At 43.1% G+C, this 72,089-nt stretch overlaps 1 protein-coding gene across 1 annotated transcript; it reads right to left on the bottom strand.

Annotated features, from left to right (window-relative positions):
• Positions 1-13,242: 13,242 nt before the first annotated feature.
• LOC124256877 lies at positions 13,243-38,618 on the bottom strand. Its single transcript, XM_046690846.1, has 7 exons — positions 38,298-38,618; positions 30,325-30,465; positions 25,748-25,910; positions 24,849-25,157; positions 23,700-23,895; positions 22,285-22,391; positions 13,243-14,921 (listed from the first exon to the last, which is right to left on the bottom strand). Exons 1-7 carry the CDS (start codon positions 38,393-38,395, stop codon positions 14,616-14,618), a joined length of 1,320 nt encoding a protein of 439 aa, XP_046546802.1. The 5' UTR covers positions 38,396-38,618; the 3' UTR covers positions 13,243-14,615.
• Between the last annotated feature and the right edge of the window lie 33,471 nt (positions 38,619-72,089).

Genomic DNA, 72,089 nt, shown 5'->3' with positions numbered 1-72,089 from the left:
TGTGCTATCCGGCGCCATGCAAGCGTTGTTGCGAGATATCGCGGCTAATCGCGAGATAAAGGGAGACAACTCCCACTGAGGCCATCGCCACAATACCAGTCTGTTCTTTCGATGGGTGTGCACCAGTCGAACAACCTCAGAGAAATAAACACACGATAACATGAGAATATATTGTGATAGGTAACAAGGCGATAAAGAATCGTGTGATGTTAAGCAATCCCGATTAACAAACAAATTCGTTTTTACAATCTGCATAAGGTTCAGTCTCTCTCGAAGACATCGGAGAAGGTAAAAAAATATACCTACCTCTTCTATCAATAATATAAAAAACCTAAGTCAGGCGTTTCAATCTGTTTGTCAAGCTTTCGTTTTTTGCAGAAATCCCTCGATTGTTAACTTCAATACTGTCTTCGCCATTCATTAATTATCCAATGTCAAGGTAGATTTAGTAGCGGGCTAAATGTACATTATATTTCTTATCGGAGAAATCTAAATTTGTCATTTTACGGGAAACGTTTTAAAAAGTGTTTACTTTATCGTGTACTTGGTACACTCAGATTATTCAACAGTGAATCAATCTTGTTATAGGAAAATAGGTGCCTTTGCATTTCAGCTGTGGTGTTAATAGCGTCTACATTGTTTATTTGAGGGTATGCAAACGGTGGTGTTTGTGTAAAAATACACGAATCTAATGAAGCTATGCCAACCCAGTACATCGGTGATAAAATCAGTGTGAATTATTGTTTGAGATGAGTCAGCGCGTGCTTGAAGAACTATTTCAAGTCAGATAACATTTACTTCACGATGTTTTTACTTATGTGTATTAACACCTGGGGAGACTTACGAGAGCTGTGACCGATGACTTGAGTTTGTAGCTATTACATCCACAAAAAAATCTTTTGTTTGGGTTGGAGAAAAATCGCCGTGATGACGGAACTCGCGAGGAGGGCGACGTCTTGACTACGGGAACAAAAACGTCTTTATTTTGAGCTTTATGTGACACGTGGCTTTTCGGTATATCCCGCTGACTGACTGGTCATTGGTCGAACACCTCGGACATTATTCTGCTGCGTATCCTGACATGACTCCGGCACCTGTGACAACTCAATAATCTGAGGATCCTGCAACGGCTTAATGATCTGCGGATCCTGTAATTGCTTAAATATCTGCGGATCCTGTAACGGCTTATGATCTGAAGATCCTGCAACTGCATTGCATCACGAAAAAGATCAGTCCTGGATATCTTAGCCAACATGTGGAGACAAGTACAACAGAGACGATACAACAGACTTGTTCTGACAATGTGTGAGTGAGTGAGTGAGTTTAGTTTTACGCCGCACTCAGTAATATTCCAGCTATATATGGCGGCCGTCTGTAAGTAATCAAGTTTGGACCAGACAATCCAGTGATCAACAGCATAAGCATTGATCTAGACACTTGTGATACTATGACACGTGTCAACCAAGTCAGCGAGCCTGACCACCCGATCCCGTTAGTTGCCTCTTACGACAAGCATGGGTTACTGAAGACCAATAATAACCTGGATCTTCACAGGTTGTTCGACATTTTAGCGAAACAACACAGTCGACATGGAGGTATAACAAACATGTTAACGATGGTGACATAAAGTTATTGGCACCAATGTTGATAAAGTTACTGATCATAATGTTTATATGGACTTAGTTGACAAACAGTTACTAACAACGATGTTGACAAACAGTTACTTACAACGATGTTAACAAATAGTTACTAACAACGATGTTGACAAACAGTTACTTACAACGATCTTGACCAGTAGTTACTAAGGGACCGTTTATGGCTAGGGGGTGATGATGACTTTAAGGGTTGTCACCCATTTTGTTCTGGGGAGCTAGAGGGGTCAACAATTTTGTACACATACTAGGTGGGTTCAGCAAGTTTGTACATAATATGTTTAAAAATATGCTTAGAAATTATGGGAAGGGGAGGGGGTTCATTGATTTTGTACATGACATGCAAGGGGGGGGTTCACATTGTACATGCTTCTCATAAAAATCATCACACACACACACCCTTTCCCCCAACCCCCCACCCACCCCTTGCCATAAATTATGAACGGTCCCTAACAGCGATATTGACAAATAGTTACTGACAACGGTATAGCTATACAGTCATTGACTTTGATAAGAATATATCTATAAACAGCAATATGTTACTGACGTGAATATATTTTCATTTAAATGATTATTTTGGGGATTCAAATCACTCCTCGGTGTGCTGGCGAATCTCCCAACTACAAGAGTAACGTATACAGAACAGATCTTCAGAAGTTGCCTGTGCGATTCCGAGTGGGTATCGACCTTCAACTTTGACACGTTTCAAGCACGCGGGCAGTCCCGGGCTTATCCAAACACTCTTATCTTCAGCACGGAATCAAGCCAGGGGTGTGGCGTGGGCGTGTCGCGGTTTAGATATACACAGTGCCGATAAACACACACCAGCTGGCCAGAGGAAGGTTTTCACAAAAACTAGACATTAAAGAAAACTTGTGTCGGAAAGATGTAACTTTAGCAGACCAAGGTTTGATAGTTGTTACAAGAATAACATTTAAATAAAATCGATTTGACGGAGCAATGTAATATACGGTGTTCAAGGAGATCGAAGATAAGATATATTATACGGTACATACATCCCCCTAAAGGCTGGGTCCAGAGACTGACTGACTGAGTATGGTTTTACGCCGTTTTTAGGCAATATTCCAGCAATATCGAGGCGGGGGACACCAGAAATAGGCTTCACAAATTGTACCCATGTGGGGAATCAAAACCTAGCCTTCGGTATGATGAGCGAACGCTTTAACCACTAGGCTACCCCACCGCTCCCTGGGCCCAGAGACAAGTTAAACACATTAAATGTCGCGACAGTCAATCAGTAAAGATATCATATGAAATACTATATGAAATCGTATACTAATGAGTTATGATATCAGAAAATATAGTCAAATCTACCCGGAAAGGGCGACGAATACTAAACATATTCAGTACAAACGGTCTATGAGGGTAAACAATCATAATAAGCATAATAATAAATAATGTCAGAAAATAAGGCTGAATCTACACAGACAGGGATTCCCGGTGAATTTTAAATGTGTTGAGTATAAATGTGTTGAGTATAACTGTATTGAGTATAAATGTGTTGAGTATAAACGTGTTGAGTATAAATGTGTTGAGTATAAACGTGTTGAGTATAAATGTGCTGAGTATAAATGTGTTGAGTATAAACGTGTTGAGTATAAATGTGTTGAGTATAAACGTGTTGAGTATAAATGTGTTGAGTATAAATGTGTTGAGTATAAACGTGTTGAGTATAAATGTGTTGAGTATAAACGGGCTAAGAAGATAAACTTCTGTAATAATGTATTATAGAAGTTAGATACGTTGTCCGAAAAAGAAATAAATCTACGCAGAAAGGGCTTCTTCGTGAACGTCTTGAGTATGAACGGGCTATAAGATTAAACAACTCTGATAATCATGATGGTAATGAGATACAATATCAGATAATAAAGGTGTTTCGAGGCGAATTATAAAGTGTATGAAAAGGCTATTGGAGTTCTATCCTCTCACTTCTATCCTTTCATAGGACCGCCTCCGTGGTGTAGTGGTTAGAGCGTACGCCCAGAGTGCGAAAGGTCGCGGGTTCGATCCCCGACCGCGTCATACCAAAAGACGTTAAAATATGGTACTTGTTGGTCCCTGCCTGGCGCTCGGCATTAATGGGTACAACAAGGACTGGTCGGCTCGGAGTCAGTATAATGTGTCTGAGTGGGGTAATCATGCTTCACTGCGGCATGGTATCTCAGTGAGCTAGCACTATAAAACCAGCTTCAGTCTGGGCTAGTACAAGCAGCCGCACATACACATACACACGCATGCACGTCGTCATATGAGCGAAATATTCTCAAGCACGACGTAAAACCCAATTCCACCACCACCACTCTATCCTTTTATACAGTAGTCTCAAGATGCTTACTAATGAGATTAAATTAATTAAAGGGGTTTATCAATTAAGATATGTCCAAGTGATCTGACAATAAAGAGAATACAAACAGTAAGTTTATTTTCAAACACTTAGTAATAAGATTAATGAAAGTTATTCTTCTAAGCAGGAAATGCAAGTTAATTAAGTAACTAAATACATGGAGAGGCTAGTTGGAGTATAGATGAACATAAATAGAATTTCGAGTGTAGAGTATGCCTGATATGATGCAGTGATATGATATTTACATGTGAAAAGTGGTGATAAGATGAATAAGGTCCAATAACTATAATACAAGTCATGTATATGATAAAATATATTGATGTATATTTTTGAATAATGAAATATATATGCTTTATATATATATATATATATATATATATATATATATATATATATATATATATATATATATAACTATATATGTCTATATATCTATCCAACCATCCACTTTGGGATAGTTATTAAAGAAAATGAACATTGTGACATGTAGATATTTAGGCGACAGAAATATATCCTTAGGGCAACAGCTGTCGCCTAAAGGTCGCACAAATGTCGCCCAAAGGTCGACATTGTCTATATATCTATAGACAAGCAGCCGCACATACACATACACACGCATGCACGTCGTCATATGAGCGAAATATTCTCAAGCACGACGTAAAACCCAATTCCACCACCACCACTCTATCCTTTTATACAGTAGTCTCAAGATGCTTACTAATGAGATTAAATTAATTAAAGGGGTTTATCAATTAAGATATGTCCAAGTGATCTGACAATAAAGAGAATACAAACAGTAAGTTTATTTTCAAACACTTAGTAATAAGATAACTTAGTAATATATATATATATATATATATATATATATATATATATATATGTGTGTGTAGTGATAAGTATAATATAAGTAAAATAAATGATAAAATATATTTCTATATATTTGTGAATGTTATATATGTGTGAGATATATATGCAAATAAGTACAGTATAGTATAGTAAAATAATAAATAATAAAAATATACGATGAAATATATTTATGTTGTCTTTGTTTTTATTTTGTGGTAACACCCCTGTTAAGGTTTAAATGGATTGGTCCACATGCCTACTTCGTCTAACGAGTAAAGTCACTCAACCCTGACTATGCCTGTGTTGTCTACTTGCTACTGTTTACCTGTTTTAAAAATTAGACGAAACAGGTTGATACCGTTTTTAACGCTGCAAGCCCCTGTTAAACAATCAGGGCTGGGTTCATTAGGAATCGTGAAGCAGTGAAAGTATTTCCTTGCGGACTGCCTCGAAAGATACTTGTTTGAAGGAATAATCTTAACAAAGCATGGAAATAGTATTTAGGAGGAAGTCATCATCGCCTTCTCTTAAATGGTACAAGTTGATTGATTTATACCTTCCTCTCGCAGTTTCCAGTTGATAGGCGCTGAGTAGCAAGTTGGTCAAAGATTGTTGTGGTTCGTGTTTCTGACTGCAATAAAAAATGTTTTCTAGAAAGTCTCAGATTTAGTATTTTGTGTTTTCTCGCAGATTGTGGTGTTTCATGTAACATTCGCTGTACAGTAATTTAGGCGATTTTTCTGGAGTATAGCAGTTTATGACGCAGTATTTGGATCCTGGCCTGAAATGAACGGAAAGTGAAACTCCGTTAATCTGGACGGTGTGATTTACTGTGAAACATTTATCAAGGTTCTGTTTTCCACCCTGTCTCCCGTGCTGTTGATCACTGGATTGTCTGATCCAGACTCGTTTATTTACAGATCGACGGCATATAGCTCGAATATTGCTGAGTGCAGCGTAAACTCACTCACTCACTCACTATTTAATGTGGGAGGTAAGCCTGGGTTAATGCATGCCTCAAACGTTTACTGCTTTGGTGAGACCCACGAGCACGGGTGTGTTGTACACTAGTCTCCCATACAGACGCTGATACTAGTATATCTAGAACAGTCTATAATAAGTGGCAAGTCCAGGTTACTGCAGGTTCATACCTGGGCGTTTATATAATATACTATTTTATTGAGATAATTCAAGAACCGTTTTTCTCTGAAAAATAATACCCGTGAAGGTCCAGGTTAGAATATTGGCCTTCAGTAACCCATGCTTGTCGAAAGAAGCGACTAACGGGATCGGGTGGTCAGGCTCGCTGAGTTGGTTGACACATGTCATCGGTTACCAATTGCGCAGATCGATGCTAATGCTGTTGATCACTGGATTGTCTGGTCCAGACTCGATTATTTACATGCCGCCGCCATATAGCTGGAATATTGCTGGATGCGGCGTAAAAACTCAACTCACTCACTCACTCTGAAAAAAAATCCTTTCATAGTCTAAATGCTCACTTACCAAGAAATATGACCGGGGCGAACCCGCGGCCGCAGACTCCTGGCAACCGAATGTACGCGACCCTGCACAGCTGACTGTTTTAGTGGATTGGGACACACTTACGAGTCACGGGCCTGTAACGGCTTAAACGATCTTCGGATCTTGTAACTGCCTAATGATCTTCGGATCCTGTAACTGCTTGGTGATCTTCGCATCCTGTACACACATAGTACCCATGTGGAAAATTGAACCCAGGGCTTCGGAGTGACGAGCGACCGCTTTAGCCACTTGAGCCACTTTAGCCACTATGCTACCCCATCCCCGACAGAGCTGTCATAACACCGCATTCACTGCCTTAGGGATATGTGCAAGGTATTTGTTTAGATCATGATTCGCTTTTATACTGGGAACCTATAAAATACGACAAACAGCTCTAAATTACAAATAACGACGTACTAAATCTACCTTACGCTCAACAAACCCGTGATAACGACAGGCATTTTAGATACTGTATAAATAATATGTCAGGAAGGATATTTTTAATAAGGAATTTCCAAAAACGAATGCGGATTTCACATATTTCATCAGCATCTGGAGCCTTCATTCTCCTAATTTGAACTTTGACCGAGTTCGTATGTATACATTTCCCTGTTTCTTTGGTGTTTACAGCAATATTTCAGTTACAAAGATTCCTTTTTTCTGTTACAACATTCACCATCTTGATTTACACGAACTATCGTGAGGTGTGACACATTTCGTTTCCAGAGTTCCCGCCGCCTCCTGACCCGAGTTTTTGTATCTCCATTAATAACAGCGAAGCGGAAGGAAGGTTTACTCTTGCTCTCTGGCAAGCAGTCAACGTTAGACATTTTAATGTTTGTACTTTGGTAGTGTCTGAGACGCAAAGGAGAGGCAGTATATCTATCTAAGTCTGCAACTCGTCAAGACGACCGTGATGGGTCGCAATCACAGAAAACCCTTAACAGAACCCTTTAATCTCTCAGACTGTTTCCGCAAAGTCTTCACGAAACAAGACCACTTCGGCCTATTTTCTGAGGCTCATTCTAGCTGGAGTGACCTTATCGAATAGACGCCTGTGGATTGGTTTGTCGTAACCAAAGAGCCATCTTTCGTCAGGTTGTAATTGAACGTTTAATACTTGCTGTTTACATGGGATGGGGTTATATATTGGCGTCCGCCAGTGTGTTTTCTCCTGTCAACTTACCTGTAGGAACACCTGTTCGCTCATCTGTCGGAGCCGACGCTGTTCTGAAGAAACAGGAAGGGAGCATCTGACAAAGGTTATTTTCATAAGACGTGTTTGTATATTTAAGGCCCATGCTCATCTAGAAACGTTTTCATGCGAGTTATTGTCGGCCTGTGTTGAGTGAGAGGGTGAATGTTGTTTTACGCAATGCAGGCAGTATTCCAGGTCTATCGCAGGAGCCTGTAAACAGTCAAGCATGAGTCATTTATACCTGTGGTATAGTGAGGTGAGGTGAAATAGGGTTTAACGTCGTACTTAAGAATATTTCGCTCATATGACGTCGTGCATGCGTGTACACGTGTGTATGGCTGCTTGTACTAGCCCAGACTATAGTGCTAGCCCACTGAGATACCATGTCGCAGTGAAGCATGAATACCCCACTCAGACACATTATACTGACTCCGAGCCGACCAGCCCTTGTTGTACCCATTAATGCCGAGTGCCAGGCAGGGGCCAACAAGTACCATATTTTAACGTCTTTTGGTATGACGCGGCCGGGTGTGGCGTAGTGGCTCGTTAGCTTAGAAGATTGGGTGGGTTATAATTAGTTTTGTTCAACGCCGGTTTTGAACAATAATTTGTCTCACAATACGTCAGCTTAATGTAGGAGAAAAACGTGAAGCGACTTTTGTTCCGGAAAAACTAAACGAGATTGACAAAAACGGTGCATCCCGGGTTCGAACCGAGGATCAGTGATCCTGAACAACTTTGGGACACACCTTACGGTGAAGTAAACCGACCAAAAGCATATGGTATGATTGTCAGTTTTTGATGAAGTTTGAGGCTGTTGTCAGGTCGTTGTAAGGAGTATCCGATATTGTTACTTTAAAACATCACAGTCTCTCAGTCTAAGTAAACTTAGGCTCAGTATTATTCGTTACACTGCTATACTGAGTCGAACAAACCCCAGTAGAAGGTCGCGTCATGCAGCTAACCTTTTGAACTGCATGACCAATCAGAACACAGCTTACCAAATCGCGAAAGTTAACATTCGCACATACCGTTTGTACTTTTACCTCGAAAACTCGAACGATTCCGAATGCTATTTTCCGGACGATCGCTTCCGAGTGATACACATGGAGCACGCAATGAATAAACAGTCGCTGAACATAGCGTTTTTGTCAATATTCCAGGATGTCATGTTGCGGAAACATAAGCTAACATTATTATCTTATTATTTAGGAAAATGGTAATGAGATACTTACATTACTGACTGGCACCAAAGGTAGTACAGCAGCACGCCGCACAAACCTGGTGTTTCTACGTCCTGATTGTAGATCCAACTGCCTGTGTCTTCCTCCAAATTCATTGGGTGTAATGGATAGGGGTGGGTATTGCAGAGAATATTCATATTGCGATATATTGCGATGTGAAAGCATGTATTGCGATATGTATTGCAATATATTGCATGAAGTATTTCTAAACAAAAACACTACTATAATCGAGTTACTGATTGATTTATAGAGCAAAAACACAACAAAATCACTTTGCTTGATTAAGCTTTAATAACAAATTTTAATCATGATAAAATAAAAATGTGAATAATATTTGGCACAAATGAAACAAGGAAATACCCGAAGATTTCCGAGTGTTACGACGTTTTCCGAATGCAAGTCAAAATACCGGTTTTCGATCAGCGTATCGCAATACGTATCGCTTTCATGTCTGAACCGGTAAATACCGGTAAACCGGTTATATTGCGCAGCCCTAGTAATGGAAGAGGCAGCCTCTTTCATCGATTGTCAAAACAAACTAAGTGAGTTCATATCAACTTTATTGATTTCAATCATGTAAGTGAAAACGGGGTGAGTATATATCACCTATTTCGTTAGGTAGTTCAGAATTTAGTATAACCCAGAAAATTAATCCCTTAAAACAACATGTACAGTCAGCCCCCCAACATCAAAGGATTTTTACTGTAATAACAAATGTCTACTTCCCGGTAAGACTTCAATTCAATTCAATTCTTTATTCTCATAAACCACCTTGGTGGTACAAGAGCATATATTGTAAACATATATACAAATACAAATTCAAATTCAAGATGGAAGTAAACAACATATTAACATTTTTTCTGACGAGATGATAGATGTAGGATATATTTTGATAGATTTACTATGTCTCGAGATGTTTTTTACAGATAATATTTTCGTGAACTTTGTTTCATTGGGAAAAGAGGTTAGATGGGAGGGTAAATATTGTTTCCTCAAAGTATCTTATGCTTTGCAATGAAAAATATAGTGGTATTCATCTGCGATGCTTTTAGAAGTGCATAGTTGACACGTTCTCTCGTCCCTTGGAATATTACACCAGCAGCCCGTCTCAATAGGTAAACTATGGTTACATGTTAGGGTTGACTCAGTATAGCAGTGTAACGAATAATACTGAGCCTAGTTTACTAAGAAACCACAGTCCCTTTTCCGCTACAGACTTCAGTGGGTTTGAATACAATATTCAAAATATTCTACCCCCCCTCCCCGCATCCAGGACTCAAACAAACCATTTCTGTCTTAAATCTCCTCCAAGTATGGGAGAGTATATGCTAAGTCAGTATATTTAGGTTCTTGAAATCCTCCTGGTTCTCAGATAAGCTCCTTTTTTCAGAAATGCGTCAAAGATAAGCTACGTCCAAATCCTTACATATTTCTTTCCGATCTAATTATACGGTAACACTTGAGAAACAGCGACAGGCCGAACCAACAGCTGGGGAGATTATAGATATAATATGTCATAACCTTTGATTACCAGCTTACGGTTTACAACCCCTGACAACAAAAACTTTGATTGCTACGCAAACACTTTAAGAGGCAGGAATCGATCTTTTACAAGAGCGGGTCGATTAGTCGTTTATATAACACAGCACCAGCCTAACATATTGAGCGAGTATGGTTTTACGCCGCCTTCACCAATATTCCAGGAATATCACAGAGTGGACACCATAAATGGGCTTCACACACTGTACTCAAGGGGAAATCGAACCTGGGATTTCAGTGTGACGAGCGAACACTTTAACCACATGGCTACCCTTCCGCCTCTAGAACGCACACACCAGCGGCTCTGTTCAATTATCAACTCCCTAATCGTTTGGTAGGTATCATTGGGGCGGTGGGGTAGCCTAAGGTGGTTAAAGCGTTCGCTTGTCACTCCGAAGACCTGGGTTCGATTCCTCACATGGGTACAATGTGTGAAGCCCATTTCTGGTGTCCCCAGCCGTGAGATTGCTGGAATATTGCTAAAAGCGGCGTAAAACTAAACTCACTCACTGATAGGTATCGAACCTGGGTCTTCGGCGTGATGGGCGAACTACTAGCTAGACTACCCCAGAGCCCCTAAAAATGGTAGAACAGATGGACGAAGAATGTAATCTATGTAACCCTCATAACGTTTCTAATTTCCGTTATCGGTGACCACTGGTCACCTTCCCACACAATAAAACCTCCTCCAGTTGCCGGCACGATCTTCTGGACACGCATTCGTTCGTTCTCCCCGTCGGTTTAAAGGAAGCTGCGTTCCATTCTGAACAGGCCGAGCCGTTTTCTATATCAGGAAAGACGACCGTCTGTCAGTCACGTCGCTGCCAACGACACACAGTGTGGAGCTGTCTCAATCTCTGACGGCGATATATTGCACTGTCAATAACTCCTCTGTAAGTGGTCACCTGGCCACTGTCTGTCGACTAACCATATGGGCCAAGTCATCGTCACTGATGACGTCACTGCCAGGAATCGATGCAAAGGACACATGTACATTTACCCTGGGTCCGCCTGCTCATGGTCCGTCTGATGTCAGCTCGGTCTGTCTGTAACGCTGCATCTGGTCAGTCACAGCACGACGGGCGCAACCAATTGTTCTACCAATGTGGGCTAGGGTAGTTCACATGTGTTTCATACTCAGGCCCGTTGTTCGAGTGTCAATCGTGGTAATTCAGTAGTGAGGGTTTTTTATCAGTGTGTGTCTTCCGCATGATGTCCCTATCATATACATTACCCTATTTGCACGTGCAGTTTCGGCTTTCCAAGTGATAGGTGTTTTTTCGCATTTTCTAAAAAACAAAACCCACAAAAAGCCAAAGAATAATACGTGCCTTGGGCGTGTATCACATTCTGCAGAAAGTATTGTTGTGTTTGGGCGATGTGTTTCACTGATTCAGTTTGAACTTGTGTTTTTTGCAAGATCATTGTTAAGGTAGTAAAGTTTCTTTAGGCCACCTGGAGACGTAAATCTTTACAGAGACGACTTGTTTTGTATTGTTTTTATAATTGTGATTTAAACTAGTGCTTTTTGTATCAGAGTCTAATATGTACAGTTGTAGCTGAAAATACAAATTAACAAAGGGTCTGCGCAGACAAAATACGGCGCAATTGACACTCTCCGGGTTTAACATACTCTACGGCTCAAGACACAACACAGACTCCTTCTTTGGTCGAGTTTCTCATTATTTTTGCATATCTGCAAACCTGTATATATCTAATTGGTGTTGAATAAAAGAAGCTCATCTGCCAATAGGTTTCAAAACAATTCCTGTTCATAGTCTATTTGATACAACACCTATTTCAATATATCACAAACGTATGCATGCACAATGTATTTAATGTTTGTACTTTCATTCAGGCGAAAAAATATTGTTGTCGATTATGGAATAACGATGCGGTGTCTAGGAACGCATGTTCTTTGTCAGACATTGAAAAGTTCACGATACATTTCGTAAACCATTTTAACACATTTCTTTATAAACTGACAATTTGCCAATTCTTTCAGTTGTTGCACTTTAAACAACAGCGCCATCTCAGACAATGATTTCACTCTCTCTTAGGAACTGGGGAGGTGAAATGGGGTTCAACGTGTACCAAACACTATTGTGTTACCTACTTGGTATGAGTGAGTGAGTGAGTGAGTGAGTTTTACGCCGCACACAGCAATATTCAAGCTATATGGCGGCGGTCTGTAAATAATCAAGTCTGGACCAGACAATCCAGTGACCAACAGCATGAGCATCAATCTGCGCAATTGGGAACCGATGACCTGTGTCAACCAAGTCAGCGAGCCTGACCACCCGATCCCGTTAGTCGCCTCTTACGACAAGCATGTGTTACTGAAGATCAATATTCTAACATGGACCTTCACGGGTCCCTACTTTGGTATGACGCAGCCAGGGTTCGAACCACTCTGTCAGACACTCTATCTACTAAACCAAGAATGTGGATCCCCTTCCAAACAGGCGTAGTAATGGAATACATCAAAGTCCCAAGACTTCACTCCGGGTTAGAATTGGTCTTCAGTAACCCATGCTTGTCTTAAGAGACGACTAACGGGTCGGGTGGTCAGGCTCGCTGACTTGGTTCACACATGTCAGCGTATTCTAATTGCGTACATCGACGCTCATGCTGTTGGCCACTGGATTGTCTGGTCCAGCCCCGATTATTTAAAGACCACCGCCATATAGCTGGAATATTAATGAGTTTGGCGTTAAGCAACAAACCAAACCACTCATGCACTCACTCTGATCCATATTTACAGAACGCTGACACATAGCTGGAATATTGCCAAGTGCAGCGTTAAACAGCAAGCCAACAACCAACCTTCACTCGGAATGTACGGATGCCGAAGACAATGGACAAGACAATTGATCAGGAAATTACGCAATTTATTTGCAATACGAAGATAACAGAAAGGTACTAGCCTGAACTATTTATTTACAACCAGAAAAGTAACAACGAGGTATATATTATCATCAATATAATCAATATAATCATCAACAAACTTATTTACATGAGTTCAACAAATTGCTGACACAGCTAAAACGACCAGTCAGGGACCTCACCCAAGCACGAGTTTACTGAGGTGCCCGTATGTGTCCCCATACTGGCCAGGACGCAATTGGTCGCACGGTAGCATGTCACGTACGTGCTATATACAAGGGTATTGTGACAAGCGCAAGATAAACACACTGAAAATAGTTGACAAATTTTGGCGAATTATTATATATTCCTTTAATATTAATATGAAAATATAGTTTATTTGGTACTAAAATAATGTGTAACATGAATCTTGAAAAATATATTAAGAAATACTTCACTCGTGACGAAAATTAAGGCTTTTGTTGATGAAAGAATTACTGTATAACACCGTACATAAAATAGTAAAATACGAAACTTCATATTTACTTTTTTGACTTCACAATCAAACGTAAAGATACGATTTCTGTAAAAAGAACGGAATATCATTTCTTAATTTCCACCATTTACAAAAGCGCTTGTCTCAACCGAAAATGGCCCTATTAGAGTTCGATATGTATGTATATTTTTACCTATTCATAACCAATTTTACGTTATTTAAAATTTGAATGACCGAAAAACTGTCTCTACCCACTGACCCGCATCGTGTGAACTGACCGTTAACTGGTAATGGAGATGTGCGTTATTAATATTTGCGACCATAAACGAAGTAACAAGTATATACATTATTTACATACACTCTATAAAATATGTACAAGCTATTGCCGTGACCTTGACCTGACGTTACGTTTTATACAGCACGCGTATAATCATACACCATAGCTGAGAATAATGCATTAAAGAAATGATCATATTATACATTAATATAAAATTGAATAACTGTAACAGGATATTACTATTGATGGACAGCGAAAGCCAACGTATCACATCCACTTGTCCTACTGGAAGCACACCCTGACGTGTCCCGCCGTCAACTCTACACACCACTTTCTTCCCACGGCTCGTCACACCGTAACTTGTAGCTTGTCTCACGGTGATTGGAGGGTATTTCTGATGTTAAATACCTTAAGGAAACTAACACGTTATGTATCTTGATTATGTTTCCAATTTCCATTTGGCAAAGCAGCAACTTACATCTTGGCGGGGGTCGCCATAACTGCTACGTTTCACCGGAAGCTGCTGCCAAACTTGACACAGCGAAGCCAGCTCCGCCATGACAAGCTGGCCTTGACCTTGTTCCATGACCCTGTACCCATATGTCAGTTTTAAGGCAGTTTGGGAGGAAGCATCCTGTTTCGACCTTCGACTCCTGTTTGGTTTTTTCGCTGTTTCCTCCTCTTCAACCTCTCAAACTTCTCCGTCTTCCACCACTTCCTCACCAGTCTAGCCAATCGTTTCATGGCGTTGCTGTACCTGTTGACGTCGGTTGACGTCTTCGACGCCTTCTCCTTTTCAAACCCCTTCAGTTCCATCCATCGTGACCTTGACCTGTGGATCATCCTCTGTGTACGTTTCAAGGTTCGTAGCAGCTCCCGAACCCGTTTGCAGAGCTGCGAGTGTACTTTCCTGCACTGAAAGATAAAACATGAAATCTGTATATAACAGGCAACGTAGGACGAAATGTCATCGTGTTATCAAATCCACTGAGGGGCGATAGATGTGTTCGTTATTACTGCAACAGACTGGTCTCCCACGACTTTGTTCAGCAAACCTATAACTTTGATAGCTTAAGCACGAGTCTGTCGGGGAGAAAAACAAGTACATGTTGCTGTTCGCGGCAGTTTGTCCCTAAATCCACACAAGGAGACACACACGGGGTACTGGGTACAGGGGTGGAAATAACCCATTGCTCGACGTCCGAGTCCAGTGTTTTTTTTCTGTCGGGCAAGCAAATTTGCATATCACACTGTACCGGTGTCCAGTTGACTTTCCAATGTTAATTATGTTGTTTATTTAAAAAATGAACAAGAAAACGGCCGGTAGAGTGGAAAAATTATCAGGGCAAGTGATTTTACATGTGCCACTGTACCGGAGTACACTAGCAATTTTAAAGTTATTTCCACCCCTGCTGGGTACCTGTACTACCCCAAATCCCCAGTAGGAGCCAACGTGCCTTACAAGGAACCAGTTCCACCCGACGTTCCCAGACACGGGGTACTGAGTACCTGTACCGAAGTTCCATATGAGAAAAAAACATGGGGTACATGTTTAGCCCGGAATCCCACAGGGACACGAACACGGAGTACCGGGTACCTGATTATCCAGGAAACTGACATTGGGCAGCCGGGTGCAAGTTTGCGTGAAATCCCTATAGGGATAGGAACACGCGGTACTGAAGACCTCTTCTTCAATTTACCCTTAGTGGAGACAAGATAAAGAAGAGGGGGCCGTTTCTGCCCGGAATCCCAAGCGGTAAACAAGAATAGGGCAATGGTGAAGAGTACAGAACCGAATAGTAGAGCACAGGCAAATTGTAGCGCAAATAGGGTTGCGCAACAAAGAGAAATGACCAGTTTTCCCATATGCGAGCGAAGCGAGCAAAGGTTGGCAACGTACTTCCCTCGCTACGGTCCGATAAATATTTTAATATCAAAGTAAAATATCGCCATCATTAAAGGTAGACACCCATTTCCTCACAGAGTTGTGCTCTCAGATTTCCAACCTCATATTTAATAATTACTCGCGTACAATACATTTAATTCAACATTTTAAGCGCAACTTGTGGCATGTCAAATCGTTCTTCGCCTCCATTACCCCTGTCAGCTTCCGGTTCAACGGAGTGAAGGAACAGGGGAGTTAAATTTAAATATGCTTTCATTTCACCCGTTACGCCAGAAGTGTTTTTTGTGGAATAAATATTACGAAAATTCTAACAATAACGACGGTAGATGAGAAAAATAATCCCAACAGTTTAATGGTGAAATTATACAATATGATATTTGTGTTTAATTTCTGCTTATTCTTGTTCTTTCACTCCGTTGAACCGGACGCTGACAGGGGTAATGGAGGCGAAGAACGATTTGACATGCCACAATTTGCGCTTAAAAATGTTGAATTAAATATATTATTAAATATGAGGTTGGAGATCTGAGAGCACAACTGTGAGGAATTGGGTGTCTACCTTTCATGATGGCGATGGCATAATGATAGTTTCAGTTGTAGAAACTTGACGGAAACCTAGATTTGTTAGTTTCAGTTTTGTAAACTATGCGGAAACTCGCATTGTCTGTTTCCGGATACTGAAACCTAGCGGAAACCTACATTACCCAGTATCCATTTGGTTTCCGCAAGAACGGAAACTAAGTTATTTTTGCTGTGGATATTTTATTTTGATATTAAAAATATTTTTCGAACCAAAGCGAGGGAAGCAAGTCACCAACCATTGCTCGCTTCGCTCGCATATGGGAAGACTGGTCATTTTCTCTTTGTTACGCAACCATATTTGCGCTACAATTTGCCTGCCTGTGAATAGAGCCAGTGCTATTACCGAACCTGCCTGTTACCACATTGAGAACCCGTACACACGATGTTACTTTCATCAAGAAGTCACATGAGTATGCTCTGAGTACTGAAGTGAGGGTCACCTCCATTCATTGAGAATCAAACGCACGCAAATGTACATAATACCATTAGCTTTTCTTACAGTTCCATGTGTTATAAGGTTTAAAGATGTGTTTTCTAGCGATCACCCACGCTCATCGAAATGTGCAGTGTAGGCTTATAAAAATACCGTTGATTCATCGTTCGTGTATGTTTGGGCTCCGACTATTACGACAAGCCGTAAATGATGGGTGTATAGTTCTTTCAGAGCCACCTACGTTACAATGATGATATGATACGGAATTCTGTCAATGAAATGTACATAACCCGAGTGGAAGCACGTGCGGATGTTGCTAAGGTAATAGTTAACTCACGTCGGTTTCTGGCAACTCGCTCAGGGGAAGCCATGGGGCGTCACGTGACGTCATGTCTGTTTTCTTTGCTGATCATCCTAACTCGATTACACCATCTGGACATACTATTAGCAATGTGTTTGTAGTCTCGTCAAGATGGTCATGGTGTTGGGGTGGCCGAGTGTTTTTAATCTACTCGAGCGGGCCACAGTGTTAGGGTCGGTGCGTGTCTGCAGTCTACTCGAGCGGGCCATAGTGTTAATGTACGTCGGTGCGTGTTTGTAGTCAACTGTTCTAGTCAGTGCGTGTTTCAAGTCTATACATGCTAGCCATGGTGTTAGGGTCGGTGCATGTTTGTAGTCAACTCGAGCGGGCCATGGTGTTAGTCAGTGCGTGTTTCAAGTCTATACATGCTAGCCATGGTGTTAGGGTCGGTGCATGTTTGTAGTCAACTCGAGCGGGCCATGGTGTTAGTCAGTGCGTGTTTCAAGTCTATACATGCTAGCCATGGTGTTTGGGTCGGTGCATGTTTGTAGTCAACTCGAGCGGGCCATGGTGTTAGACAGTGCGTGTTTCAAGTCTATACATGCTAGCCATGGTGTTAGGGTCGGTGCATGTTTGTAGTCAACTCGAGCGGGCCATGGTGTTAGTCAGTGTGTGTTTCAAGTCTATACATGCTAGCCATGGTGTTTGGGTCGGTGCATGTTTGTAGTCAACTCGAGCGGGCCATGGTGTTAGTCAGTGCGTGTTTCAAGTCTATACATGCTAGCCATGGTGTTAGGGTCGGTGCGTGTTTGTTGTCTACTGTGCTAGCCATTGTGTTAGGGTCGGTGCGTGTTTGTAGTCTACTGTGATAGCCATGGTGTTAGGGTCGGTACATGTTTGTAGTGTACTGTTCTAGCCATAGTGTTAATGTCGGTGCGTGTTTGTAGTCTACTGTTCTAGCCATAGTGTTAGGGTCGGTGCGTGTTTGTAGTCTACTGTGCTAGCCATGGTGTTGGTCAGTGCGTGTTTCAAGTCTATACATGCTAGCCATGGTGTTTGGGTCGGTGCGTGTTTGTTGTCCATTCATCTTAACCGTGGTATCGGGTTAGACGTATGTTTGTTATCAACTGTGCTAGCCACGGTGTTTGGAGAACTTCGTGTCTCTAGTCTACTCAGTCTTGCCAACGGTTTACAGCGGCCGCGAGTATCGGAAAGGTACCACGTGGTTCTAGCGTTAGTCTACAAACCAAACATTGTTTGTCTGGCTCCAATGAGGTTTTACCTCTTTTTATACACTTACATTTCTGAGACTAAACATCATTCTAGGACACATGTACCTGAGTGAAGACACAGAACATGGATGTGTTGGCAGGGCACGATAACTCGTTTACAAATACGTTTACACGCCCGTACCCCCAGGACAAGCGTGTCTCACCGGCGCCAGCCACTATCTCTGTTTAGGGTGGCGTGGAACAAGGCAACAGTTCCTGCCGTACACAGGTTACAATATGGCGAGGCTAGCATCAGCTATTCCCTGAGTGAGAGATAAGCCCTTCCTACATACGCAATTAAGCCATTGCCAGCGGCTAAAAGCGTTACTACACAAAGAAAGATCACGTAAATACGTAACGAGAAAACGGTGTGTTTATCAAAGGGTTCATAAAAGCAATACTTCTGTGGACAATAAAGGCTATACAGTGTTGTGAAGTCGGGGAATAAAACACGATTTACATTCTCTATGAGTTGGCGACAGATTGTGTAGCACTACCATATTTTGTACAGTTAGTACCACAGCGAGTTCAATTCCGACTCCGGCGCAGACAAACCATCGATGTGAAACGCAATCGAATGGTCTTTACCGACATTACCCAGTGAAGATCCGGGTAAGAATTCGTCTTCAGTAACCAATGTTTATATAAGAGGATCCACCTGGTCAGACTCGATGACATCAATGCTCATGATATCCCTCACCAGCCTGTCGAGTCGAGCATAGATTCTTTACAGACTTCATACGTCTGGAATTTTGCAGAGTACGCCGTTAAACTAACAAAGCAACACACGCAGTGGATGAGTGAGTATCTTTTCAGACGCTGTTCAAGAAGCCGTCCACGCCAATATTCCCATTTCTGTCTACATACTACGTTCTGTGGTTAAACAGACATCTCTGGTAGTTCATCATCTATAGTATCCAGCAATCTTTCAAATCACGTACGCCATGGTGAAATATCGGATGAAATTATCTATATTGCACTTCTATCTCCCAATGCTTGGCCCTATCAGCGGCCGAGGAACGTACGTGGGGCCCTACATTTTCCGCAGCCGAGGTACCTGGATATCGATGCTATCTGATGCTACCAATGTTATTTAGCCGTCTTCTCGTCCATTTCTTGCCATATGTAACCGTGGTTTATTACCAAACGTAATGCAGTCTCAGATGTGAGTCGATAACTTCAAAGATTATACCGGCATCAGTCAGTAAATGCGTTTTTTGCATTGAATAAAATCAGCCCCTATCGCGGAATTATCACTTCTTCCGGCGGTTTACCTCTACGGCACTGTTTCATGTGCGTATTATTACGCGGGTGTGTAGGGGGAATACTTACTGACCCCTCCCGGTTCGTGTACAGCAGGTGGTATGGCAGATCGCCAGATCCTTCCCCCCAACCCTCCCCCCCTCTGCGTCGACCGTGCGTCAATTTCCCCACTGCCAAGCAATCACGATGCCCGACGAAATCAACGTTGCAAAAATCTCGCCGTTTTTTTGTGAATGTTTCGGAAACGACCTACTATCGTCTAGACACCCTGCAAATGGTTTCAGCTTTATCAACCTGATTTAAACCATAAACCCACGCTTTCTCCAACTTACAATGATTAAATCAAAGGTTTTTCGCTTCAATTACATGTGTATACACTGTCTTTAAAATAGATATACATACGAGCGATCCAAGAACCTGCTCTCTCAGACATTTAATAATGCTTTGTCTTCCAGATAAACTCACGTCATCCATGTTCGTGTGCATTCGTATTTAGGGACCTCCTCAAAAGCTCAAATATTATTTTTACACATCAGGGTGGCTGAGTATGGCTTTACGCCGTTTTTAGCAATATTCCAGCAATATCACGGCGGGGGACACCAGAAATGGGCTTCACAAGTTGTACCCATGTGGGGAACCGAACCCGGGCCTTCGGCGTGACGAGCGAACGCTTTATCCACTAGGCTACCCCACCGCCCCTTACACATCAGGGCAAGATTTGATGTTTACGAATAAAGTGACGAGTTAAGACTATTTTCTGGCTTCGGACCAATGAATAACTGTGTCCATCCCGTTATCCTAAACGAAAATGGGATTTGATAAGATACCGCGAATTCCCGAAAATGTTTCTTGATAAAGTCCCCGAAATATGCCCGCCTATCTGGAAGTGGGGCACTGATGAGGCTTCCTGTCTACTGTTATATATCACAAGCGTGGTCACGTGTCAAACTATCTGCATCAGAATCAACCACAGAGGATGTAGGTTGATAACCCACACTCACTTGGAGATTCTTATATATACCATTTACTGAAATGATAGCCTAAATGTTTGTTCAGGCAAACACGAAACGGCAACAACAGGAAGCGCTTTTCTCCACACCTTGGAGGGTGGTGTGCGGAGTTTTGAATGGCCCATACGCCACCTGATATCTTCACTGCTGTCCTTTCTGAAGTTTTCAGGAGATTTATTTTAATTTTAATGTAACATAAAATAATGTACTCAAGAAAGTAACATCTGCCTTAACTAGTTGTTTTGCACCTGGGTGACTGTTTTTCAAATTGATGCGTCACTCAGTGGTCACAACCTGCATCGTAACAGGTGGTTTTAGTTCAAAACGTTTCCGTTTTACCAGCAGGAACTAACTGTAAAATTTTCATTGCTTTGAAATGGCATTCCCTTTCATTCCACAGATATTTCTAAATCTGACACATTCGTGTCTCTAATTAGTATTTTTATGACGTAACACGTGTTATATTTGGGATTACATTTGCTCAGTCAAGTAGAGTTTCTAGTACTTTTGTTGGGTTGAGTCCCATCCGGAATTCGAACCTACCCTCTCAAAGTCAGGCACCCAATCGCCAGCACACAAAGTCACAGAGGAAGAGTGGAAATAGTAATTCTTTCAAAATGACCGCCCAAAATATCTGAATATCATTTATGCAGCCTTTCACTGGTTCGAGTCTCGACCACACAATCCAGTGATTGACATCATGAGCATCGATGTACGCAATTAGGATACGATGACATGTGTCAACCAAGTCAAGGAGCCTGGCCAATGAAGACAGTGAAGGGTGGGTACTTTGACATGACTGATGCCCCCGGCGGAAATGATTTTTCAGACTTATCGTTTCAAATAAATGGCATTGCCAGTGCTATACAGCATTGTCACCCCCTCGTAGAGAATTTAATGCATATTGCAATTAGCATGGGCCACTGAAGACCAATTCTAACCCGGATCTTCACTTGTGAGGATCGGTAAAGACCATGCGATTGCGTTTCACATCGATGGTTTGTCTGCGCCGGACTCGAAAGTGAACGCTTGTATTAATTTCAGTGCTATACAACAATCTGTCGCCAACTCATAGAGAATGTAAATCGTGTTTTATTCCCCGACTTCACAACACTGTATAACCTTTATTGTCCATGTACCAACAGAAGTATTGCTTTTATGAATCCTTTGATAAACACATCGTTTTCTCGTTACGTATTTACGTAATCTTTCTTTGTGTAGTAACGCTTTTAGCCGCTGGCAATGGCTTAATTGCGTAAGTAGGGAGGGCTTATCTCTCAATCAGGTAAAGCTGGTGCAACCTCTTGAATAGTGGAGTGAGTGAGTGAGTGGGTGGAGTTTTGCTGCTTTTATCAACATCCCAGCTTTATCACTATCGCCAGTTATATGTGAAACAGTGAAACAGCGAAACTGAATTGTGGCCTTTGTCAGACATGATCAAAATCAACCTGACATCTTAGTTTGAAGAAATTCAAACAAAATTCACACATTGGGAAAATAAAAATAACTTACCCGTTTGGATGCTTTTCTCCCGATCTTGGTGGACTGTCTGAGGGTGACCTCAAGGACAGAGGTTTTCTCCCACATCTCGAGGCTCTGTCGGTGGGCGAGTCGACTCTCTGGAGACAAGTGTGACAGTGTCAGATTAGCGAGTGATGAGTTAGTGAGTGAGCGAAGCTTGACAACTATTTTTTATCAACATTAAGTTTATAACATATGTTTTATTTGGAATTGCACTTTCTCAGTAAAGTACAGATTACACTACATTTGTTAAGTTAAGTCGCATCCGGCATTCGAACCCAAACTCTTGGAATCGCCAGTATACAAAGTCAGCGATCTAACCCAGTCAGCCAACGTGGCTTCGCGGCATTACTGAGAAAGTGTTTACATTCTAAACTGCATTGTGTAGTCACAATATTTACTTGTGTCACAACACCGCGTTATTTAGAAGAGGTGACATTGGGTGAACGTCACGGTTAAGGTTATTGCGCTTTTGCAGGCACGTTCATGTCTACGTGTTTTGTCCTCAAGACAGGGAAACAACAAACACCATCTTTTAACAGTTTTTCGAGCGACACGGACGTGAATCCAATCACTGACCTAGCGTTACAAAATCTGTTCACTACACTATGGGGGCGGCCTACAAAGAAACGAGCGATTTTTGCTCCTGTATCATCCTCGGTCATCCAGGGTATTTTGTGTCCGTTCCCGTCTATATCCCTTCATCTCTAGCTATGTACCGACTGCTTCTAAGGTACGTAGTCAGGACAGGACCGTTATTATGAACCTTCTTGTCAGGTGAGGTGAGGTGAAATTGGGTTTAACGTCGTGCTTGAGAATATTTCGCTCATATGACGACGTGCATGCGTGTGTATGTGTATGTGCGGCTGCTAGTACTAGCCCAGACTTAAGCTGGTTTTATAGTGCTAGCCCACTGAGATACCATGCCGCAGTGAAGCATGAATACCCCACTCAGACATATTATACTGACTCCGAGCCGACCAGTCCTTGTTGTACCCATTAATGCCGAGCGCCAGGCAGGGACCAGCAAGTACCATATTTTAAAATCTTTTGGTATGACGCGGTCGGGGATCGAACCCGCGACCTTCCGCTCTCCGGGCGGACGCTCTAACCACTACACCACGGAGGCGGTCACCTTCTTGTCAGGGTACAATGAAACCAATCACCCAACCTTACCGTCTAGGGATCGGATTGGAAAACCAGCAGATCCTGCTCGGTGTAAGTGAAACGGAAAATTGTTGAAAACGTTCATAAAATACATTTCGTTCTAGTAAATAATCACAGCACGTGGTTCACCAGCACGTAACCAATCCCATGGTCACCATTGCGAGTTATATGTCCCACCTCTTTCGTCAGGCAGATGCCATGATAACACTCTAGACGTATACAACTACATGTATACTTACGTGCTTTATGCTGTGTCTCAAAGGGGTAGAGGCTGTATCGAAGGTGAGGCGCAATCTTGTCATGGTCAATTTCATCACGTAAATGCTTGATTTCACCCTCCATGATCTGCACATATCGCAGCGCATGCGCATACTGTCCGCTCTTGAACGTCTTGGTGTGGTAGTGTCCCTTTCCTGCCGTTGACAGTCTGATTATCTGAAAGACCAAGTCTCGTGGATGAGCGGTTTCTTAGCCACTGAACTGAAGGCCGTAAACTGGTAGGTGGGTGAAATAACAATAAAATTCCCTCGCTATCATCACTGCAAGTATGTGAACCCCAGAAAATAGCCGATGACGTAAGCCTCGTTCTATGCAGCGTTTGGCGAGTAGAACTCAATGACTACCTTTAAAGTAAACACGAAGAAAGTGTCGGCTCCTTGGGTCGGTCAGTTACAAAAACTGGGGTTTCGAATCCGTCGAGTGAAAGGAACAAAATGTGATATAAAACTTCCTGAAAGGTGATTTTCTGGTCTCATGACCAGAAATAAGCAAACACTAGTATTTTAAAAATCCAACACACTTACTGTCGCTAACATAAGCGTATTAGATGAAGTTTCTACGTAGATGAAAATATCTCCTACGTAGATGAAAATATTCTCTACTCAGATCAAAGTAACTTCTGCGTAGATGAAAATATTTCCTAGGTAGATGAAAGTATTTTCTACGTAGATAAAAGTAACCTCTGCGTACATGAAAATATTTCCTAGGGATATAAAAGTATTTTCTACTTAGATCAAACTGTGTTCTGCGTACATAAAAATATTTCCTATGTAGATGAAAGTATTTTCTACGTAGATCGTGTTCTGCGTACATGAAAATATTTCCTAAGTAGATGAAAATATTTTCTACGTAGATCGTGTTCTGCGTACATGAAAATATTTCCTAGGTAGATGAAAGTATTTTCTACGTAAATCAAAGTGTGTTCTGCGTATATGAAAATATCTCCTACGTAGATTCATAAACTATATATAACTTACATTCGTAAACTGAGTTTAATATTTTTTAAATAACAAATAGAAATAAAAGATACATAAAACAGGGCCGACAGTTCGGTTAACCATCCTGGGCATAGTTGAATGAGCAGCGTTGAATGTATACATGTGACTCACAAGTAGGTTAGCCAGGGTTCCAACTTCCCTCCGTACGGTTTCCATGTAAACGGACATCAGAGAATTCGGTGAACTAATTTCCTTGGCTTTCATTGTCTCCTTCCGCGTCCGGAACCGGAACTGGACTATGATTATCTCCAAGGTGCCATAGCTGATGTTTTTCAGGTAGTATTTCCCATCATTCTTGGACTCTATGTTGTTACTTGGCCATATGTTATTTTCTAAAATGTCTAGACTCTTTCTGTAATATTCAACGTAAGCTCGGATCATTGTCTTCTCGTTGAACGTCAACTTGCTTGCTATCTCAATCTGAAAGTAGAAGACGTTTTGTTTGTTTGTTGATTAACACTTTACTAATCAGAGGTTTCAAATGTTCAAGCTTGCTTTTGATCCGTCGTAGTTAGGTGTAACTTTCAAATGTTCAAACTTCATTTCGATCAGCCTGGATTAGAACTTTCAAATGTTCAAGTTTCTTTTGGATCCGCCTAGATTAGACGGTCGTTTAGAATGGTCAAGTTTATTTTGGATCCACCTAGATTAGACGGACGTTTAAAATGGTCAAGTTTATTTTGGATCCGCTGGGATTAGACGGAGGATTCAAGTTCAAGTTCAATTTGGGCACGGCAGGGTCAGCCGGAGGTCTCAGCTGGTCAAAGCATATTTGGATCCGACGGGGTTTGCAGGGTGTGTCAACAGTTCAAATATTACAACATGTGTGTTGTGAACACAATGCCCATGCTCGTCTGTTTCAGTAAGTGGTGAACGTTTGAGATCTGCATGACTTCGGACTTTCATCCCACATTAAGCAGACACACTGTAATATAACTGAAATACGGTTCACAGCGACGTTAACGCAAACTCACTCACTCACAACTCCTTTCTAGTACATGTGTACTTACTGCAACACAGTCCCCGTTGTTGAGGATACCAAGGAAAGACGCCGCTTCTCCCCCACAGAGACCGAGGTAGGCGATGATGTCGTTTGGGGTGGAGATGGCGGCGTTCCTCTTGCTGTGGACGGGTCTGGTCAGAGATGTCACATTGCCAAATTTCCTTTGAGAACTGGACAGAAACCAGATATGTAACGCTGAACACATTTCAGTTTCATTCTATTCATGCTGTTATAAACTACACATTTGTTTCCATCCATCGGGGCGGTGGGGTAGCCTAATGGTTAAAGCGTTGGATCGTCACGCCGAAGACCCGGGTTCGAATCCCGACATGGGCACAATGTGTGAAGCCCATTTCTGGTGTCCCCCGCCGTGATGTTGCTGGAATATTGCTAAAAAGCGGCGTAAAACCAAACTCAGTCAGTCAGTCGTTCTATCCATCACCGTGAACGAGTATCTATCAAAGCCTAGTTTATGACATTTTCTAAGGTTTATGACTTATTCTCGTCAGATTAACTCTTAAGATTATCCTGTCAGGCCTTGTGAGCAGTGTGAGAAATAGTTTCCAAATTTTACTAGCACGTCCGGCTAGCTGAAAGTTACTTGCCCAAAACAATTCACTTGTCCGAAATTTTATCATTAAGCTGCTAATATGATGATCTTTTTTATCAGGCCATAATATAACAAAAAAGTGTGTTATAACTTAACAAGTCAGAGAGAGTGATGTATGTACAAAATGACCCCATGAAAATTCACTAGCCAGTCGTCCAAGTGACTGTGGAGATTTACTGGCCCGACTGGATTTTTACTAGCCACGGGCTAGCGGGCCAGTGGCTATTTTGCATACTGCTTGTGAGCCAAAAGCGCAATGTAGCTGTAAAATGACCATTTGCCATTTCTATCCATTAAGGATTGGTAACAACAGCCCAGCGGATAAATAGCGGCTTGGCGTTGTGCCAAACACTCGGGTTTGAATCCGGTCCTACACTGTGCTGTCACAAGACACCGGCGCTTGTGTTGTAATTCAAAATTAGGTGTGCTGTAACTTCAGTAAACTTCACTACAGTTGCCTGCTCGCTACTTATGACACTGTACGAGAACACTCGCTTCCCTCTGCCAAATTACATCGCTACTCGTGCGCTTACACACCAAAACCAACATTATCTCTATGAAATTACTCTGCAATCCTTCACATCCTAAATAGCAGATAGATCAACGATTTCTCAATACAATTCCCTTAAATCCGTTTGTTGGTAAAGACAAAATCTGACAATTAAATGAATCACTCATCATAAACCGGTTGGCATACGTCTTATCTATCTTCGTAATTCACCGGAAACAATACACCCCGTTGCCACAACCACCCCCCACCAACCCACCCCTGGAGCGGAGGGACATACGGAAGTGATCAGGTGTAGCTTGGGAGGTTATATCACATCCGCGAAAGTAAAGAGTCCAGACGTTAATGGGAGTTGTTTGGCTACTCAACTACAACCTCACCGGGTGGCGGAGGAATTAGGCTGTAAACAGGCTGAAGGAGCGCGAGCACGTGCATAATACATTGAATACGTACTAAGTAGAAGACAGTAAATCTTTGTCATGATGGCGGAAACATTTGCGCGTCGGTGGACTACAACGTATTCTGGTAACGATGAGCGATGGCACGACTTGGCTTTCAGAGCGTGATGCTAACAGCCTTTAATAATGGCAGTCTTTGGAAATAAAGCGCGTTGGTTTGTAGTGTCGCGGCGAGCTGCGTCGACATGAGTTACTACGAGAAGGTGGATCTGGACTAAAATAACCGCCGAGGAATGCAGCAAATGAGAAATCCAACCAATACACTTGAAGAAAAGAGATGTGTAAAGCTCGTAATAAACATGGCCGGGGTCCCAGAACAACTTATATGACCAGGAGATCAATTCTACGACCTGCAACCTACAACTAAACAGTCGACACAAATTCGGAATAATTCGTCCCTGAACCAGGGCCCCGTTTCACAAAGCTCTCGTACGCCTAAGATCTCGTAATTTTTCTAGTAGCATTCGTACTACCTATGTTACAGTATAGGAGGTATGAATGCTACGAGTTAACAGGAACTTGTTACATTGGGACAGAGAGAGTAAATGCTTGAAAACTGAATCTGACAAAAATTACCAAATAGCTGCCAAAACATTGTGAACTTAAAGTCCCAGCCGTTACTATGTTAGCATTGGTTAATCCTATCCTATTGCACAGTTGCTTGTTAGAGTGAGTGAGTGAGTAAGTGAGTTTTACGCCGCTTTTAGCAATATTAGAGCAATATCATTGCGGGGACACCAGACTGACTGAGTTTAGTTTTACGCCGCTTTTAGCAATATTCCAGCAATATCACGGCGGGGGACACCAGAACTGAGCTTGATACATGGTACCCAAGGGGAATCGAACCCGGGTCTTCGACGTGACAGGCGATCACTTTACCCATCAATTAGGGTCACCATTACATCCATCAACCAAGTCAGCGAACCTGACCCCCATCACAACGGTCTGTAAATGATAACCAGGTGGACTAATGAGTGAGTGAGTGAATATGGTGTTACGAGGCTTATAGCAACATCATGGCGGGGGACACCAGAAATGGTCTTCACACTTTGTACCCATGTGGGGAATCGAACCTGGGTCTTCAGCGTGACGAGCGAAAGCTTTAACCACTAGGCTAATCAATTGTATAAATACGGCACCCTATGCAATCATTATCAATTGATGTCGGTGTCGTGACATGCTTCTTTCAGCCAGCCCTGCGTAAACTCGGGTACAAGTGCGCTATCATGACTGGTAAATTCATCCGCGCTACAAATGTCACGGGAGCAGTGTACATTACATCGTGAATGGATGTATAATTATGAAACGTCTTGGAACTAAGTTTTCTCCGGGGTCCCAAAAGGCAGCGTTACACAACGTTGGCGTTACACCGTTTTGTCTCCGAGTGAATGGAACTATGTTTTATCGCGTAAGCTTCCGTGCCAGAGCCTCGTTCTGATAGCAAGGTGTGGGTTGGTACCTCCCTTGGCGAACCACACAGGCAGGTTGAGGTATCACGGGGGACCCATCAGCCCTGTGGAAACGCTTAGTAAATCACGAACTCGATAAAGAAATAGGTATTTATCTCAACTAGATTTGATATTCACACTGGCTTGTGTTATATCACACAAGATGCGGGACCGTGGACTTCCGGTTGGAACGCAATCAATCTGGCACAGAGAGATAATGAAAGAACATCTCGTTTTGGCAGGCTCCGATTCTGGTAAAAAACTTAACTCGTATTATCGGTGGATCCAACTGCCGTTACTGTTTAAATAACAGGCTACGTTTCTCGGGAGATTACGCGTATGGCTATTTTTCGGAGATTACGGTGAAATATTAAACTACGGGTTTCAGTCCTAGCAAGACTCCACGTTATGTCGCCTTCTACCTCACGATAGTTTTATCTTAATTGATATGAAACGATTTTCACAAATTTTAACCATTAGGGCCTACTATGAAAATCATTGAAGGGGGGATACCAAAGTAACCGAAATCCAAATTTTGCTGGAATGTCGTTAAAGGCGGCGTAAAACTGAACTCACTCACTCATAGAGAAGAACCTGAACATCGGAGAATGCAAGTCACACAAAACCAATTTCCATGCGCTTACTTTCTTTTGCCCGATAGTGTATCAAAAGCAGTGAGTGAGTGAGTGTGGTTTCATTGGCGGGTCCAGGGGGTGGGAGGTGTTCAGGGGGTTCGAAACCACCACCACCACCCCCATTCCCCCTTTTTATTTTGAAAAATCCTGGATCCGCCTCTTGGTTTTATGCCGCTTACAGGAATATTCCAGCAATATGACAGCGGGGGGCACCAGAAATGGGCTTCACACATTGTACCCATGTGGGGAATCGAACCAGGGTCTTCGAGTACAGTCACATGGTAGTAAATTGTGCATAGTCACAATACACAGCCGATCAAACATATACCTCGCTATATAAGCCTAATCAACAATGTTGATTGCATGTTTTGATATCATCAACCAGTGCGGTTGGGTGGCTCGCATGTTGACGGCGCGGGTTCGATTCCCCATATATGGCTACGATGCGTGAAGACCATTTCTGGTGAGGTGCCGTGATGTGTCTTGATTGTTGCTAAAAGCGGCGTGAATCCATACTCACTCGCTCATTAATCAGCCAATCTATCATTTACAGACCGGTGTTATTTAGTGGGGACGTTGCCGACTGTATTAACACTAAATAGAATAGAAAGATGAAATATGAAGGATATTGCACCCACGAGTATATTTTTTCTTTTGGCCTTGACCTTATTTTCAAAGGATGAAGGCCAGGCACAAGGTCAAGGACAACACCCAAATGGAGAATTCGACAAGAGAAAGAGGTGTAACGCCCTTTCAACTGACGCACCAGTTCCTTGCAATCTGTCAACGCCTATGGAGACAGAGCCCAGTCAATGGTGGTGTCACGCCGTCCCATGACAATGTCGTTATGTGGACGTCAGTGTTTCTTAACCACTTCCTACGACGTAAAAGATCACATTTCGAGTACATGGGTTGGGTGACTTACCATCGGAGACGCTCTAGCCCGTGACTTCCCTTGCCGTTGTTAATCGGAACCTCCCGCCGTGGGCACTCGCCGAGATCGAGGGGATCCGAGAACTTCCGAATGTACTCAAAAGCTGTAATATCCATCATTCCCGACGTAGCCCTGGATTCAAGGAAAGGACTTTTATCAAACGTGCACATTTAGGTTCTGTGTAAAAACGTATTTCTGAAATTAGAATTCAAATGTTTAAATGGAAATTGGACTTTATTACAGTGCTACTAAGTGTATATAACGACATTTTTCTATCACTCTCCAGGAGCTGAGTAGTTCTACTGAGCACATGCCTTAACAAATATTGCATAAAAAATATATTCAAATATATTTTTAAAATAAACTATTTTCTCATAAATCAACTGCATCAAAGAAACGGGTGAAATATTTATATTCGACATTTTGACCCTTTGAGTCTGGTGCTATTAAGCTTTCAAAAATACATTAATAAAATGTAAATAAAATCGGCATATATATATTTATATAGAGCATAATATGTCAAAAAGATTGGTAAAGTAGGCTAGCATATGTTGAAACTGAAATAAACTCCAAAAAAATAAATGTGGTGCTTAAGGTATTCTGAACAGGCGCTCAGAGAACGGGGCGCCTGCGATTGTGTAGATTCACCTGATAGTTTACAATGCAAAACAGTTGTTTATACTATAGTGTTTATCGACATCGGGGATTTGACCTTTTCCTCGCAGCTCGCAACAGCTTGTTGATTACAAAAGCCCAAAGCACCTGCCAGGTTTTAATAATTAACCCTCTTGAGCTAATAAACACATATCTCGTTTTCTCATCACGACAATTAGGCCGTACTCACCGACTCAAAACACACCATATTATTAGAAACGGGAATATTGTTGAGTGTCATATCTTTCTACTCGCTGAATACAAAAAGTAATCACATAGACACCTAGATCTAAATGTGAAGGTTGAATAAGCTAGTGCCATTTGGAGATCTTCAAAGCTCTGTATTTAGAACAGTCTATTACAATCATTTGGAAGCCTTTAAATTCAGAGTCGTATTTATTTTCTGTCGGGGAGGCGGTGTGGCTGAAGTAGAAACGGCTCCTAACCCATTACGCGGTTGTCTGTCGGAGTGAACGCTCACACGCTCCCGCGAACGTCGTCCGTCTCCTAGCCATGTTGTGCTGCACTGTGTCAGCGAGCAGGGATGACAAATTGGCCAAACACTAACCCCATTCTATGAAGGATCATTAATTTCAAAGCTTTATCATAACAACGGGATCATCACGCACAGCCGCCATCAAAGCTTGTGATAACACACTGTTGGCGACGAACAATGCCTCTGTGGGAATGTTGGTCGGAAACATGCGTAGTTTGGTTTCATTTGCGATTTTCGTTTCGCAACGTTTGATACAAACAGTCATTTTGTGAAAAGACATAAACGAGTCAGTGACTCAAGTATGATTTTTATGACAACTGATGATTTAAAATGAATCAAATTCAACTGCGATGTAGAAATTAGAACGGTGTGATACTTTATGGATGCCGACTTTATTATATCATAATGCGACGTTTCGGTATAGATTCTTATACCGTTGTCAAGCAAGAGCGATGAAATTATCTTGAAATATGTCGTTAACCCTCGACTAACACTTAATCTCTGAATATATAAAATTTTGACAGTTACAAATAATCCCATTAAATTGACTTGCTTCACGTTGGGCTTGCAGGGAGGGCTTGGCGGTAGGGAAAATAATGCGCTTCAGGAACTGTGAGACAGACTTCTTTTACCCACACACCATTATATTTGTTATTTTATCAAAGGCGTGAGAAGCTTTTACCTTATTAACGGTATTTCCTACATTCGATATTTATTCACTTTGCATTCGTTTAAATCTAATGATCCGGTTTAACTACGTGAGTCATAAAAAATACGAAAAGGGATAAATTCTCCGAAATCACGCAAATAAACGAATTCGAAGAATGACGCAACGACCAGGCGTTTAAGTTAATTAAATGTCAAAGTTTGGACAGTTCTCTCCCAGCCCTCGAGTCCCATCCCGGGTCCGTCCTTAACAAGTAAGGCATACCTAGGGCAGATTTTCATTGTTTCTCCGACACTGGGGTCTAAGAGTTCATGTGTATCTCGTGTAGTACTTGACATACGAAACCAAGGTTGGGTACATCGGTTAGCTCAGCCTGTCTTCGTGGAACACATGTGCACGAGGTCACGTGATATTGGTCAGGTCCTAATGATCTGAATATGAAGTCATGTCCGTTAACATATTTCCGTCAGTGTTTTACCGGAGATGTGAATTTCGTTAATTCATTAGAAATGGAAATACACCGATTTTATAATTACACTCCTACTGTGATGATGTGCCTTTGGAAATTATTTTAATGAATAAAATTTCAAAGTTTTTGACTAATTTCTGTAAGACACGTGTCATGGGGCAGTATGATATATTTTGATATACTGACTGACTGAGTTTTGTTTTTACGCCGCTTTTAGCAATATTCCAGCAACATCACGGCGGGGGACACGAGAAATTGGCTTCACACATTGTACCCATGTGGGGAATCGAACCCGGGTCCTCGGCGTGACGAGCCAACGCTTTAACCACTAGGCTACCCCACCGCCCCTAGTTTGATATACTGTAAGGGTGGTCTCATATATCTGTCAACACTGGAACCCACCAGTAACAACAAGGCGAGCTAGTACACTGGCGTATTGTCATAAACAACTATTTGAAACACGCCGCTGTGACACGATTGAGTCATAAGTGCATTTTTTCTACTTAATCAGTTATATTTACATGGTAGCAAATGGGTCAAATGAAACACGAAACATAAAAGAGTGTGTTGTTTGGTAATTTGACGAGTTAATTTTCCCCGCAATTCTAATATTCGATAACGTCCAGACAGGTAATCCCAATAATAAACAGTCAGTTCAAGGCAATGAGTGAGTATGGTTTTAGCAATATTCCAGCAATATCACAGCGGGGGACACCAGAAATGGACTTAACACATTGTACCCACATGGGAATCGAACCCTGTCTTCCATGTGACGAGCGAACACTTTAACCACTTGGCTACATCACCGCCCCAAAGTCGGTCTCAAGAACATCGTTTCTCAAATAGCCAATAATGTTTATCCCATTCCTGGGATTAATGTTCGTTATATCCATGTTCGACTTATCCGAAGTTGACCATTTAGGCTATGTGTACGATGTCAGCGTAGTGTAAGGTGCACATGACGTAGCGAGTTCCCGCCAGTGTGGTTGGTAACGCGTAATCATTATTCGCTCTTTTTCACATTCGGGGCGGTGGGGTAGCCTGGTGGTTAATGCGTTCGCTCGTCACGCCGAAGGCCCGGGTTCGATTCCCCACATGGGTACAATGTGTGAGGCCAATTTCTGGTGTTCCCCGCCGTGATATTGCTGGAATATTGCTAAAAGCGGCGTAAAACCACACTCACTCACTCTTTTTCACATTCGCTCCTGTTAAGGTTTTGTACTCTGTATATGCGATTGCGATTGGACCAGACAATCCAGTGATCAACATCATGAGCATCATTCTACGCAACTGGGATATGATGACATGTGTTAACCAAGTCAGCGATCCCTACCACCCGATCCCCTTAGTCGCCTCTTAGGACAGGCAAGAGTTGCTGAAGACCAATTCCAACCTCCACGTGACGTGGAGTGAATGACTCTAGTTTTACGCCGCACTCAGCAATATTCCAGCCATATGGCGGCACGTGACCCTGAGCTTGATGAGGTCATGTTATAATTAAACAAGTCTATAGTGAAATTATTATTGTTTAAATCATAATACCTATATTAACTCAATAAACAGATATATAAATGGTCCCTATAGAGATTGACGTCCTTATGTGCACTAATCGTTTGATTTGACGATTTACGAATCGAAATGGAGGATGTCCAATGAAGACATGGAGAAGGCTATCTTGTACTGCGTCAAGTAATATTCACCTGATGAAGAAACAGGAATTAGCTCTGAAACCGTGTAAAGAATAAAAAGAACTTATCCATAAAACGTGTCATATATTCATGCGTGAAGTAGGCTTGATGAATCGTTCGTTTTAGCTTGCTATGACGTGATAGTTAATCAGGGTATTGCATTTGGAGGTTAATCTTCAAAGATGCGTTATCTTAAGTATTCCTGGAGATAAAGCTCAGCAGCATGTCTGTTTTATGACTTGGTAATTTACCGTATAACCAGTGGGTCTTCTCTAAGGATCGGTTTTATGCCGTAATCTGTATCATCACACTGGCCTTGCCGCGCCTGGGAGGTTGGAGAGGATATGAGACCTTCCTGTACGTCTCCAGTGGCAAAACGCTCTGGCTGCACCAGGGAGAGCATATCACACCCTGATTATTATATTAAGAGTTTGCTGACGATATTTGATGTATATCACGGTATGTGAGAGTAACAACATATGAAACCAACCCACGAACACCGATAAAGTACTGACAGACAGAATCATAATCATATATTTTCGAAACTACGACGAGTGGATCCTGACACAATCAAGGGAAGCAACTCTCCACAGCGAATTCTGCAGTTTACATTGGTTAAAATTAAAAGTTAATTTGTCAAGATGGCGACGTCCATGGAACTAACACCAACGACCAGAAATAGTCATTTTGTACCTCAGAAGGCCGCACTACGGTACTCCCTGAGGAGACCTCAAAGACGGTTAAAGGACTCATATCATCTAAAGTGTAAACCACAAGTAAACAATATCGTAAAACATAATCAACAACACCCGACCAATCTGTCTGTCATTATGCTCCAGACTGTCCAAAACGTTTGATGAACTTGATAATATCGACGTATGTTTACGGACGCTTTGTTCAAATAAACACCCACATCGTGTTCGTTTGAAATCCCCAGCGATAGGCTGGTTCTGGTTGATGTTCTGTAACACTAACATCATTACCAGTGAGGCAACTGCAAGCGTAACATTTCATGTTGAACAATTCCCTGTGGACCAACGCTATCCTCATGCACGGCCCTGATCTGCTATCAAACAGCGCCTCTGACTTATCCTCCGCACCGTGAGGCTGAGAGAAGACCCCTGCCAGTGTTTATAAAGACCAGGGTGCGAGCGGCTGGCTAACAATAGCTGGGTGCATGTTTCCGAATTCACCCCGTCTTTACCGTTATCAAACAAGCCCGGCGCCGACGTGTTTATTTAGTGTCTGTTCGTCATTGCTGCGAATTATGAACACCTTGTTCTCGCTACAACTACTACTACTACGGCTTCTACTACAACTACTCCCGCTGCCGTAGTGTTTCTTTTACTTATACAGCCTTTGTTGCAGCGTCTACTGTGACGTCCACTACTACTTCTGCAACTGTTCTCGTCTCTTTTCGTATTAACCCTATCCTTTCCTGCAGCATCTACCGTGTCGTCCTCTACGACTTCTACAACTACAACTACGTCTACGACTGTTTTAACGTCTTCTCCTGATGCATCACCCGCTGCCTATACTCCAGTTACGTCATCTACTGCTTCTACAACCACACCAACTACTGGAATTCAGCTCCTAAAATCATCTACATTTGAATCTGCTCCAAGTGTTTCCTGTACTTACAGTTGTGCTGAGTCAGCGTTTAATTCGACGAAATATACTAATGTCAACTATTATACCGACTTACAATAGTTCTGCTTCATAGTGATGCTGGGATACGTTGTCGTCTTCTGCGTTATTCTGCATAATTACGTCCCTTTGACGTGCCAGAATCATATCATAGTGGGTTCGAATCCCACATCCGATTCTTCGACAACAATGTTCCCGTGCCCATAGGTTTCAACTAAAGTGTTAGTACTCTAAGACCTAAATCACTTCAGATTTCCTTCTACATCGATATCGCGCTAGATGACACGTCGTCATATATCTGAAATACAGTTCATATCTGCGTTAAATTTACCTCACTCACTCACAGTATCGCCAGCTGCTACTTTTATACTGTTTTGAATAAGTAGCTCTGTAGACATAACGTGTTTATAGCTATTCTGTAATGTTTAAAACTATTCTGTAATCGAAAATGCTTTAATGGTCTCAAGGACGGCACGAAATTATTTACAGGACATGTTGAACGTTCCATGAAAGAGTCTGCTGCATGTGTTCTGCTACACACATAACACTAAAGTACACATACAAGCCACCCGATCACAGATTAACTACAGTTATATGCTAGAATCGGATAAACCTTTTGTCAAGTAGCATATATCAATACATTTGACAGTATCAGCCTCGCTCAGCATCTCAGTCTTCAGGCTTGTGACGAAGATAACCGAATTGACACAGTTCTAGTTATGACAACTTTTGTTCAAGAAAGAAACCTCCATGACGAGACCAACTTCGTACTATGGTAGAGTGAGCTCATAGATCCTAAACCCAATACTTTACTTGTCGATTTATTCACTGTAATAATATTTTGTATGTGTGATCCTTGTAATAACCCCACTATACAAAGCCTATTTTTACTGTAAGCTGTAAGGACCTTCCGAGCTTACATGGATACAGACTATTTACAATAGGTGAATGATTGACTATCATTTTACGCCCCTTCTAGCAATGTTCCTGCATTATCACAGCGCATATACAATAGCACGACACAGATAAGGACTGACTGACTGACTGAATTTGGTTTTACGCCGCTTTTAGCAATATTCCAGCAACATCACGGCGGGGGGACACCAGAAATGGGCTTCACACATTGTACCCATGTGGGGATTCGAACCCGGGTCTTCGGCGTGACGAGCCAAAGCTTTAACCACTGGGCTACCCCACCGCCCCCATAAGGAAGTAACCACAACAAATAATATAAGATTTCACACATTTCGTTCATCCTTTCCTTCCTCTTTCCTTCCTTCATGTAACCGTCCAAAATTAACCATAATTCACTATGAATCATTACGTCTTTTCCTGACATCTAATCTATTGTAGAGACAGCTTTGCTGACACATGCTTACTGAACCTAATTCCTCTATATCCATTGTATTCCGCCACTCGTATTCCATACATAATATTAAATCCCTTAATAATTCAGGTTAATTAGGGTATTGTTGGTGCCTTGTGTGAAAGTCCCTAACGTGGTCATCACGGGTTGGACATGTGCGTCACAATATAGGATACGATTATATTGTTGGCATGGGACATCGGTAACCTATACTCTGAATATCGCTCTGACAGCCAGACATTGTGTAACACTAATTAGTCAACTTTGTATCATAATACGCCTGTTTACGCAACGCCGAGATCGTTATAACCAGTCATGCATCTAAAGGTCCAGTACAAATTGCAAAGTATGGCTCTTTCTAGAATGATCTTGTTATTAATATAACAGTCACTAGGTAAATAGACTTTGGTCAGCCGACATATCAACTTCCTCATCCAAGGTACAGCTCCCCACAAAACAATATTACATAAATACAAGACTACAGACCAATGCCTGACCTGTACACTAGGTCGTATGTGTACACCACTGGCACATTGCAGGCCCTTTATAAATCTACACTCCGGTCAAAACTGACCTGCCGAGTTAATAAATTGTGACAGTGTCTGGTTGTAAACAGGACAGAGGTATGTAGTGGACTGGCTACTAGGAGTGTTAGAGCAATTTTCATAGCGGTATACATGACAAAAAGTTGAATTTCATACAATTTGACATTGTTCCGTGATCTTATTATATATGTTCATGTAATTAATACTCTTTCATGAAAGTGAACAAAATTCGGTTTTGTTATGCGTCCATGTTTTTGAGAATGACTGGTTGATCACACTACGTGTGGTATCGTCGCACAGTTTGAACACGTGTGACAAGTCAATGCTTAGTCAGAGATAACATAATGACCTGTTTCTGTCACTGAAATTGAGCATTTATGAATCCTAAACAAACAATACCCTGTCGTCTGCTCTGCGGGTCACGTGACTTACCTTGCCATCAGCGCGAGAGCGAGTGTGGCGAGGAGGACACGTGTTGCCATGGTATACGTGTCCATTGACCGAGTACCTCTCCGTTTAGGAAGCACCATATCCCAAGTATCATTAGACTCACACTACCACACCATAGGCCGGCCGCATCAATTTATACCACGCAATCTCATAAGTGAGGTGTGCGCGTGCGCAGGACAGGATGCACTTCGCAGCAGACTCTTGGCACCGCTGTGACGTGTGTTGAATCGTCTGCTACACCAGGTACAGCACGTGCGGCGGGAAACTGGACACAGGCACCGCTCCCTCCCGCCCCTCCGCGCTCTGGTTTAGATTCTGCTGTTTAGGGTGCACTTTTTAACTAGCTCCAGCAATATCGCGGTCGGTGTCGTTATGATGCAGTTGATAACGCCGCACGTATTTAGCACCGGGATTGGCTTGTACTCGCCTTGTATTGAGCAACGCTGTGTGATGATTGGAGCCCGGTCACAGGGCACCTAAACTATCTGACAGGGCAAGGGTGGGGGTCGGGCCGGGTGAGAAACCATGCTAATTGTAAGACTGACAGGGCACGTGCAGATGAGTGCCCGCGCCAACAGGTGTCTTCTCTTCCCAAGCACTGTCGGCCCAAGGTTGAACATATGTTGACGAAGCTGATCCTTTGCCATACGGAAATGCTCCTACGGTGGTAAACGGATGCTGAAGAGATTTGTGAGTGGTTAGTTCCGGTGATCTGCAGCTTTTGAAGGTGAAGAGCATCCTTTGTCTTAATTTCGTTAGTTGGTTAAGAGCGCGAACAATTGTGTACGGGGATTAAGGTTTGCCATTGCTTAGCGCTTCGTGGAAGAATTTTGTTTATTAAATCTCGCTTTACAAAGTGGCTAGATAATTAACCCATCCTTTACCTGTCGTATACTACTTAACGTGTCTGCAGAACCGGTTGGGGTTAACGTGCACCGGGACGCCTAGTGCTCTAAATTAAGATGTGTTCATCACTAGACATGGCTGGAAGGTACATCAGGACATTTGGATAAAATAAACGGTTACAACCGTCGTTAGGTTATTTGCATATTTTTCAAATTGTTGAAGAGTTCATGTAAGAGTAGGTTTGTTTTTTGTCCGTGTGTTCTTTAAAGCTCTCGGCGATGTTCCAGCTGTATAATGGGATTCTCAAATAACTGTCTGGACCAGACAAGTCGGTGATTGAAATCGTTAGACCCGATCTGCGCAGTTGGATACGATGACATGTCATTGAACATGACCCCGCGATACCCGTAGTTGCATTTGCCTCTTACAAGCGATAAGCTGCAAACCTGCTGATGGGGTGTAAAGAAAGATGATGTCACTCACTAATGTCCGTACCACAAGCGGGATGCTTTAGACTAACGCTTAATATCTGGATATTTAAAATATTGATAGAAACACATAATTACATTAAGGCTGAAAAGGCCGAGCCCCGGTCAGATGGGTGATTCAGACTGGGAGTAAATTCTTCAATTGCTTTATTTAGGGCTTTCAATTTGCAGAAAGGGCCGGACGGAAGGAAAACCAACGTGGTTCAGGGACTGTGAAACAGACTAGGAGGAAGGGAAAATAATGTGGTTCAGGGACTGGTAGGCTGTGGTTTCTTAAGACCAATCCAGACCCTGGTCTGCACCGGGAGCAGGGGTTACAGCAGTAGAGGAGTAGTTGAGATTGGTTGATAACGCATATTGTGTAACTACGGCCAGAATTACATCACCCTGGCGTTCCGGGATCGAGTTGGTCAGCATCAACGTCAGCTGCCTGTTAGAGGCGGTCAGATTCTGTAAATCGGCCAACAGCTTGTCATCATTTGACGTCATCAGCTGTATCGTGTGTCAGTGTAATCTGGGCTGACTGACTGAGTTTTGGTTTTACGCCGCTTTTAGCAATATTCCAGCAACATCACGGCGGGGAGTGTAATCTGGAACTCTCTTCAAGCAACTCCTCTTTCTAAACGTTTGTTTCGTCATCACAGAGTTGTAGGGTAGCACAGTGGTTAGTTTCTTTGTTGGTTCGGTCAAAACATATGTTGGTTTCCCAAAACATATGGGTTTTTTAAAATCAAAACTACGAGAAGAAACATTTCTTGCTTCAGCAAGTAAACAATGCTCTGGGCTGCATTTGGATTTTTAAATAAGATAAGTATATTTCTTGAATTCTATGTACACCACTCATATCTCTGGATAAACATGTAACCTGGAAGTTTTGTAAAATCAATCACAAGTCTAGAATGGGCTAGTCTAGATGGCCTCAGCAATTAAGTTGTATTTAAATATATTTTTTTTTTGGATTTCTTGGATTTCTATTTTTAAATATGATAACTGTATTTCTGGGATTAAACTACAGTCTACCTACACTACATATGCCTCTAAATTACTTGTAACCTGGAAGTTTTGTAGTATCAATCACATTCACACTGCCGCAGTGTTTGCAATACTTTCATTTGCCAGTTGACCATCACGGCCTGCTGCTGCCTGCAGGCTTTAAAATCTACAGGCCCTGAATGAAATCTTAAGGCCCATTTTGTTAACGTCAAACCAGTAAACACAAAACAGACTACACTGTACAGTTTCACACTGTTTTGTTCTGTCATTATAACCAGGACAACACTGGAAATATGGAATGACATCAAATTCCTGTTGAAAAAAAATTGACAGATAATTTACTGAAGGCCACACGGGCCTGCACATATTTGAAACTGCCAGCCCGATACAATAAAAACCGGAGCTGGGCCTCCGGGCCGGCGATTATTTCGAACGCTGCACTGCCGCTAATGTGTTCTAGCAATTGTAGAGGAAATATAAGACGCTATGTTGAGGGGTGTGGGCTGTGGGTCACCAAGACGCTACTCAGGTACTGATGAAGATGTAATCTAAAAAAAGTGGAAAGTGAGTCTTTTTATTATAAGTGTCGGTAACAGAGGTATAATAGTTATGAGAAACCGTACTGGCATTTTAGCCGGTCCCTGTACATCCTCGCTTAGCTCCACGACAAAACCTGTAAGCTACCAATTTCGAAAGAGTTTTGAAACACCCCCTTAGCTTTCATCACTCGCGTGTCTGTACAACATGCTTGTGGCGTTGTAAGCCCGTATCTCTAGTTCGTATCTTCGTCAATCCCGGAAAGGGGAGTCGAGCGTCGGGGTCAGTAAGGAGAAGCTGCATTTCTGGGTAGACTAATTGAGTGAATGACTTTGACTTTTCAACACTTCAGAAATATTTGGCAGTACCAGGACGAGGAGCGACAGGAATGGCCTTCAAACGTTTCACCAATGCGTGGAATCGAACCCGCGGTCTTTGGCTTAGTTACTTCAGTGCATTAGCAGAAAAAGTGCTTTTCTAAAGGATCTTGTTTTCTTATATTTTACTTCTTTTTCTCCCGATCTGGTAGTTTTTACTTCCGTTTCCGGTTTAAGGAGGAACTCAAGTTTAAGAATAAAGTTCCGGATTCTTTCGACCGAATTTTATACCGTTTGAATATATTTGTTGCATTCGTCACGATATGGCTAAAATATTGCCGATGTGACGATACAATTTACCTCACTCACTCCGTACTGTTCGGTAAGTTTCAGTTTTGATATATATTACATATATATTTCGACACTGATATGTCAGTATGGTTAATTGGAACCAGTCGATGGTAAAATAAATATTTAAAATATTTCAATTTTGTTGATATTGACGATGTCTATTACGTTGCTAAGATTCTTTATTGCATGGGGGCTGTGGGGTAGCCCAGTTGTTAAAGCGATCGCTCGTCACGTCGAAGACCCGGGTTCGATTCCCCACATGAGTACACTGTATGAAGCCCATTTCCGTGATATTGCTGGAATATTGCTAAAAGCGGTGTAAAACTAAACTCACCCACTGACTCTTTATCGCATGTTTCATCTGTAGAACAGTCGTTCTGTGTCTTGACCTTGCTGGGTTCATCTCATCAATCATTTGGCCATTAGGCATCTTCTACTCAACAAACAACTATCTGTCTAAAACTGTTTGTTTTGTAATCCAGGAGGGGAGTGGGTGTGGTCACCTGACATACCAGAGTGCCCCACCTATTTGTCAGGTTGACTTCACGCAGTACCCAGCTATGACGATATACGAACATATCTAGTGCTTACACAGTTCAAGGGGAACGTACTGTTGAATCACAAGCATTTTTATTTAGTACCTTGAATAATCTTCAGTCTTGTCAAAACTAAACTGGACTGAGTATAGCTTTAATACAGCAGTATCACGGCGGGGGACACCAGAATTGGGCTTCACACATTGTACCGATGTGCGGAATCGAAATTGGGTCTTCAGCGTCTCAAGGAATTGCGTTAACCACTAACCTAACCTCTCTCTCTCTCTCCCCCTCCCTCCCTCCCCCCCTCTCTCTCTCTTTCTCTCCCTCTCTCTCTCCCTCTCTCTCTCTCTCTCTCTCTCTCTCCCTCTCTCTCTCTCTCTCTCTCTCTCTCTCTCTCTCTCTCTCTCTCTCTCTCTCTCTCTCTCTCTCTCTCTCTCTCTCTCTCTCTCTCTCTCTCTCTGATGGACAGTGGTTGTAAACAGGAAGGACATATGGGGTATGAATATATATAACTTTGAGTTTGATTGGCTAAGGCTATGTCCAATAGGCTTCTTCTTCTCTAGGCTTCTTCTCGGTAGCTTGCGAATCCTCACATTGTCCTTCGTCAAAGACCCCGTATACCGTTTATCAGATGATCTCATTTTGCACGTAATTCTTGCGTGTTGAAACGAACATATGTCAATTTCTTTCTATCACCTTAACGGACTTCTATTTTCCATTCCTTGGCTGTTGTCAACAAGCCAAAATCCCATCCTCCAAACATGAAAAATAATACAAAATAAAGTATACTGTTAAAATGTCTAAAATTTGAACAGATCAGGGACTGGCGACCTAACGCAGCTTCGTATACGAAGGATGTGTCATAAAGAGGCCATATTGAAGGTAGGGTCAACGTCAACGTCAATTGCAACGGGAACGGTAACGACCACGCATATCAACCAACATATTTGCTTTCACTTGGAAACCTACGTGGGCCCCGTCGCTTCATGTACATTTATATATATACTCCAGTATATATAGTTAGATATATACTCTCCCAGACCCGAGAGGATAGATTAAAAAGAGTATTACGTAAGTCTAGAGCGATAATATTTCGAATTAGATTTATTTACTTTCAGCAGATGTATAATTTAAATCAGATAAAATATATTTAATCTGGGACTTAATGTCAGTCTAATAAATCTTCATGTTCATCTTAATGAGATAAGTGTGTATTTACGGTTACGATGATCTCAAGAACAGATTCGCCACTAATAATTAAGCAATAGGAGTTGTACCGAACGCCTATTTCATCATTACCCGGTTCCACAGGTATTTGGTAAACCGTCTTTGAATGACGGTAGGTTTATGCAAGCACCACAGACCTTAATTAGAGTTTTCGGTCCGTGCGAGTAATTAAGTGTGCGGGATTCGCCGCTCATTCAGACATCCGACAGTTTTGCAGTTTGATGTCTGGCAAAGCGCCATCTTGTATCTCCAGTTACTTTGAGGCCAGACAACAGGCGGTCGGACAAGAGTAAACTGAATGTGTGATGTTGTTTACTACATGTTATGTTCAAAACGAAGTCGCAAATACTATCATTGGTGGAGGAATGTAATTTTGAGATACGTTTAAGTCTACCTCTACCTAGAAACCCACCTTCGGGAGTTTCTGCGGGTGGGATACACAGGTATAGCCCTACACCCGGACGAAACACGTACGCACGTACGCACGCAGGCACGCGCGCGCGCGCTCACGCACACACAAACTTGTGGTACATATATTCTGAGACTGATATATCTTCATATCGCCACTGCAGCTGTTTGCATCTATAAGTTTGTGATATCAAAGAGTCCCTTTTTTCAAAATGGCCGCCACAGCAGCCATTTTGATAAAGCCAATCTTGCCCCCCTGGCAGAGGTCGCAGAATGAAGACTTCCGTACCAAAGTGGTGCTGACAGTCTCACCATGAGCCTGTTGGAAGTGGGATTTGAACCAATAACCAAATGCCAATGGAAGCAATTCTGCATAGAACAACCTTTTTAATTTAATTTTTATTCACCATTGCCAACTGTTTATTTTAGGCATATGTATGAAGAAACCATTCATTCGCCCCTCCCGTAGAACTCAAAAGGGTGCTTAGAAATTAGAATTTACAGTTGTATTTTTGAAAACATTAACAATGACGTAGGTTCTTCATTGAGCCTTTCAAGGATAAGTAGTTTAGGGAGAAAATATCCCAGCACCATTACTGCGGCATGTCTAAATTTAATTTAACAAAGTTGCGACAGACATACGGTTATACAAATAGAATCATCCGTCCCATTATATTACAAATCAGCAAAGATGAATAAAAATAGAAATGGGTTTATTATGTAATTCTAAAAGGGAAATGGAAAATATTCTTTTTGTTTATAATATATTTTGAGTTTTGCTTTTTAATGAGTGGTCCTTTCCACTGCATAGTGAAAAAGATGGAATTTTTATGCCAATAACGTAACTTTTATGGGGAGCATAACATGTTGCCTGTACGCAACTCATTGAAGTCATTAACGACGAGCTGTTTGCTGGAAGCGATACGCCATCACTGATAAAGATATACTTATTGGTAATGATACATGTTGTTAAATAATCGTAAACACGAAGGTCAGATTCTTGAGATCGTAAGAAGCGAACTAGTGGAATGCTCTCGCAGCTTTGTAAAATATTTTCCACAAATTTACACATCAGTTCAGACGCCTACACCTTGGAGAATTTCTTGTTTATGGATGTGTGCTGATACGCAGACTCCGCCTGTACCTCATATGAAGGTATTGATGTAAACAGCTCGGGCTTGTTGTTGTAAGACACAGTTCCCCCGACGTATCCATATTTGTGTGGGGCTCGCAGTTTACATAACTCGAATAACCACCACATAACTAATGCCCACCAGTATGGCCATAATTAAGCACAAGCACATGCGGGGGGGTGCATCATAAGCCTCAGCTCCGGTGGTTCTGCCATTGGAATGCGCAGCCGCTGGAACATATGTCAGCATTCGGCCTGCCGAGGAATGGGAATGGTATGGTGAGCCGTTTTGGCCTAACTGCATGTGAAGAAAGACAGAGCCCAGTTTGAAAAGACCTTGCAGTAGTGGATAGCCACGGAGTTACCTAGGTTATGGTATGCGGTGTGTTTACGTCAAGGCGGGTGTGGATGAGTGCGTTCTTCGAGGGAATCGGGGGGTAATTTGGTTTTGGAATTGTTCTCGCTTCCCGTGCTGATTCTAGGTCAGTTGGATGAGGCGGTGCGCTGTTCTGTTACCTTGCAACTTATTTTATTAAAGGAAACGTACAAAAACTCAGAAATTAGATTAACCTTTTAATTATTCTGAGTGGTGCGGAATTCCAGGTATTTCGAGGGACAAATACCCCAAGGAACGTAAACATCAACCAATATCCAAATCATGGGCATGTGGGAATATTTAGTTAGAAATATAATTATCTTTTCTGAAAATGTGCTTAAAAAATATGCAAAAACATGATATACACGCATAGGGAACTGTAGATCATTAACTTTTAAACGCCTATTTCAAAACCGTATTGTCACCTCGATCGGTTTTGTTTGAGGCTGCCTCAGTGACCTCCCCAACACCATCGCTGATGCAATCACCTTGGCAACATCGTGGATTGGTAGTCTAGTGGTTGAAGAGTGAGTGAGTGAGTTTAGTGTTATTCCGCACTCACCAATATTCCAGATATATGGCGGCGGTCTGTAAATAATCGAATCTGAACTTGACAATCCAGTGATCAACAGCATGAGCATCGATCTGCGCAATTGGGAACCGATGACATGTGTCAACCAAGGCAGCGAAGCTGACCACCCGATCCGGTTAGTCGCCATTTCGACAAGCATGGGTTACTGAAGGCACATTCTAACACGGACCTTCACGGGTTCTGGTGGTTGAAGAGTTACCAAGTTACACGAAGACATGTTTCGGTCCATCGATCACGTGATTGTCTGGTTTGTTTACAGATCACCGTCCCATGACATGAATTAAGAAATACACTTCGCTCTACCACCATGTATAGTGTAATAAAACACACTTTTGCCCTGAACTATTATAGTTAAAGCACGAGGACGCTTGCGTCCGAGTGCTTTAACGTTATAATAGTTCAGGGGCTCCTTTCACGAAGCAACCTTTACTAAGGTTAACCTTAACTCCCAGTCTTTAACATTGCACTAAGGTTACCTTAGTGACTTACGATCACCTTAGTGCTTCGTGAAAGGAGCCCCTGGACGAAAGTGTGTTTTATTACACTATACATGGTGGTAGTGCGAAGTGTATTTCTTTTCTAAGATGCCAAATTTAATACTTTCTAAAGATAATTACGATTAATTTAAGGCAGAAAACAAACGACGGTGTCGGTGACCTAAATTAAGAATCCTCGCACAGGGCTAACTGGCGCGCTGTTCTATTGATGTGTCTGCCCCCTACGTTAAGACGAACGTTACCAGAAAAAAACAAATGATAACAGTTTGATGACTGTTTACGTTCGGATTAAATATCTTCTCTGAATTATTTTAATTACATCTGTCATTAACGTAAACCATATGGGGCAATATGAACGTTGCATTTCTACTACCAGCGTAAGTTTAGATCAGTACATCCACAGGAAGTTGAGTAGTCAAGCGACATTCCACAATTGCATTGTGGGAATGTAAACATTACGAACGTTACCGTGTCGCTGAAAACTTGTGAGTCGAAATGACACATTTTAACCGTCGTAAAACATAAACGTAATGTTTCCACCAGTGATGTTAGCTGTGTGAAGCAACAGCAAACCAAGAAACTGGATGCAACGGTGTAGTTTACTGTAGGAGGCCGTACGAGGCGATGACAACTGACATGCATCGTGACGTCGCTTACATTGTGACGTAATGTAAAATGGTTCGATTACGAGGGGGCACACTAGAATGGCGCAGTGACGGGACAACGTCATTCAATTGTTACGTCATCAAAAAACTATACCTTTATTGTCTGATAATGTTTGTTTTTTTCGATTGTTCTAACCGCTAGGCATCTTAGAAATACTAATCGTAGGTCAAAAGTATTTCCACTTTTAGGGACATTTTGTGAATTGCCTGTGCTTGGAGGGGACTAATCTGCCTTCAGTCCATGAACCGCATTATTTTCACTACCACCTAGACTAAAGCTTAGTCTCTGAATATACATATATAATTTTGATTGTAACAAATGAACCCATTTAAATTGAAAAGGAGCCCCAGTGACATAGGACAGGCAGAACCTGGGGAAATCCAGACTTGCATCAATTAGAGCTTCATCGTTGCAGGGAGGGCTTGGCAGTAGGGAAAATAATGTGGTTCAGGGACTGTGAGGCAGACTAGGACTGTGAGGCAGACTATACCTACCACCTAGCCCGCCCTTCAATACTAAAGCACTAACTAAAGCAAGTCTAGATTTCCTCGGGTTCAGGAATCTTCCAGCTCACTGGAACTCCTGGACTCACATCTAATCTCTGAAGTGAACATATTTTTTTAAAAACACAACAAAAACGGTTAATAAATTATAATTATAAAATATATAGAAAGGAACCCAGAAACTGTGGTAATCTAGACTAGCAACGTGTTCTAGACTTGCATGAACCTTCTTGGATACATTTGTTTCGGGTTCTCTATGACATACTATGGGACTCCTTTTCGATTCAAAGGGGATTATTTGTTACTATCAAAATCATATATATTCAGAGACGAGGCGTTAGTCTAGGAGAGGGCACGTTTTACCCTCTTCCTAACACCTGGTGTCATCACCGATTTTCAGTGATCCAGTCATATATTTTTTGTAACTACAAGCATATGTGTGCTTTGCTAAGGACCAGAGCCTAGATTTTCGAAGCTCTCTTAGTGCTGGGATAGTTGTAATACCATACATTAACATTAACTTACGACTATCTTAGCGCTAAGAGAGCTTCGAAAATCTAGGCTCAGTTCCTCAAGGATCTTCACGGATCTTTAGACCATCCGATCCCGTTTCAACTACATAGCTGACCGCCTCCGTGATGTAGTGGTTAGAGCGTCCGCCCGGAGAGCGGAAGGTCGCGGGTTCGATCCCCGACCGCGTCATACCAAAAGACGTTAAAGTATGGTACTTGTTGGTCCCTGCCTGGCGCTCGGCATTAATGGGTACAACAAGGACTGGTCGGCTCAGAGTCAGTATAATGTGTCTGAGTGGGGTATTCATGCTTCACTGCGGTATGGTATCTCAGTGGGCTAGCACTATAAAACCAGCTTAAGTCTGGGCTAGTACAAGCAGCCACACACACATACACACACATGCACGTCGTCATATGAGCGAAATATTCTCAAGCACGACGTAAAACCCAATTTCACCTCACCTCAACTACATAGTCGTCTCAATGCTATCTTCACTGGTTATCGTATCTGGTTAAACATCAGACTTAAACGATATTGCCTTCTGAAGGTGTGTGTATATGACAATAATGCGCAGCCGCTGGAACATATGTCAGCATTCGGCCTGCCGAGGAATGGTAATGGTATGGTGAGCCGTTTTGGACTAACTGCATGTGAAGAAAGACAGAGCCCAGTTTGAAAAGACCTTGCAGATAAAATGCTCCTATCTAGTTAGATCTTGTTTTGTAATAAAACTGTCAGCAGATACAGCTGAAGTACGGTCAGCAGACCTTCCAGATAGCCTCAACCTCTGCCAAGCAATACTGTGTACATATACTGACGAAAACAGAAAGGGGAACGCCAAATCTTTGCCATATTCCTATAGAGAAAAGGGATTCGGTGGAACTGTGAAAACAAGTAACGATGCTAGAGTTTCAAATAAAATAGACAAAAGAAAAAGAAAAAAATGGAAAGAAATGTCTGGTCTTGATGTCCTGGGAAGAAAAACAAATTCTGGCATTTTTACTACGTCGGGCTGTTTCACATATATACTGCTGTTTGGCTTAACGACGGTGTTGTTTATTTAACGCCGATTTTTAAATCTTTTAAAAAACAACAACAATAAGTTTATTTGTGGGGTTAGTGTTTATCTACTTCACAATCCAATACATAAACACGTCGGGCAAAAGAAAGTAGAAACATATAGTTACAGTTGTGCGTGCATATTCAACAACAATGACTTCCAGCCAGAGCGTTCAAGGGCATCAGTGTACTTGACCTGGGTGCGACCCGTCAGTGCGTACATTGTCATCATATAGTCTGTGTTTAGGTAGTGAGTTCTTTTTATGATGCCATACGGGCCGTTAGCTACAAATAACACAAACAACTGGTTACTCGATGGGAATGTACTTCATACAGATTGGGGCGGTGGGGTAGCCTAATGGTTAAGGCGTTCGCTCGTCACGCCGAGTACCCGGGTTCGATTTCCCACATGGGCACAATGTGTGAAGCCCATTTCTGGTGTCCCCCGCCGTGATGTTGCTGGAATATTGATAAAAGCAGCGTAAAAATAAACTCACTCACTCACTCACTTCACACAGATTATAAATTTATTTGTGTTTCGGAACTTAAGTTTGCAGTGCCTCGGCAACTATTTTCAGCGTAGTAACGTTTTGATAATGTTAATGTTGTATCAATACAACTTTTAAGGGCAAACCTTTGTCCGTAGTCACCTCTTACAGCATTTGTTTCACAGCTTACGCAACCAATTGTTACATTGACTTCCAAAGGAGCCTTTATTGGATCAGAGGAGTGAGTGAGATTTTACGCCGCTTTCAGCTATATTCCAGCAATATCACGGCGAGGGACTCCAGAAATTGGCTTCACACATTGTACCTATTTTGGAATCGAACCCATGTCTTCAGCATGTCGAGCGAACGCTTTGACCACTAGGCCACCCGCCGTCCCGTATAAGGAAGTCTGTACAAGCCTTGTGAGATGCACAGGTCAATACATTTTTATTAAACTACGTATTTCTGCATTAAGATGACCGTCAGGGCTACACTGACGTCCAGTACACGTGTACGTACATTATTCCCCTCACATAGCCACAGCGTGCACGTGGCTGTTGTACCCGGAACTAAATCCTCCATTTCACACCGTTTTTGTAAACGGTGTGGTATAGGGAAACGGTGCAGGCAGGCCAACAACGTAATGGCACCGACCTCTGACCTCTCTGTCAGTATACAACGCCACACGGCACCAAGCCCGCCTCGGTGTTGTCGAACAACTACAATCTGCCTCCTTTGTTGTGATGTATTTTGTTTGTATATACGTCAGTCCTCCAATCCTTCCCGAACTCCCGCCACAAATATCCAGGAAATCAATGACTGTGAGATATTTCAAAGTGAGCTGTAGACCCTCTTGTTCAAACGAGCCTATGACCTGCCCCTTTGAGCAAATTTTGGATTTAGGCGCAATGCAAATATGAACTTTATTATTATTTATATGATAGTTGCCATCGGTCGACGCTTAACAGGATCTATACGAATCTCCGCCCCCTCGCCAATCAACCCAGGAGTACAAATTAGATATCTATATTTGGTAATGTAATGTCCCTTGTTTGTTATCTTCTAGAACCAGTCGTGCCGTAAATCCCTGTCAATCTCACTATACCCGACCGCAATGTAAAAGGACACTCGTGCACCCGTTCTTTCGCACTGTTACAGACTGTACCCGTGAAGGTCCGGGTTAGAATATTGATCTTCAGTCACCCATGCTTGTCGTAAGAGGCGACTAACCGGATCGGGTGGTCAGCTTCGCTGCCTTGGTTGACACATGTTATCGGTTCCCAATTGCGCAGATCGATGCTCATGCTGTTGATCACTGGATTGTCTGGTCGAGGCTCGATTATTTACAGACCGCCGCCATATAGCTTGAATATTGCTGAGTGCGGCATAAAACTAAACTCACTCACTTACTCACTATTACAGACTGCAGCAATGGCGGAAACGCGACCACGCGCCCTTCTATCTTAGTATACCCGCCTGCGGCGTAAAAGAACACTCGTCCACCTTTTCTATCTCACTGTTCTGGCTGCGGCGTTAAAAGTAAATTCGCCGCATCTCGCAGAGTAATGGGGACCATAGCGCTAGACACGATTTATACACCCTAACTATCCCATTCCTAGGATTTTCTTCCACGGCTTTTGAAATCACTCAAACCCGAGCACCAAGCATACCCTTTTCTCTGCCCCGTGATAGACCTCTGTAATCCCTCCTTTTTTGACACCTCCCAACAAACACACACACACGCACGCACACGCCAATCAACACAGACAGACAGAGGCGGGTAGGCAGAAGGTCAAACAGCAGACACACTAACAGACAAACAAACACATAGAGATACAGAGAGACACATATCCAAACACAGTGATAGACACTGACAGACAGACACTCTCACATACACACACACGCACACGCACACGCACACAGACACATACAGACATGGAGACGGCCAGGCAGGAGGTCAAACATACACACAGATAGACAAATAAACACAGACTCACGCGTACACACACATACGTACACACTCACTCTCAAACACACTCACTCAGTCACTGACTGACTCACTCACTCACTCACACACTCCAACATCCTGATCCACTCATGCACTCACTGACTGACTGACTGACTCCAACATCCTGATCCACTCATGCACTCACTCACTGACTGATTGACTGATTCCAACATCCTGATCCACTCATGCACTCACTGACTGACTGACTGACTGACTCTCTCACTCCAATATCCTGACCCACTCACTGACTGACTGACTGACTGACTGACTGACTCACTCATTCTAACATCCTGACCCACTCACTCACTCCAATATCCTGACCCACTGACCGACTGACTCACTCACTCACTCATTCTAACATCCTGACCCACTCACTCACTCCAACACCCTGACCCTGGATATATACCCCCGGCTGCCCATCTGTGAGAGAATCCCGGGACGTGCCAATACTCCTGTGTTCCACCCCGTGTTAGGATGCCTAACGCGCAGTGCGGCGATTTTGTCAAAGGAAATTTGAATTGTTCTATTTACTTACCCGAAGCATATTTATATTAAGCAGGAAATAGGAAGTATCCCGGTAAATGTCATGTTTGTTGCCGAGGGAACAGGATTATAGAAGCTTCACATTTAAACCCACACACAGCTACGTCCCAAAGTGGGACACGCTAACTTCGCATGATTTACATGAAAAAAAATAATTTTTTAATGAATTTGTTTTGAATGAATTGTAACCTGCGGTAAAATTCGTATCCTGTAATTTAATTTGTTTATTTCTGCGGAAATGTGTTTACTGACGCGAAATCTGCAGACAATGGTGTTGTCTGTATTGCCGACACGAAACTAGCAGCGGCGTGGCAGCGGCATGGCAGCGTTGTATTCACCGACATGATCGACATATTTCTGGATGCGGCGTACAGGATGGTTATTGTGCTGTTGTTGGCTGAAGGTATGAATTGAAACTAAATAGGTCGCCCCGTTCCTCACTCATCATGAATATATTGTTCAGGATCACGCTTTGTGCGTGCTTGCGTGCTTGTATATCCGTGTATCTTTGTGTCTGTGTGTGTATGTTTTCTGTGTGGTGTGCTTGCGTGCGTGCCTTTGTATGTGTGCGTGCGTGTGCCTTTGTTATTGTGTTTGCCCGTGTGCGTGCGTGCATGCGTGCGAGTGTATCTGTGTATCTGCGTGCATGTTCATCACTTACTCCTTGGTACTCGCTACGGGAGTACGTTCAAGGTCGCCAATATGCCTTTGATTCCGCCCTTGACGAAGCAAGCATGGCCATCAAATACAAGTGCGTGCATTTGTATATAGTCAGCCTGATGAAATGAAACATCCGCTCTGTGCAGGTGCGTCCGGTATATAGAGAGGCACCTAACTATCAAGGTACGGCAGGTGCGTCGGGTATATAGAGACATCTTAAAGTCTAAGTTCCTGGAAATGCACGCTGTTAAGGCAATACAATCTGTTTTGACAAAGCCTACACCCGGAAGTGATGTCAGAAACCGGATGTCAATATGCGAGATAGTTATGAATTCACTGGGTATACCGCGCACGTCGAGAGCAGGTTTATGTATACAAGCTAAAATTGGAATTATGTTTATGATTGTGAACACGAAAATGGTGCGTTCTTCACGGGAAGACGTGACGTGTTATATCAATATTACAAAAAAAATGATTTCATATGTAAAAACAGGTATTAGAACACATGCCAAATATCGAACAAATGGACCTATTCTTTCATCCAGGAGTAGACGACGTCATGTTAGATAGATGAGAAAACCACACAGGTATCTTATAGTACGAGCCCCTGTGTAGTTTGTGCTAGTCCAAGGCTGACACTTTCCTTTCTCAGTAATGATTGTTCACTAAAGCGGCGTTATATAGTAAGTTATAAAAGTAACTGAGGGTGACCAAGTCACGTGAGGCGCAACAATTCACTGTGCAGCTGTTTTTTTTTTTCAACAACGCTGAATCTTTTATTTTTTCAAATAAACCGCCATGCACTAAAATACAAACAAACAAAACAACGAAAAATATTTTAAGAGAGCGACGATAAGGGCAGCTTTACACACGATGTACAAGAGCGACTTCAATAATGTTGACTGTCGTGATTTCAATAACGTTGGCTTCAATACTGTTGATTAAAGTGGCATCAATAACGTTGGCTAGGGTGCCTTCAGTAACGTTAGCTTCACCAATGTAGGTTACAGTGACTTCAAGAACGTTGGCTTCAATACTGCTTATTAAAGCGACTTCAATAACGTTGGTCATGCTGGGTGCCTTTGATAACACTGGCTTCAATAATGTAGGTTACATCGACGTCAATAACGTTGACTAGAGTGACTTCAATAACGTCGGCTTAAAAAAATCTTGGTTAAACCGGCTATACTAACGTTAGCTAGTGTGTCTTCAATAACCTCAGGGGTAGCCTAGTGGTTAAAGCGTTCGTTCGTCACGCCGAAGACCCGAGTTCGATTCCCCACATGGGTACAATGTGTGAAGCCTATTTCTGGTGTCCCCCCCCTGGTGTCTCACTCACTCACTCACTCAATAACATCGGCTTCAAAGACATTGATTAAAGCGGCTTCAATGACGTTGGCTAGAGTGACCTCCTTAAGGCATGATTTAAAGGTATAGTCGAGAACAACGTGGGCTTCAGTGATGTTGGTGAAAGCGGCCACGTTACGTTTGAACGCTGGCGAGGGCGACGTTTCTACCGCTAATCAGGAAAACGTCACTAACACGACACAAAGAGAGGGATATCTTAAACGTTGGTGGGAGCGACTTCAATAATACAGGAGACTACAATGACACTGGTTAGAGTGACTTCAATCGCACTATGACAGCAACTTCACCGACGGTGATTTTACTTTACAAGAGTCTTGATGAGAGCGGGGATGATGTTGCTGGTTCTGTCAGCAGCAGTCCAGTGTTTGAACGTTCCAGTTAAGTGATGAACGCCAACGGTAGTAATTCTTTATTCCCTCCCACATCAAGCTCATGTGATGTAACTATAATTCTATCAAGTTCAAAACGACGTCATACTACTGCACGCACGCACACAGTCACTCATCAATCACTCACTCACTCACATCCTCACACACGTCTTCAGTCCTCATTCACGTCTTCACTCGCTCACGTCCTCACTCTCTCTCACACACGGGGCGGTGGGGTAGCCTAGTGGTTAAAGCGTTGGCTCGTCACGCCGAAGACCCGGGTTCCAATCCCCACATTGGTACAATGTGTGAAGCCCATTTATGGTGTTCCCCCGCCGTGGTGTAGCTGGAATATTGCTAAAAGCAGCGTAAAACCAAACTCACTCAGTCAGTCAGTCTCTCTCACACACACTCACTCATACACTCACTCATTCACAATGGTGAGAACGAACCCCACACCGCGGGACGGGAAAAGGATGCTGAACACTAGACTGGTCTATCAAAGGATCGCCGGATGAATATGCTATCTTTTTGTAGAACTAGTTTTAATTGCGGAAGCCTGCGGTCCGGGCTTCAGGCAATGTGACATGTGGCCGCCCAGACTCCCACCCAACACTTCCGCCCGGCCAGCCAAGCAGGGAGGAAGTAGCGCGGCCGACAACCCACGTGACGTCACGGTAGGTACCACTGCCTGACTAAGTGTTTCTATTTATGTTTATACATGTATCTATTTTTATTAAATACTTTTTTAAAGAATGTGTATATTAATGTGTATACGTTGTTTTGTTTGTTTGTTGTTTAACGCTGCACTCAGTGAGTGAGTGAGTTGGGTTTTACGCCGCATTTAGCAATATTCCAGCAATATCACGGCCGGGGACACCATAAATGGGCTTCACACATTGTGCCCATGTGGGGATTCGAACCCGGGTCGTCAGCGTAACGAGCCGACGCTTTAAACATTAGGCTACCCCACCGCCCCCGCTGCACTCAGAAATATTCCAGCTATATGGGCGTCACGATATGGCTGAGATATTGCCGATGTGACGTTAAATATTAACTCACTCACTCACTCACTCCAGCTATATGGCGGCGGTCTGTAAATAATCGAGTCTGGACAAGACAATCAATCGTTCAACATCATGAGCATCGATCTTAGCAATTGGGATACGATGACATGTGTCAACCAAGACGGCGAACCTGACCACCCGATCCCGTTACTTGCCTCTTATGACAAGCAAGGGTAGCTGAATGACCCATTCTAACCCCGGTCTTTACGGGTATGGGTTTTTCCAAAAGAACGTGTATTATATTTATACACCTCTCGTCTCATAGTTCGCATATTCATTCGAATTAAGGAATCATTGAATGAGCAAGTACTTTGTTGTTAAATATAGGAGTCCGAGGGCTTCCGCAGGCGAGGTGTCCGGAATAGGATTGTCCGGACTAAGGAGGGATTGTACAGGACACTCCTCTGTGCTGAGCATTTGTCTTACGAGGCGACGAAAGGGGGGATGGGGTGGTGAAAGACCGATAATTTGAAATTACGTAATAAATTTCCGAAAAACACATCGCTCCACACCTTATATAATTACCTCCAGATTAGAAAATGGTCGGTATCCGATCTAATGCCTGTTTGATTGTGTATCTTCGTCGAGTACAATCTGTTTGATTGTGTCGGGTGAGTGAATATGGTATTACGCCGCTTTTAGCAACATTCCAGCAATACCACGGCCGGAGACACCAGAAATGGGCTTCACATATTGTACCCATGTGAGGAATCGAACCCGGGTCTTCGGCGTGACGAGCTAACGCTTTAACCACCTGGCTACCCCGCCGCCCCTATTGATTGTGTAGAAGAGTGAGTGAGTATGGGTTTACGCCGCTTTTTTTACCCCACCGCCCTAGAAGAGTCGGGCTACACTGTAACTATTTGTGTTTTGGGTAGACCGCGTGACCTGTCAGATTTTGCAACATCGTGAGTGAGTGAGTTTAGTTTTATGCCGCACTCTGCACTATGGCGGCGGTCTGTAAATAATCGAGTCTGGACCAGAAAATTCAGCGATCAACAGCATGAACATCGATCTGCGCAATTGGGAACCGATGACATGTGTCAACCAAGTCAGCGAGCCTGACCACCCGATCCCGTTAGTCGCCACTCACGACAAGCATGGGCTGCTGAAGATCAATTCTAACCCGGATTTTCACGGGTCACTTGGAACCTGAATGTATATATCATTAAGACCTTTCACTACGGGTGCAACCCGTGAAGATCCGGGTTAGAATGAACCGAAAAACGAACTACGGTTATTACGAACTAAAACTAATGGTCCCTCTGAGGTCGTTATAACCATATTTTACTGTTCTTATGAAAAGTTGATCTACGTTATCAAAGAAATTATTACTGTCAGCAGCGTAAAACAGAATCTGTTGGTTGTATCACATGCATTTAATCACTCGCAAACAACCATCACATACATAGTGTCGTTGGTTCGACATACATTCACACATGCACCTGCACGCACGCGCGCACACACACATAGTTATGGTAAAAAACAAAGCACAGATTTCAAGACTACAATTCAGCAAGAAGCCTACACCCAACAATGTTAAAACCAGCACTTGTTTACCTTTACATTACAACTAATACATTTAGGAGTTCAGTGTCAGTATTATCTGCATACAATACATGCTTAATTTGCGTCCTTACTCTAGGGTAGCTATCAGAACGGATACACTATACTGTTCTGTACATTCGTGAAGAGACCGGCACTTAAAAGATTGCTCGCTGCCTCCTTCCATGTTAGAAAGCCATAAAATGATAAAGCCCGCGACAAGAATACAATCGTGACTTTTTGTTTGTCTGGGCAAAGCGTTTAAAGCTCGGCCGCAGTCTACAGGTTTCAAACCACTGATGGGGGAGCTAGACTATTCCACTTGGACGCCGGCCAAGGGTGTTCAGTGTCGGCGGCGAGAGGTTCCTCTTGCGTTTGTCAGTGAGGTACGGCAAACCTTAGACTAACAGCTAGTCTCTGAAATGAACATATTTTACAGAAAATAAAAGTTTTTAAATAAAAATTGTAAATACAATAAAATGAGCACAGGGACTTTCTTCATTTCCTGAAGCTGTGGAAATCTAGACTTTCCACATTTTCTAGACTTGCGTGGGCTTTCTTGGATATATTTGCTTCAGGGTCTGTACGACAGTCTAGCAAACCTAGTTTGTGTCGCAGTCCCTCAACCAGGCTTGTTTCTCTTCAGCCCTGTAATGTAAATTCACTTAATGACTGAAGTTTAGATTTCACTTCGGTTCTGTGTTTCCTACCTCACCTGGCCTCCTTTTCAATATAAATGGAGCATTTGTGTTATCATACTAGTCTTCCTCCCAAAGAACTTGTAACAGGAAGACAAATCAAGTCTAGAATAACTAGGCAAGTCTATATTGCCTCAGCCCTGGATTTAAGAATTGTTCCAATCTCCTTTTGTATATTCATACATTCATTCATTCATTTATTCATTGCAGATATTTGTGTGTATAAGGAAGTTTATTTCTGGGACAAAAAGTACCATCTGATCGACATCAGGCCCCGATTTCTCGAAACAAACTTAAGTCTGAGTTTTGACTTAAGTTTTTACTCAAATTTGAGAAAACACAGGAAAATGCATTTCCCAGAATAAACTGAAATCAATATTAAACTCAAACTTAGTAGACAATTTGACATTGGTGGATAGATTACTTAGGTTTTTAATTTAAAAAATGCAATCTTGTTAAAAATTCAGCTGTTTCAAATTGTCAAACTCAGTTTGAAATTTGAGTAAAAACTTAAGTTTGTTTCGAGAAATCGGGGCCAGAACTCCTGATTCAAGCCATCTGTGAATGTGTGGTGAACTAGTATGGAGGCAACATTCCTATGACAGCGCAGCAACAGCAACGTTTACAAAAGCATGGCAAAATTATGCATTCGTTGATGAAAATGAAGGTGTCTGTGTCCAAGAAACGTAAACTATTACAGCAGAAAGGAAGGGGATTGGGTCTCTTGTCTGCCTTGGCATCGGTGGTGGGTCCTTTGGTGTCTGGACTGTTGGGTGGCCGATCATAAATGAAGATCATAAATAGAGGACACATCCTGGATTGGGGTTAGTTGCATCTGCACCTTCCTACCAAGATGAAGCATGCACGGAAGATGGTGATGGTCCCAGAAGAGGTATGGCAAAGCCTGCAAGAAGAAAGACGTCAACGGCATTTGCTCAAGTCCAACCTGTTCGAACAGAAACGCTTGCACATGCTTCACGATATGGATAACCTCGTCCGTGATGACACGGTTCCTTTTAGGGACAGAGAGCAGAAGTATAACACCTTGTTGCAACAGACCTTGGCGTTCAAGACAAAGCAGCAGGACACACCAAACCACGACCTTTAGATGCAACTGGAAACCCCAGGACTGGAACCCCCCATATGGCTGGGACCCCAAGCACTGGAACAGGGACGAGACACCCAGGAAGGAGACACCCTTAGCTCACCGTAAGTACGGGTTACTTACTGAGTCACACTCGTGTTCCAGTGGCGTAGAGGTCGCATTCATAAGAACGAGTCCGCGAAGCACATGGTAGAGCAGTGGCTAATGTTGGTTTTTTTTTTTTGTTCTTTGTTTGAGAACCCGATGTCTAAGCCATTCTGAATGAAGTCGTGCAAACGGTTCCCAAAACGCTACAAGCCAAGGCCAAGCAGTTGAGGGCACGTATTCAAGCCCACCCCGACCTGGGTTGGAATGGGAACAGTCAATTTGTGGTGGAAAGGGAACCCATGCCTGGGACTCACATGGTGGATCTCATCAATGATCTTGTTCGACAACGTACCAAATCAGACTGGCAACCCTCTACGTTGGTCCTGGATGATAAAAACGAAAGGGTCATCCACCCAGCACCCTGCCACCCCCGTGAAGCGTCAACACCTACCAGGGGAAGTTGCCTTGTTTTTGACACTGCCCCAATCCAACCTTCCTCTGGAACCCAAGAAGAAGAAGAAAGCTGCAGCAGAGACCCCCCTCCTCCCCTCTCAACCGGGTTCGTCAGTGGATTCACTTTCAATAAAAGGGAGCAGAAGGTGAAGTCAACGACAGTGTCATCATGAGACGCCCAAAGAGAAACAACAGCAAAAACAACAGAGAGTTGTCGTCTTTGTCTCCTGCATGGACACGATGGCTCCACAACACCTATTACGATCCCAAACATCCTGCAGGCTATGGAGGGTGGCTTGCCTTGTGGTAAGCAGCAGCAGCAGGACGCCAAGCCAAAGCGGGACCAAGACCTACACAACACCAGGTTCGCCAATGGTTGAAAACCCAGGACACGTACACCTTGCACAAACCAGCTCGACGCTCGTTTCCCAAGGATTTTTTACCGTGTGGGTGGCGTGGATGAATTGTGGCAAGCCGATTTGAGTGACCTCCTTGCGTATCAGAAAGAGAACCAAGGCTACCGGTATTTGCTGTGTCATCGATGTCTTCTCCAAAATGGCGTGGGTTCAATCCATGAAAGCCAAGACCGGTACCACTTTGATAGAGGCCTTTCAACGGATCCTGAAACAAGCCAAAGGACGTGTGCCATCCCAGTTACAGGCAGACAAAGGGACTGAATTTGTGAATAGGCCTTTTCAAACCTTCCTCAAGAAACGTGGCATTCATTTCTACACCAGTCAAAACCCAGAAACCAAAGCCTCTGCGGTGGAACGTTTTCAAAGGACGTTGAAAAACCGTATGTGGTGTTATTTCACCCAACATGGAACACGACACTAACTACGGGTATTACCCCAACTGCTGCATTCCTACAATCATCGCATTCATCGTACGAATGGATGTTCATACCAATTGCTCCCTACCTACAATGAAATTCGGGTGTTGGATCACATGGAACGCCAACGTCAGAAGCAGAAGCAGCGCCAACTCAAGAAGGTGAAGAAACAACAGCATCTCTTGTTACCAGGACCCGTGTCCGTTTGAACAAGACCAAAGGAACTTGTGACAAAGGGTACCTTCCTAACTGGACCACCGAACTGTTCACAGTGGATCAGGTTGTGAGAGGTCGTGTTCCTCCTGTCTACCGAGTGAAAGATGATCATGGAGAAGTGCTGCAAGGCACCTTTTACCCGCAAGAACTGCAACCCATTCAGAAAACGGATGACGTATACAGAGTGGATCAGGTCCTGAAACAACGACGTCGTCAAAAGAAGGATGAAGTGTTGGTGAGTTGGTCAGGATACCCTGCCAGCTTTGATTCATGGAACCCTGCTGCTCATCTGGTCTTTAAATAGCATGCCCTCCAGTCTCCCACCGTCAGTTAGGCATTCCCCCCATCATGCAGAGTGAACTGATCTCAAGGCTTAGGTGCAAGGAGGGCAAGCCATCATCCCCTGGTACCTCACGCTGGTGTTGCTTTGGCATGGACTTGCCATGAAGTGAAGTGGTGTTTTTCTCCCAGGTGTTTCTGATATATGGTGTGGTCATCATGAGCATGGTTCAGTTGGCATTGGACCATGGTGGGAAACAGCTGTTGGCCAGTTGCTTGGGGTACTTGCTCCCACAACCCACGTTGGTGTCATCATCCACGTTGCCTCCTTCCTCTGCTGCATCCCCAACCACCTCTGTATCCAGTCTGGTTCCCTAAGAGAGAGAGAGAAAGATGTTGGTGTCTTTGTTTTCCAAGCCGGAAATGTGACTTTACCCAGCGATGCCTCCATGGATGTTCATCCCAACAACAGAGTGAATCATTACGAAGTCAAACTACCTTTTCCCATTCTAGTGAATCGTCAGGAGTGGGAAGTCGGCTTCAGTGAACTTAATTTTCCCATGACATGGTACAATGTGTCGTTCCCCTTCAACTGGATTGTCCTTCAGGTGAACTTGGAACACATGACCAGGATTTACAGTTCAGCAGCAGTAGATGCGACCGTGACAGAAGAGAACCCAGGCATCATCAGAGCAGCCAGCAAAAAGGTCATTATTCCAGAAGGAGTGTATTCCAGTCGACAACTAGTCCAGAGACTGAACAACCTGCTTCAACAAACCTGTGCACGGCTGTTGGAAAAGCATGCAGCTGATGTTTACCAATCGGATGCCAGAGGACGTTACACAGTCGCCGTTAACTACCCTAAAGAAGAAGTCCGATTTGAAATGCGTGGCAAAACGCATGTCAACTGTTATGCTCCCACCCCGAAAGACATGTGCATGGCCATCACGGGTTCCTCTTGCAGAAAAGCAACCCAACCTGGCCACGATACCATCAGGTCCGCCTACACCACCTGATTGGTGTTGCCTGCTCCTTTAGTACATCTGCTGGGATTCATACAGCTACCCATGGTTGATGAAGCACAGGAAATCAGCCACGTCTCTACTCATCCTGTCCAGGTGAATGTGTTTAACCGTCCTCTCGTCGTGGGTGAACAGGAAGCAGACCATCTTGCTGGTTTTGACACAGTGTACGTCTACTTAGATGTGGTGGAAGATCAAATCGTGGGTGATACCATGGCTCCCTTACTGATGTATGTCCCCGTGTCCCGCCAGATGATGGAAGACACCGTCGTGATCATAACACCTCAGCACCTACGCTACATGGGATTGCGTCAGGGAACCACCGATGCCATTCGAATCTATTTAACAGATGACGTAGGACGTCTCGTACAGTTCCAGAGTTGGAAGACCATCGCGATTTCCGTCCCTGATGCCTGGGTACATACTGAGAATCAGCGTGGTAGGACACCAGTATATCAGACAACACTGTAGCAGCGGCTTGGGTGAACAACAGCGAGGAGGAGGCTTAGGCGTGTACCGAGGATGCATTCATCAACGAGGGAGAGGTCTCGGAAACATCTTGGGAAACTTGGGACGTACAGCTCTCTCCATCCTCAAGACGGTGGGAAAATCAGCTCTCAAGATGCTGCCGGGATTAGTGCAAGATATCAGTTCTGGACACGGAAGTGTGGGGGACAGGTTGAAACATCATGGCAAACAAGCCTTACTCGCCACCTTGAGACAGCACCCACCAGAATCACCAGCGCACAAAAGAAACCGGAAACAGGCAGTTGGATTCACCAAGAAACGTAAAGTATTGTTTTGAGAGAGAAGTAATGTGGCTTCAAGTCGTCGGACAGTGTAGACGCATCAGCATGAGTGCATTCGATGTCCCCGATACGGAATGGGTGTCAGGCACAAGAAGTTGTCTCTGGATATCCATTCATCCCCATGGAGATCATCTGAGGATATTCCTTCTCCTCCATCATCCCCATGGAGACAACCTGGATACACCTTGAAGAATCCTACTCACCCCGAGTATACTCAGTTTCATCAACGTGTGAGGTCGTTTCGAGCATGGCCTATGCAGATGGCCCAGACGCGTTATGACTTGGCCATGGCTGGCTATTTCTATCATGGACGAGGTTACGAGAACACCTGAAGCATGCCAAAGTCCCTTGTAAATACTTCTGCCTGTTTTGTCCTGAGGAAGAAGTGAATGACAACTACAGACAACTGGTGGCCAAAGGAGAAGAATAATGCAAGAGAAGAACAACCTGTAGTTGTTTGGGGTCGAGATGTCCCTGATCAGGCAGCATAAAGGGGCGTCCAGATGGAAAAGGGGTTCAGTTCAACACCAGACACGGTACGGTCAAGACCTGTTGTCCAGACCTGTTGTCAAGATCAGCTGTCAAGATGATGCCCCAGGGATGCCTGCGAATGTTCCAAGGAACGATTGGATCTCTTTTCTGTGCCCCCTGTGGTAACCTCGGTCCAAGGTCAGTGGATTCGATACAGTCCTCTTGCGGCCCCGTCGGTCGCGGGTCCCCTCCAATTTAACATTGCTAACCCTGTCAATGCCTACATCGATTTGAGCCAGTGTTACCTCCGCATCTGCCTCAAAATCAAGAATACAGATGGTACGGATGCAGCTCAAGATGGCGATGGGGCACTCGTCGTGTCCACGGTGAACAACATGATGCATTCCCTCTTTCATGAAGTGTGTGTGCAAGTGGGACACAACCAACTGGAAATTACTCCCTCCATGGGTACCTATCCCTACCGAGCCTATTTGGAAACTGTACTGAGTTATGGGAAGGCAGCCAAAGGGACCCATCTACAGTGCTCAGGATGGATCTGCCCACCCAAGAAGTGGAACAGACAGGACGCCTCCACTGTGACCTGTGACCTGGTGCCTGGTGGATCGAGTTCCCATGAAACTAGAACTGATTCGCAGCCCGAGTGATTTCTACTTGATGAGACCTGGAGATGCCGAGTGTCGATTTGAACTGACCAAAGCCGAGTTTTACGTGTGCCAAGTCAACATCGGTCCTGCCATACGGGAACAACACGTGAAACACATGTCACCAGGAGTCACGGCCTAATATCCTTTGACCCGAGTCCAAGTCACAGCCCACGACATTCCAGGAGGAGGATGCAATTTCCACAAAGATCAACTGATTGGAGGCCAGCTGCCCAAACGAGTGGTGTTGGGATTGGTGGACAATGATGCTTTTGCTTGCAGCAAGGAAAAGAACCCCTTCCATTTCAAGCACAACAACGTGACCAGCCTCTAGCTGAAACTCAATGGGCAGGAAGTTCATGGCACTGAAATCAAAAGCGACCTTGAGAACAACAGTGCCTCGCTCAAACAGTTGTACATGAACCTGTTCCGCAACACGGGACACCTGTGGCAGAACATCCCTGGAACCTCACCCTGGACGAGTTTAGGAACGGATTCACTGTGTGGGTGGTGGATCTGACGGCGGATCTGGGCGCAGATGAAGGGTATAACTACCCACGACAGACGGGCAAGTTGGGACTTGAACTTCAGTTTGCAGAACCGCTACAACGCTCGTAGCTCGTCTGCTACGAGGAATACGAAACCATTTTGGAAATTGATCAGTTCCGCACACACTGATGGTCTAAGGATGGACGACACTGGCTTGACGACCAAATACTTGAACGCCTATGTACAACAGAATGCACTGCTGCGTCCCCTCTACCAAGGTACCTTTGCTTGAGATCACTTTGCAACCATCGTGCTGTGTGAACAGCAGGGACATTATCCTAAAGCCTATATTGTCAACACGGACCCAAGTCATCTCCCAGGACAACACTGGGTGTGCGTGTATTGTCCAGCACCGGGTGTCTTTGACTACTATGACAGTTATGGAGTCGATCTCAACCAACTGCATCCAGACTTTCGGAATGCCATAATCTGCACCGGATGGCTTCAACAACAGTGGAATTGTGAATCACTTCAACCCTGGTTCAGTGCCTCTTTAGGGATGTACTGTTTGTATGTACTGGCTCGTTGTGCTCGTGGATGGCATGTCGACGAAGTGATGAAAGTTTCATCTCTACGATACCCTCATCAACGTGTAAGACGTTGGTTTCAAACGGCATGCCTGACAGACAACAACGCCCATGATTCACAACCCTGCCAAAGGGCACAACCTTATCATTCTGATGTTATGATGTTACAGTTATGATGTTCATACCGTTTGTAAACAAAAGATCAGGGACGCCCCTAATCCTGCATCTTTTGTGAAGTGTTCTTGTTAGTGGGGAAAAAAAACGTTGAAAGAAATGTAAACCTATTGTTATTTTTATTGTTATATGACGGGCAGATTTCGACCTTCTGACTTTGACGCTAAGTGATGTGAACCTCGGCACGTCACGAGAGGATGATATAACAATCCTAGCACCTCCCATGACTAACAAAATAGATTTGGGATATTCCAGCTGTCAAGTCCGCACTGCGTGCGTCACGCTAGATAAGGAAGCGATAGGCATCGCTCCGTCCCTGTGACTGTGTTGGTTTAGAGTTACGTCCCATCTGTATCAAAATGACAGATGACACAACACCACGAACATTCATGACTGTCTGAAGAACAGGTATTCAGTACCTGTTCTCTGATGTTGATGTTGTTTCAATGTTGCTGGTTGCTGGTTGCTGGCTACTGTTGCTGTGGCATCAGCGAAATGAGCTCCAGATCCCAGTTCTCTGTTGAAACAGATGCTCGCCATCTTGAAATGCGTCCCCATCCGCCGCCGCCGCCATGTTGAAATGCGCCCCGTCCGCCGCCGCAATCTTGAAATGCGTCCCGTCCACCATCCCATCTTGAAATGCGTCTACTCTCGCGAGATCCCCACGAGATCTCACACGATATCCCACAGGAACCGGATGTGACGCCATCTTGGGGCATTGGACCGGAAGTGCCGCCATCTTGAAAATGATCCCAGGGTGGCACTGTACACTACTCCTATGGGATGTGTGAGAACCTTGGCCATTGTGACATCATCACGACAATCTGTCAGACATAATGGTCTTCTAAAGTCGAACATTAAGACATCTTCACTAAGAAACATCTATGATAAAGCAAATCCTGACCACAAAGATCATTTCCAAACAACTGCACAAGTCTGGTAAAAACATCGTCTTGGCACAATTGGGCAGTGATTGTGATTCTCCAGGTGATAAATTTGTTCGAGCACTAATTATGATGCTGTACTCGGCAGATGGATGTTTACTCATTTGGACTTGGTCCCTTTGAGTCCATTTCTCTTTGAACTTGAAATAAGAAAAGTTTCATCATTAAATCTTCTTACATTTATTAACAGTAGAAAATATTTCATAAAGAGAATGGGTGGTGGGGTAGTACAGTGGTTAAGGCGTTCGCTCATCACGCTGAAGACCAAGGTTCGATTCCCCACATGGGTACAATGTGTGAAGCCCATTTCTGGTATCCCCCTCCGTGGTATTGCTGAAATATTGCTAAAAGCGGCGTAAAACTAAAATCACTCATAAAGAGAATTCCTTTCTTAAACGTAAAAGGTCATTATGATTTGGGTTAAGAGCAACATTAAAAGTTAATACGTCTTACAAATAAAGGTAGGATTTTATCAATAAATAAGTCAATGTATGTGTAACTTCTGTGATACTATATATAGATATAAGGCATTCTGGGTTTTTTATTTATCTATGTAATATATGTATATATATAGACACACACACACACACACACACACACCTAAAAGGCTCATGAGAAAGTGATCTTTTTTGGACTTGGCTCCATTTCTTCAGTTTTTCAGAAATATACCTGAATGAAAAAATATTAAACATGAAATCTTCAAACATTTACAGGGAGGAAAAACATTTCATGAAAAAAAATGCACTTATTAAACACAAAATTTCATTTTGACACAGCAAAATAAGAGATATTTTTTATATTTAAAATTTATTATAAAAAAGAGTTAGGATCCAATCACTGAATAAGTGACTGTATGCGAAACGAATGTGAAATACATACATACCTAAAAGGTACATGAAGGTCTTCAATTTTGGACTTGACCTATCTTGACAGAATTGGGCACTTATGTATCTGTATTCCATGTGCACCTGAAATAAGACAAAGTTTAATCATTAAATCTGTTTACATTCGAAATGTATCAATAAAAACAAGAGAAAAACTATTTCAAAAAGGGAAATGTCTGTTTTAAAACTACAAGCTTTCATTATGATGCTACATGAAAATGATAGCAATTTTTTTTTAAAATATGTACATTGTATTTTAAAAAATCAAGATATTATTAATAAATAAAAGAATGTATGTGAAACTACTAAAGGTAAGACTTTAACAAATAAAGAAATCTAATGCGCAGTTTTGAAAAATAATTTGAAGAAATTGTCCTGTCAAATTATAAGTTTGTGTTTATATTTTGGTGGAAATTTTTTTTTTAATATATATATATATATATATATATATATATATATATATATATATATATATATATATATATATATATACACATATAAATATATATATATATATATAAATTATGTTTGGGGAAATTATATGCGTTAAGGAAGAAATTATAAATATTCATTATACATTTTTATAATCAACACATTTTCTTTAAAAACACTTCAAAACATGTTTATTGCTAAAAGTGGTCTGTTTTTTAAGTTGAGGTTCACAATCGGGTAATATTATGTTGTAGGGAAATATTGCTAACATGTTCAGGTCACCTGATTACACTGACTAGGCATTTTATACAGGGTGGCCCTCTCAGGGTTTCAGAATATTATCAGTACATGCTTTCAAAACTTCTTTGAAAAAGAATCATAAAAAAACTAATAAAATCATAATTTTATAATATTTTAAATATAATTGGACCAAAAAAAGAAAGATAAAGCATAAGATTCTCTGAATAGGATTTGATGAATATTTTCATCCTTAAAATGGCCTCTCAAGGAGTTTAATCAGTTAAAACATTAGAGTTCATCTGTCAATGAAACAGTTGACTTTAAATATTTTAAATGCCATGAAAATACCTTAGAATATCAAGTACAATAACAAATTATCAATTTGAAATGCATTTCAAATTTTTATCATCAAACAAGATGAGTGTATAACTAACCCACAGGTAATCTTCTGTGATTTCTATCATTGAAACATAGGGTTCTGTGGAAATGTACACAATTAGAAAACAACTTACCTCAACAATGATATTGAAGAAATCTGAAGACTTGTCAATGCTTCGAATGAAAATCTTTGGAAAAAGATCTAACAGCTGTCAAGTTCCAAATATCAACACTGCTAAGACAGGAAGTGGTCTCAGCAGACCGCAGGAAGTACTAGTAGTACTGTTTTCTTGATGACTCATTTTACGGCAGAGTTTCTCTACAGACTTTATTGGTTTGACATAAAAACGTTTTTACAAGAAAATGTCCACATAAATTTCACCACATCATTTTTCTTTTTAATACTCAGACCACAAGCTTTCATTTCATGTATAGATTGTGCATACCTCTCTCAGATATAAAAAAATAAATGGTTTTTGAAGGAATATCAGGTTTGTGTCCTGCCCTATTAAACTTATCCATATCCAGTTATTCGAGATATCTGTGAGATCGAGATGAGTAGCGTTGGAATTTGGTGCATGGTATGCTCAGATACAGAGTTTTTGAAAAGGAGGCTTGAAATGGTTGTGATTTTACAATTGCTTTTTCAGAAATCGTACAACTGGTATTAAGGTATCACCAGGTGAGTCATTCAGAGCGCTGTATGACTGGACTAAGTGTTATCGTACTCTTACCTGTGGAATATAAGGTAAAGTTTACTTACGCAGTGTTACATATACAAATGAATGTACAAAGGCTGTCTTAATTGCCAAGTTTACTTTAAAAACAGAAGGTTGGCGTGGTGGAAAAATTCCTAGATTAACATTAATAGACTGAAATGATCACCTGGACATTTTTCGAATGTATAAAATTAGTGTTAAGTGTGCTGGAAGACAGGCGGGTTGGCGGTAGGCGCTCTGCGTTCCCATCCCATCCCCAGATCCGTGTGTGTCAAAAATACCTTATCATAGGTGAGTGAGTGAGTTGGGTTTAACGCCGATAAGAGGGATATTTCAGTTATCTCACGTTAGATCAATGTGAGATGAAAGGCCGATCCCGTTAAAAGAACATCCTGGGCCCCATTCTACAGAGCGACCGTATCGCTGTCATTAGTCTATGTTAAAGTATGGAGTTGCAATTGCGTTAGCATCGGATAAACGGTGTTATCTCACTGAATATTGTTCTTTGGTTTGAGGGGCGGTGGGTTAGACTAGTGGTTAAAGCGTTCGCCCGTCACGCCAAAGACCCCGGTTTGATTCCCCACATGGGTACAATGTGTGAAGCCCATTTCTGGTGTCCCCCGTCATTATATTGCTGGAATATTGCTAAAAGCGGCGTAAACTAAACTCACTCACTCACTCTTTGGTTTGTGAGCACAAAGCAGGCTGCCTGTCCGGTCTAGTGGGGGCAGAGTATCTGTCCGGTCTAGTAGGGGTAGAGTAGCTGTCCAGTCTAACGGGGGCAGAGTATCTGTCCGGTCTAGTGGGGGCAGAGTATCTGTCCGGTCTAACGGGGGCAGAGTATCTGTCCGGTCTAGCGGGGGCAGAGTATCTGTCTGGTCTAGTGGGGGCAGAGTATCTGTCCGGTCTAGCGGGGGCAGAGTATCTGTCCGGTCTAGCGGGGGTAGTGTATCTGTTCGGTCTAACGGGGGCAGAGTATCTGTCCAGTCTAACGGGGGCAGAGTATCTGTCTGGTCTAGTGGGGGCAGAATATCTGTCCGGTCTAGTGGGGGCAGAGTATCTGTCTGGTCTATTGGGGACAGAGTATCTGTCTGGTCTAGCGGGGGCAGAGTATCTGTCTGGTCTAGCGGGGGCAGAGTATCTGTCTGGTCTAGTAGGGGGCAGAGTTTCTATCTGGTCTAGTAGGGGCAGAGTATCTGTCTGGTCTAGTGGGGGCAGAGTATCTGTCCGGTCTAGTAGGGGCAGAGTATCTGTCTGGTCTAGCGGGGGCAGAGTATCTGTCTGGTCTAGTGGGGGCAGAGTATCTGTCCGGTCTAGCGAGGGCAGAGTATCTGTTCGGTCTAGCGGGGGCAGAGTATCTGTCTGGTCTAGTAGGGAGCAGAGTTTCTATCTGGTCTAGTAGGGGCAGAGTATCTGTCTGGTCTAGTGGGGGCAGAGTATCTGTCCGGTCTAGTCTAGTCTGGTCTAGCGGGGCAGAGTATCTGTCTGGTCTAGCGGGGGCAGAGTATCTGTCTGGTCTAGCGGGGGCAGAGTATCTGTCTGGTCTAGCGAGGGCAGAGTATCTGTCCGGTCTAGCGGGGGCAGAGTATCTGTCCGGTCTAGCGGGGGCCTGTATCTGTCCAGAGTACAGAGTATCTGTCCGGTCTAGTGGGGCAGAGTATCTGTCCGGTCTAGTGGGGGCAGAGTATCTGTCTGGTCTAGTGGGGGCAGAGTATCTGTCTGGTCTAGCGGGGGCAGAGTATCTGTCCGGTCTAGCGGGGGCAGAGTATCTGTCTGGTCTAGCGGGGCAGAGTATCTGTCTGTCTAGTGGGGGGGCAGAGTATCTGTCCGGTCTAGTGGGGGCAGAGTATCTGTCCGGTCTAGCGGGGGCAGAGTATCTGTCCGGTCTAGTGGGGCAGAGTATCTGTCTGGTCTAGCAGGGGCAGAGTATCTGTCCGGTCTAGCGGGGGCAGAGTATCTGTCTGGTCTAGCGGGGGCAGAGTATCTGTCCGGTCTAGCGGGGGCAGAGTATCTGTCTGGTCTAGCGGGGGCAGAGTATCTGTCCGGTCTAGCGGGGGCAGAGTATCTGTCTGGTCTAGCGGGGGCAGAGTATCTGTCCGGTCTAGCGGGGGCAGAGTACCCGTCCGGTCTAGCGGGGGCAGAGTATCTGTCCGATTTAGGGAGAGCAGAGTATCTGTCCGGTCTAGCGGGGGCAGAGTATCTGTCCGGACAATGCAGGGTCGGTGGTAAGTCCCCTCAAGCGTCATACCGAAACCCGGTAAAATGGTACTTGTTTTTACCTGCCCGGTACTCTTCATTAAGGACATTTAACAATTACTTGTCAGTGTATCATGGGCCTATGGCCTACACACTTCACGTGAATAAAACTTCTTCTAATTACTTATCGCTTCGTAGTCAGTAGACTTTGTCTGAGTGAGGGCTCCGTGTTTACCTGCAGCATGGTATTACTTACCCAAGCAGCATATATAGATACTCGTCAGTTTTACACTACGTAGATGGCCTGCATTACTTTCGGCTTTCCTTCCACCGCTTTGCCTTGATACAAACTGAAAGTCTGGTCAAAGAAGAGCTAAGCCAAACATGCAGACTGGTTCTCTGATCCTACACAATATGTTTTGTTTCCCCCACCTAGCCCATCACTGAAACGGGCTTTCGAAATGGGGAGCTGATGGTTACAATGTTACAGACCCGTGAAGGTCCGGATTAGAATTGATCTTCAGTAACCCATGCTTGTCGTAAGAGGCGACTAACGGGATCGGGTGGTCAGGCTCGCTGACTTGGTTGACACATGTCATCGGTTCCCAATTGCGAAGATCGATGATCATGCTGTTGATCACTGGATTGTCTGGTCCAGACTCGATTAATTACAGACCGCCGCCATATAGCTGGAATATTGCTGAGTGCGGCGTAAAAGTAAACTCACTCACTACAATGTAACTGAGTTTAAAAAGGAACCAACAAGAAATGGTTATCCGATGGTGATGTACGAGTGATGTTTCGGGTCTTATGCTTGTATTGTTTCGGCGACTGTTGTCAGCATACAGCTTATTTCCAGGGTATTGTTCCGATCAATTTTCAAGTGTATAACTGTTCCTTGAGATTCAACTCACTCACTCACTCACTCACTCACTCACTCACTCACTCACTCACTCACTCCTCCACTCACTCACTCCTCACTCCTCCTCACTCTCACTCCTCCTCC

Source organism: Haliotis rubra, unplaced genomic scaffold (genome assembly GCF_003918875.1).
Source record: "Haliotis rubra isolate DU_JTF1 unplaced genomic scaffold, ASM391887v1 Scf641, whole genome shotgun sequence".
Taxonomy (NCBI): Eukaryota; Metazoa; Mollusca; class Gastropoda; order Lepetellida; family Haliotidae; genus Haliotis; species Haliotis rubra.
This window is presented reverse-complemented; position numbering and strand designations above follow the sequence as displayed.

Bases quoted from the DNA above. Each gene is read 5' to 3' on its own strand.
- LOC124256877 (XM_046690846.1), bottom strand. From the start codon at position 38,395: ATGGTGCTTCCTAAACGGAGAGGTACTCGGTCAATGGACACGTATACC. The intron at 22,392-23,699 runs GTAAGTATACAT...ACTTGTCTCCAG, and splicing joins TGAGACACAGCATAAAGCAC to AGAGTCGACTCGCCCACCGA. The intron at 14,922-22,284 runs GTAAGTTATTTT...TTTATCTTTCAG, and splicing joins GGAGAAAAGCATCCAAACGG to TGCAGGAAAGTACACTCGCA.